Source organism: Nicotiana tabacum, chromosome 11, assembly GCF_000715075.1.
Source record: "Nicotiana tabacum cultivar K326 chromosome 11, ASM71507v2, whole genome shotgun sequence".
NCBI classification, from domain to species: Eukaryota; Viridiplantae; Streptophyta; class Magnoliopsida; order Solanales; family Solanaceae; genus Nicotiana; species Nicotiana tabacum.
Window position 1 is genome coordinate 46,610,645 of NC_134090.1, and position 72,089 is coordinate 46,682,733.

Genomic DNA, 72,089 nt, shown 5'->3' on the forward strand with positions numbered 1-72,089 from the left:
CAAGTACACAAGTGAAGGTGGAGTTTTAAAAGTTTCTCATTGTGCTCTCTTGATCATGAAAGCACGAAGATTTGGTACGTTGTATACTCTATTGGGATCTACTGTTACAGGTGCTACTACAGTTTCAACATCAGATAAATCAGATTCTAACATCACCAAATTGTGGCATATGTGATTGGGGCATATGAGTGAAAAAGGTCTTTCCATCCTCAACAAAAGAGGTCTATTGTGTGGCCAAAGTACCGGAAATATGGAGTTCTGTGGACATTGTGTGTTCGGAAAGTAGAAAAGAGTCAGCTTCAAATCTCCAGCAATTCATAAAATAAAAGGTACTTTAGATTACATTCATTCAGATCTTTGGGGTCCTTCATGTACCCTGTCAAAAGGTGGTGCCAGGTATATGTTAATTTTCATTGATGATTATTCAAGGAAAATTTGGGTTTATTTCATGAAAAATAAAAGTGATGTTTTCTTAACTTTCAAACAATGGAAAGTTTTGATTGAGAAGCAAACAGGAAAACAGGTTAAGCGGCTTAGAATAGATAATGGATTGGAATTTTGTAATGATGAATTCAACGAATTTTGCAAGAATGAAGGAATTTCTCGACACCATACTGTGAGAATGACACCCCAGTAAAATAGTGTGGCAAAAAAGGATGAATATAACTCTTTTGTAAAGGGCTCGTTGCATGATTTCAAATGCTGGGTTGACAAACGTCTTTTGGGCAGAAGCTATCTCTATAGCTTGTTATATTATCAACTGTGCTCCTTCTGCACCCTTGAACTTTAAGACTCCAGAGGAAATATGGTCAGGTACTCCTACTAATTATTCTGATTTAAAGATGTTTGGTTGTCCTGCATACATGCATGTAAATGATGGAAAATTAGAGCCAAGGGCTAAAAAGTGCATTTTCCTTGGGTATGCATCTGGGGTGAAAGGATACCGACTATGGTATCCTGATCTCATAACACCAAAATTCATAATTAGCAGAGATGTAACCTTTGATGAATCCTCTATGTTACATTCCAGAAAAGAGTCTTCTAGTTCTTGTAATACAAATAAAGGGAAGAGTACAAAAAAGCAGGTGGAGGTTGAGATTGGCAATCCTTTTGAGCCAAGTTCATCAACTTTGGAGAAAAATACAGTTGAAACTCCTGAAGTTGAGCCAGAAGCTGAAATTTCTGAAGTTGAGATTCCTGAAGTTGAACCGGAAGAAGAGTAGTATTCTATAGCCAAACATAGACCAAGAAGAGAAAGTAAACAACCATTAAGGTTTGGAAATTATGTTGCATTTGCTTTTTCAATTGCACAAGAAATTGAAGAAATTGGAGAACCATCAAAATATTCAGAAGCAGTTTCTGGTGCTGATTCAACAAAGTGGCTGATAGCAATGAATGAAGAAATTGAGTCTCTCCACAAGAATGGTACTTGGTCTCTTGTGAAGCCACCATCAGGAAAAAGAATTGTTGGTTGCAAATGGGTCTTCAAGAAAAAAGATGGCATTCCAGGGGTTGAAAATACGAGGTATAAGGCACGATTAGTTGCAAAGGGCTATAGTCAGGTACAAGGAGTTGATTTTAATGATATTTTCTCACCTGTTGTTAAACATAACTTTATTCGTGTTTTGCTTGCCTTAGTTGCCATGCATGATTTGGAATTAGAATAGCTTGATGTTAAGACAGCTTTCTTACATGGCAAACTTGAGGAATAAATATACATGCATCAACCCGAAGGATTTGAAATTGAAGGAAAAGAAGATCACGTTTGCTTGTTAAAGAAATCCTTGTAGGGATTAAAGCAGTCTCCAAGATAATGGTATAAAAGGTTTGATTCCTTTATGTTGGGTTATGGTTATTCAAGGATATGTATGATAGTTGTGTTTACTTTCGGAAGTTAAATGATGGTTCATTTGTGTACCTATTATTATATGTTGATGGCATGCTCATTGTTGCTAAGGATTTGACAGAAATTCACAATTTGAAAAGACAGTTGAAAAGTGAATTCGAGATGAAAGATTTGGGAGCAGCTAAGAAAATCCTTGGCATGGAGATCAAAAGATATCGAGGAGCCAACAGGCTATTCCTGACCCAGAAGAAGTATTTGGAGAAAGTCTTAGATAGGTTTGGCATGAAACATGTTAAACCAGTAAGTACCCCTCTTGCTGCTCATTTTAAGTTATCAGTTGCTCAGTCACCGCAATCAGAGGAAGAAGAGAGGTATATGGCACATGTACCTTATTCCAGTGCAGTCGGCAATATTATGTATGCAATGATTTGTACACGTCCGGACATTTCACAAGCAATGAGCGTGGTAAGCCGATTATGGCTTGCCCTGGTAAAGCACATTGGCAAGCTGTGAAATAGATTCTCAGATACTTGCGAGGTACTTCAAACACATATTTGGAGTTCGTGAGAAATACTAATACTTTGGTTGGTTTTGTAGACTCAGATTATGCAGGTGATCTTGACAAAAGAAGATCACTAACAGGCTACGTATTTTGCATTGGTGGTTGCTCTATCAGTTGGAAAGCTACATTACAACATGTAGTAGCTTTATCTACTACCGAAGCAGAATATGGCAGTGACCGAGGCTATCAAAGAAGCCTTATGGTTGAAGGATCAATTTGCTGAACTCAGTTTACACCAAGGTAGTATTATCATTTTTTGTGATAGTCAAAGTGCCATTCACTTGACTAAAGACCAAATGTATTATGAGAGGACGAAACATATTGATATCAGGTACCATTTTATCCAGAAAACCATTGCTGATGGAAAAATCTCTGTTTAGAAAATCAATACTAGAGACAATCCTGCTAACATGTTCACGAAACCTCTTCCAGTGTCCAAGTTCAAACTTTGCCTGAACTTGATTGGCATTTATGAAGAATCATTTTGCCTATTAGGGCTTTTGCGGAGAAGGTGGAGAAAATTTACTATATTAACCAAAATTAGGCCAAGGTGGAGATTTGTCATTATGACCAATATTTTGGCTAATCGATTCCATCTCACATAAGCATGCTTGCAAAGTAGACTTTGTTGGCAATATTCTTTGGGACCCAAAAATATTGCATTATGTGGTGGACATCATTTGTACAAGTTGTATCTCTTCTTTTACACCTAAGAGGCCAACACTTTATTGCCTATAAAAGGGAAGACTATTAGTTCATTTCAAACACACCAACAAAACTTGAGTATTCATTTCTTGTTTCTTCCTTTTATTAAGAGTGTTTTGTATGAGAGTTAAGTGTTGGGAAGCACTTGTGTGAACCCTTTCTTTGGAGTGATCTTGTGAGGTTATTCTCTTAGGGTATTTGGAATTAATTAGAGTGGTTACTCTAATTTTGTTCTCTCTTTTATACTCTTGTTGGTATAGTGAAATTACTCCTCTCCGCTCGTGGACGTAGGTCACTTTGACCGAACCACGTTAAATTTGTGTCTTCTTTATATGCTTTAATTGCCGTTGTTATCAATTTCCATTGTCTTTGTTATTGTCATTACACCGTTATTTGGCTAAATTCCGCACTACCCCGGTTCCGATCCTAACATTGTACTTATCATTATATTATTATGGGTTTGCAAGGACATACTTAACGGTGTGGGGTTTAGAGTGTTCAACTTCATTCTTTTTTTTGAAGTAAGGTATTTCATTATAAGGCGTCGAGAAGATGCAAAGTTACGATAGAGCAAATGTAACAGTGCTACTGGCCCTTTTACATCTTCGTTCTAGAACCATGGAGCTTTTCATTTTCAATCTTTTTATTCACGTGTGTGAACGTAGTCACCTCTGTTTTATATGTTTCGAGCAAAACTTGCTGCTTTATCGTGTTTTGCTTTTACTTTTCTTCGTTAAAGTAGTAATACAAAAAGAAGAAGCAACCAAGAGCTGTATGAAACGGGAACTGCATGGAAAAGTGAAAGCTACACCGTTACTGTGAAAGCTATACACTTACAGTTGCGAGATGAAGAGGGTGGATGGTTACTTATAGTTATCTTTTAAGTGAAAAGATAGTGTAAGATTCGGACTATAGAAGTTAAAACTCTAAAGTAAATTTCAGTAAACAAGAAAGGAAAGATTATGTTATAAGCTTGACTATATATATTTATCTATATTATCTTGTTTCATGCACTCAATTAAGAGTTTGAATTTTGCATTGATCTATTGGCTTCTTCTCTTTATTTTTATTTTTTACCTGATACTAGTATCCATGTTAGAATCACTCTTCGAAGTTGCAAGATTTAATTTGTTGTCATCTCCAAATTTAAAAAAAAATGCCCTTTGCAGATTTATTTCCCTGTTAGTTTGAAGAGATTAATAGAATAAAAAGGATGATACATTGAGGGGTGAAATTCAAAAATAGCCAAATTTACAACTGGTCGTTCAAAAATAGCCCAGTTTCAAATTAATTGAAATTTAGCCACTTTTCATGTAAAGATAAATCTGAGCGAAAACACTGTTCAAAACCTAGAAAATACGCCAGTATATTATGTTGGAGTTCCAGCATAAGTATACCTGAACTCCAGCATATTATACTGGAGTTCCAGCAAGTATACCGGTCCAACATAATATACTGGAGTTTGGAGCACCGGTGCTCCAGTCTCCAGTATATTATACTGGAGCCAGCAAAGTATATCGGTCCAGCATAATATGCTGGAGTTCATACACAGGTGCACCAAACTCCAGTATATTTTGCTGGACAGGTCTCTGCTGCAGCAAAATAGTGGCTATTTTTCATTGACTTGATAAACGCTGGCTATTTTTAAATGTCCAATCTGAAAACTGGTTATACCGTGCTATTTTTACTACATTGAGTGTTGGACAGGCCACCGGTCCAATATTCAACTGCAGCCCATTAAGTGTCGAGTCACGCAATGAATGTATGAGCACAGGATGAACCATTTTACTTGGGATTAATTGGCGTCCATTTGCCCAACAAATATGTGGCCTCAGAATTCTATAGCTGATGATATCTATCTCAGTATCAGAAAACTACTGGTGCATATAAACTTCCAATTTTGGTGATTGGTTACTTTGTTTGACGTAATTACACATTCTCTGTTAATTCCTCACCCGAAAGAGAGGAACAAGAATGATAATTGATTCTTAGCACCAAACAATTACTATTCTGTTTGTTGTCATTTCCTAATTAATTTCCAAAAGGGGATCCCGACCCGCTCTTTGGTTTAGGATGAATCCGGACTGAAATAATCTCGAAGATCTAATTACGGACTAGAAGTTAAAATACCTTCAAAATGGCCTCTTCCTCCTCCTAATCATTATTCTTCTTCCTCCTCCTGAAACAACAATAACGAGACAATGATAATAAAAGCACTATTGCAAAGGAAGTTTGCAAAAAGCCATTTGGTCTTAACTATCTTTTTCTATTACTTTCATATACTTGTCAAAACATTGTTCCTCTTTTTGCATTATGAGTGGAAAATATAAAGTGCTCCTACAAGTTTATGAACTGGAAAATGTGGATTTGTTGGGATTCAAAATGTGAGCTGGTACTGTATTTATAAGCTAAATGACGTACAATTACAATATTATAGCACGTATTGCATGTCATATCTTTTATTTCAAGAAGGTTATTTGTAACATCGGGGTAATGTTGAAACTCACCGGGTATATTGGATTTCTGACACGAACGTCTAAGACATTGTCTCCAACTTCCTGTTGAATTTGTTTGGCGGAATTCACAACAGAATGTTTACACATATTCAGCTCAATTAGTTGTAGTGTGTGGTTATATCTGCAAAATCTTGAGTGTAATGAGTCACAGTTTCCCAAGACTAGGCATTCAAGACATGGAAAATGATCGCTGCTGGTTTTCCATAACGCTACATCTGTCCCATCGAGTAGCAAGAATTTTAATTGAGGAAACCCATCCTCAATTGTTTCCCACACTGTGCCTCGACAATTATATATTTTTAGTTTGAGGACTTCAAGTTTAGGCAACTTGCTAACGGTTGTTATGTCCTCCCATGGCACAAATGTCTTTTGCAATGTTAGCTTCTTCAGGTATTTTGGAAAAGCATTTGCATAAGGAAGCCTCAAAGTTGAAACCATTTCGCCTAGCCCAAATTCTGTCTCCTCATCTACAACACACATATTCTCGCCTACACCAATTTCTGTCTCCTCAACTACAATACTTAAGACTCTCGAGTTGATGTAGATGGCTGAGGTTATGGTACTGAAAACTGCCCAACCGACCAAATAAGTAGTCCTTTTTGGTACCGCATATTTGCAACTTCTACATTTGAAATTGCTTGTTTGACTGATGGTGTGCAGCAAGTAGGATTCAATCCTGAAAGAGTGTGTAACTGTTCCAAAGTCGGAAATTTGTTCTCAAGTGGTTCAGGGTTGACTTGAGATGCCTTAATCGTGACATCCCCCAAATTTCCTTTGGTAAACATAGAGGACCATAACCAAGGAACACTGAAGGCAGAACACACTTAATTGTTAAACTCTGCAGATTCTTGACCGGAGTATTTGAAGGTTGATATATGGTGAAAGCGAGGTATCTCAAGTAAAATAAACCTTCTATAATATTTGGCCTAGAGTCGAGCGTCACTGAAATTATATCTAGTACTCTTAGCAACTTGAAACACGAAAAGTCTAGCTTTTCGGTATAGAAACTATTACTGCAATATAGAATAGAACGCACTTTAGTATCTGTATCATCACCAAGAGCCAAGAGGTAATTGATAATTCATCCCACTAGATTGGATACTTACTCGACGTTGATGGGAAGGGAAAAGGATGCTGGACCGCGAACCTTGATGTTGAACATCGTTCTCTGTGATAATATTCAAGAAGTTTGTATTTTGAGCTTCATCTAAGCAAAATCCATGTACCATATCATGAAGTTCACAGCTCTTGATTTTTCCAAAGAAACTCGACATATTGACAATAATCAACCTTCTGTCAACCAGATCTTTCAAATATTTATCTGCCACCATTTTGAAGCTTTCGTCCCTCTTTACCTCTGCAGCCCATAATCTGACTAGTTTACTCACTTGAATCTCACTGCTCTTCTTGAAGATAACCAAATACAAAAGGCAAGCTCTGAGGTGATGAGGCAAGTGGTAGTAACTCAACGCGAGCACTCTTGAGCAATACTGATCAAGATCTGTGCTCATCAACAAGTTCACATCTTCAACCACTTTCGTCCATTCATCAAGTGATTTACCCATTTTTAGGAGAACTCCAGCCATGACAACAGTTGCTAGTGGTAATCCTTGACACTTTCGGCTCTCTCTTTCCCGATTTTCTCAAAGTCAGGGGTTAAGCATTCAATCTCGAACACCTTCTGATACAACAAGTTCAGACATTCATCAAAAGTAAAAAAAGACACATTTAAATAGGAGGCGTACCTAAACTAGCATAACCGGAAACCTCTGCGTTCCGAGTAGTCAATAGTATGCGACTTCCATTATTGTTGAATGGAAAACACATTCTTATATCATCCCAAGCCTCTATGGTCCATATGTCATCAACAATCACCAAGTACCTCCTACCTTTCAAGCTTTTTTGAAGTAAATCTGCAAGTTCTCCGTCGTTCTTCCCATCAAGCCCTTCACTCCTTGTGGACGTGTAATGAAGGAGGCCAATGTATAAATTTCTCACATGATATTCTTGTGAAACAATGATCTTTGCACGAACATCAAAATGAGAAATGATCACTTGTTCATTGAAAATCCTTGTCGCGAAAGTTGTCTTGCCGATTCCCCCCATTCCTACTAGGGAGATAACTTTCAATTCTCTAAGGCCTCTAAAAAGTTGATCTAGCATCATCTCAAGTTCATTGTTGTAACCCATCATTCTACTATTTGACTCTAAAACATGTTGTGATGAATCAATAAGATCAAAAGTTTGTGGTTTTGGATCTTTGATGTTTCTATACATGTTCTTCATCTTCATCCACTCCTTGCTTGTGGAATCAACATCTTCAATCACTTGCTGGAAGCATTTGCAAAAACTTCTCCTAGGTATCCACTTCTTCCACAGGGGAAAATAAAGAAGTCCTTTTGCTTGGTTTTTGACTTGTTGTAAGCATTCGCAAATAGTTTTTGTATGTGGCGAAATCAGAAAACTTGATTTCTCGCTGTCGGGACATTTCGGAAGCATGCCTCGGGACCCCGAGGGCGGGAGGCCGCGACCAAGTTCCCGACCTCGGAGCTCGTCGGAGCCTGAGTCGGAGGAAACGAAGACCAAAGCTAGGACGGAGGGGGAAGCCCCCAAGGCACATGGCTATTTCTGATAGGCCCGGCCTATCCAGAGCCTATGCTGAGGCATCACGTCAAACCATCCCATCTCCGTACTTTGTGTTTAATCTCCACATATTTGTACCATATCGTATTCCCTCGCCTATATAAGGGCAACCCATACCACTTTGTAAAGGGATGATGTTGTTCCATTTCTCCACAAAAGCAATAATATCTCTCTTTCTCTTTCTCCTATTTTGTTCGTTCTCACTGGCTCGAGGCCGCTATAACATCTATTGTCTTCTTACTTATTTCATGCTATATTGCGCAACTTTGGCCGTAAAGAGCCTTGCTTGATCGTATCCTTAATTGTTATCCTATTCCCGGTTGCCCCTGATAGCTCGAGCTCGATTCGAGTCCCGACCCTCAGGTCCTTATCGACCAGATTTGCATCCGGGCAACAGGCCCCTTCGGTTTGATTACTGTCTTATTTTAGCTCGCATTTCATCGTTAAGCTTCACGTTCTTAGCATTAACTGCTCTAACAACTAGCTCGGGAATAGATCATGTATTTTTAGAATCTCATTTACAAATTTAATTATTGTTACCATTTTCACGGTAAACAGTTTAGCGCCCACCGTGGGGCTAAAAATAATAGTGATTATTTTCTTGCTAGTTTCGTCACACAAACACACATTATCTTTCACACTTTTTCTTGCCCAAGATATTTTGATTTCAGGTTAATGTCCAGCTCAGTAAGCAAAATCGAGAACGACTACCCGGTAAACCACGGTGAAAACAATATGGCTGCTCCAGAGGTTAGCCCGACACTGTAGGACCCCGATAACGCATTTAGGTTGATTCAAGCAGACGCAGGCTTGCAAGGCGCGCAACAGGTCGACGAAGCCTCGCGCACCGATGACAACATACAATGCATTGACCGACAGGATGCTCAAAAAACCCCCGGCCCGGGTAGAACAGGAAGTTAATCTTCATGTTATTTTTGAAATGTTACAGGCACGATAGTTAGCTATCGCTCAGCTGCAAAGTCACCCGGAGACTCCCAACGCAGTAGTGCCGGAGACACCTCCTTATGCCGAGCTGGTACCCGAGAGATCAAGTAACGACGGATCGGTAACCGACCCCACCGCAGTGAGGATGCTTGGGAATCTCTTCGAAAGGATCGAATCAGGTTCGTGGAAGCTCTTGCAGCACCCGTCTCCCAAGGAAATGGTCCCGGAACTCGCTTCACAAAAATCCGGAACACCGAAACCCCAAAGGTGAGGCAGGACCAGCGACCTCCGAGATGATGAGTTCGAGCCCGTCTTATTAAGGAAGTTCGAAGAAGCTCTCTCAAAAGAAACTATGGCGCAGCGCCACCGCCTGGCACCTGACCTCACAGACTCGCTTACCATACCAGCGTGGTCCTCCGCGGAAGCACGCGCCGACGCCATCAAAGCAGTACCGAGAGGGCCCGATACACCTGAGGCCAAATGAAGAAGAAATGAAATACCGCGGGAAGCTGCACCCGATTCCCTGATAGGACGAATGAGATCGCTCCCGTTTTCGGACGATCGGGCAACATAGGCCTTCACCAAAGGCCTGAACAAAGCATGCCCGACGACTCCAGGACATTTCAAGCGAAGCCTGATCAGATACCCAGCCAAAGTCTGGTTGGATACCCACACCCGGCACCAGCCACGAATCGGGGCCGTGGACAACCCTCCAGGAACCTCCTCGGGCTCGGTATATCCAAGTAGACTCCCGCCAAAGAAGCTAATGCCAAACGGATGAAGGTATCATCCATGCGCTCCGAATGGAAGGAATGACCCGAGATGCAACATACCTCACAACAATAGGGAAATAGCCCGAGGAAAGCACCCTCGAAGAACCTCCAATGGAACCATATTCAACAAGGCACAGCTGGCAGAGAAACCCCGCCCATCCGAGTATAATTTCAGCGTCGCTATACCAAATATCATGATCACCATAAGCAAAACCGGGAACGCCAGGCGGCTCAGACCTATTCGACCAAGACCCCTTCAAGAGAACCATGGTCCGCACAGGAACCTTAGGGCACGTGCGGTCATCGGCTCAAAAGAACGATAATTGTGCTATTCAATAGAGATTGCCACCAAGTATCATCGAGCGGTCAGGCTCGGATCCAGCTCCAAGGGAGGAAGGAGATCGGGAAAAATGAAGCTGACAAGCCACAATGTATTGCCACGATAGTAAAGGGGGGCACCTTTCAAAGATCCACAAAATCCAGAGTGAAAGGGCTCATCGTCGGGGAAAGACGCGTCCGGGGAATATACCCAAAGGACACCCTTGTATCCAAGAAAAGGGACGCCGAGACTTCGCCTCGGCCTCGTATTAACGTGATTGGTAACCCCCTCCCTCATTTGACCTATTTCAAATAAAACATATGTTCGTGAACGCAGATGGTTCGATCAATTATACCGACGATGATAGGCCAAAGCTAATGGGGCGGTTCGGACTAACGAACCAAATCACTCTCACACCTCGAATCTTTGATGGATTCCAGACGCCGATCGCCACAACAATCAGGAAGGCCGCTCCCTCTATGTAGCCCGCCTGAGCTTGGACTGGAACGCCGAGCCTTCAAAACACGGACATTTCATTCAAATGACAACGGGCACACTGCTCGGAGGCTACTTCGACCACACTCCACCAAAGGGATAAAACTCCACGACAGAGGTTGGACTAAAGTATTTGACAAGGAGCTACATGCGACGAGTGGAAATCCCTCACCATATGACCCATCGCTGGTATAAATGCCTCCGCTCTCGAAGGGATCAAAAGGTGAGCAAAACCTCATCTTCGGCCAAGCCTGGTTGAACACAGCAGAAGACAGTATTAAGGGCTCGCACCTCGAAATAGCAAAAACATACCAGACCTCGAAACGTCGCCTACACATCCCACAGCAGGGAAGAACTACCCCACTCTATTGTTGTTTCTTTTCTTTTGCTAACCTATATGCAGGCAGTCAGCCGAGGCATTCATAAGTTCTAACTCCACTCAGAGATCCGAGGCCTCTGCGGGGCCCATCGTTCTCTCTTCCCTCGACCGAACTTCCAACCTAAAGAGGGTCCCACCAGCAAGATTATTAGTAGAGCAGCACACCTCCCAGAAGAGTATCCGACGAAATCGCGAGCCTTTCTTTTACAGTCAGACGACGTGCGATGGCCTTCTCTTAAGGACACCGTCCCCTCGGAAGGGCTAATAAATGGCAGGCTAAGTTTCAAAATGGAATCATGCAAACACATCAGATGATTAGAGGAGCCGCGCCCACACGGGCTGAGCTCACAACAACAACACGACATGTATTTATAGCCTATATTTACGACAAGAAATAAAGAATATCTTTTCGGCATTTCATACTTCGAAAAAGGCTATTTCGGCATATTCGCAGCAAAGGCCTCTCCGCTGAATACGTCCCGAGATACTTGGAGACTTAAATGGTTCAACGTCCACACGACCCTAGGGTCAGAACCCCGCGCTCACAAAGCCCTCACAATGCAACTCCAAGTTTATGAGAAGCGATCTTCAAGCTTAAACAAACTCGATGACTCGGAGACTGTCGCCAATCGCCGAGCACTGGAAAATCTAAAACTGTAAGACCCCTAGAGGGCAGACTCGGCATAACTAGATCTATTCTACATCATACAAATTGTAAGACCTCAATAGGCATGACAAACTGTAAGACCTCAACAGGCATGAAAACCCTGAAGTTTAGGCTATACATCGCATTTGTAAGAATCCCTAAAGGGCATACCTCGGTGTAGACGCCTATACTATCGCTTGGGATCAAAAATGGCTATAGCCAAACGCACATGACTACGGTCAAAACGGCTGATATAGCCAAAATAACACAACTCAGGGATGTCAATTGTCGCTAAAAATTACAGGCCACTACTTTGAATATACTTCGGAAAGAACCGGTTAAAACAGGCTTCCCTCAACAAGCAAAAATGAGCTCCGACCACGTCGGCTCCAAACCGCAAGAGCGTCGATCTACTCGACCTACGAGCTATGAACCTAACGAGGTGCTCGAAACATCGCCGACAACAACTTGAAATTGAGGTTCTTCTGGAACCGACGACGGGTCAGACAAAAATACTCTAAAAAGACCTTAACAAGCAGAAGCAAAGCCTACAAAAAAGCCTACAGGCAAAAATAGCATAAGAGCCATTGTCGTCAGCTAGCAAGCCTACGGGCCTCATATTGAAAGGTCTCTACGACCAAACAGCGTAAGAGCCATTGTCGCCGGCTAAAAAATTTTGACAACTTGAGGATTAAAATGAGCTCAGATCGTAACCCGATTCAGAGACCGGATCCAAAATAGTTAACTATGCAAGCCTCCGGGCTACATACTAAAAGGTCTCAACGACCAAATGGCATAAGTGCCACTATCGCCGGCCAGAATATCGAGGAAATTTAAGGGTCGATTACAGCTCGAATCGCAATGCGACTCGGAGACTGGACCCGAAAAATTGCAATACGCCTAAGGGCACGGCATAAGAACCACTGTAGCCGACCGGGAAATCAAGGAAATTTAAGGGTCGATTACAGCTCGAATCGCAACGCGACTCGGAGACTGGACCCGAAAACTACAATACGCCTAAGGGCATGGCATAAGTGCCACTATCACCGGCCGAGTAAACCTCCGGGCCACACACCTGTAAGGTCACTTCGACCTAGAGCACAAAGGGCCATCATTATCTGCCCATGCAGGCAGGAAAGAGCTTGAGGGTCAATTGAAGCTCGAGTCACAATGCGACTCGAAGACTGGACCCAAAACAGTTGGAACGGCAAATACCCAAGGGCAAGAGATAAAAATGATTGCTACCTACCCGCATGGGCACAAAAAATTCGAGGACAAGAAGGCTCGAGCCATAGCCCGACTCGAAGACTAAACCTAAACAGCCGGGCCAAGCATGGAGGCCCCAGCACCTGCTCGCGCCAAGGATCGCACTTAAAGCCCTCGGGTCTGTCCGATCCATTCCGGGCCTATGAGGACCTCGCCAAACACCAAAACTAGCCAGCCCGATCAAAAGTAACAACAGAAAAAAGGTACAGGAGAAATAAAGCTTCAAGTTTCTTCTTATATATTACATGCACGAATAAAGCGCATTCTCCATCTACAGGCATGCCCTACGTATATCAGAGACAAAACGACTAAATGGCAAAGTCCAAAGCGACAAAATGGCAAACTCTGGAGCGACAAAATGGCAAAGTCTACGCTCTGCGCTAAAGGGCTACAGCTTGTCGAATTTGCCCTCCGCAACGTCAACAAGAAATGACCGAGCATCACGCTCATGTGCCCTTGCCCTTGCCCGAGCCAATTCCTCCGAGAGTATGAAACCCCTTGCACTGACCTCCTCGATTACCTCTCTTCGGGATCTACAACGAACATATTGCTCGATCCTCTTCCCCCGGTCGAGGGCTCGCTTCAGCTCAGCTTGGGCATCAGCAACATCCTTCATACGAATCGCCATCTCACGATCGGCCTTGGTTCGGCTTAGTGCCTCTTCTGCCCGGGCATCAATTATCTCAGCTCTAACCTTCGAGAGATCATATTCGAGTTTCCCAATCATATCCGCTTGAGCTTTGGCATTGTCATGAGTCAAACGGATTTGGACCTCAAAGGCAGGAACCTTAGCCGAGGCACTCATCTCCTCCAAAGTTCGAGCCTGCACTTAAGCTTTTAGCTCCCCGCAAGCAACTCTGACACGGTTGACGTCACTTTTGAGGTACTCCAAGGCCTCCGCCTTTCTCTGCAACTGATACGGCAAAAGGGGTTAGCCTTAAGGTTAGAAAAGAGCGAAGCACGTACAACAGAAAGTTACCTGCTTCATCAATTAGCTCTCATAGTTTGAGCTCTGGTGTGCCTCATATCGCCAATGCTGCAGCTCAACTTCCTTCTCCTCGCTAAGGAGCCTAAGAGATTCGCTCTCATCTAGAATTTTCTAAAGCTTGGCCACTTGACGGAGCACCTCAGACCTAAGCCTATCACAGGCCTGCACAAGGAAGGTTCAATAGAGGGAGGAGGGCACGAGGCACAGGGAAACTGTACATGAACTCACCACAAAGTGAAGCCGACGGACATTCTCGAAGTCGGAACACACTCCTATTGATCTTGCCCCTGCAGCCCCAGAAGAACTGACCTCAGGCACGGCGTATTCGCTCAAAGGAATCGCCAGCTAGGAATTAGGCACTCTGGGAGCAGCAAACCCGGGCGACGCCCCTTCCTCGGAAATATGAGCCCGACCAGCACCATTAAAGGATCCATCACATCGCGGGTGCCCTATCCCAAGAAACAGCCCGATATCTGCAAACGGTGAATCCAGCACAAATGGAAAGGGAAAATATTACCTCGGGTATACGAAGGCAAGGAAAAGGCAGCATACGCACACACTTTGTTACTGCGCTCCCCATCCGGTACGAAGTACAGCTTGCCACTTGCGCTCGTCACAGGATGAATGGGTCACCAGCTTCCGGATCCAGCCGGGCAGATCATGGACTTCACCCGGCGTCCACGAAGTTGCTGAAACAAGGGAGACAACATTATTACTTAGCTGATTTTAACTATAGGCAAAATCTAAAAAAGCGCCAAACGCCTCACCCACGTGCATAGTTCCACCCTTCGGGAAATGGCAAAAACTCCACAAGGATAATGTCGGTTGTCCGGACTCGGATAAACCAACTAGACCACTCTCGATCCATGCATTCCTCTTCATCAATAACAAAGGGCATGGACGAGCGACATCTCAGAGTTAGCAGGCCTCGACGATGAAATGGCCGATATAGCCTGACAAGTTGATCAAGCGTGAATTCAAGCCCGGTCTTCTCCGCGAAGAACCTCATCATCAACGTCGTTCGTCAAAACGACGGATGAATCTGTGCCAGGGTAACCCGATACTTCAAGCAAAAATCAAGCACGACCCTATCAGGGGGGCCAAATGCGAAAGGGTACAGGTATACGCTCAAGAATCCATCGGTGGAGTCCGCAAGGCCCTCATCTGGGGAAAGCACCTACAGTGTTATCCCCTCGCTCCACCCGCAGTATCTCCTCGCCATCTCCAGGTGTTCCTTTCTTATCAAGGACACTGTCTCCAGAGCGAACTCCCTTGGTTCCTGAGCACCAGGAGCAGCACCCCCATCCTCTGCCAGATCGGCCCTGAAGTGGTTTCCATGACTATGGTGAAACTAACAAGTCAAAGCAAGCACGTGCACCAACACTTTTTGCGCCTAAAGAGATGAAGTACCCCGTGCTAAAGGAGAAAGGCGGCTATCTAAAAAGTGTGAAGTCTTGCAAAAAAGCCGAAGTCGCCCCACATATATGCGAGAAGCAGCGACGATTCACCTGCCCGAGGCAGGCCCCGGGAAGCCAACAGCCTTGATATAGATCAACGGGTCAATACCCGATCCAAAAAGCATCCTTCAACGAGGAGTCAAAACTCGAGTGGCCGTTTGTATTATCTCCGAGCTCAAGATAACACTCTACATCAAGAACCCCCGGCCCAAAGAAGTCGGACTTCGGGAAGCTTTAAACGCCAACACTTGATGCAAGGCAAGTACCTGGTCTCGTGATCCCCTCTTTTTGAAAAGAGGAATAAACGCAGGAAGCTCTGATCGCGAAAGCTCCGCGAAGGTCCTAGGAAGAGCCCGAATACAGGCAAACTCCTCAGCAGAAGTGTATCCTATACATTCTAAAGGGGCTATCTACATCAAGATCAATAGGGGCCCCCGAATACCCAAAAATGACCTTCATCCAGGGTAGCATTCCCGAAGGCCCCAAAATTCGACGCATGCTCTCCATACAACTCGGAGGGCCTCGATAGCCCGGACCTATCAGATTGATCCAAGATTGGTCCGGAGTACAATGATGGGTTCAAAAGAGAGCCGTGCTGATCAATAGAAGACCGAGACGGACGCTCGCGCCCAAGCCCGATATCAGCGGCCAATAAATAAAGGAAAGCATCCAAAGGGCCTCAGAGGGTACAAAAGCATATAGAAGTAAGGAAAGCAGAAATCAACGGGGTATATTCTTATTCATAAAAGTTTGTGCACAAGCAACCCTCGAGGGGTCATTACATACAAATTGCAAAAGCCTACAGGAGTCTAAAGGAAGAGACAAAGGGATGCACACGCAAGGTGAAATCCCGAAGACCGATCCACCTTCGAAAGTCCACGACAGGCGCCTTTGGACACACCCCCTCGGGAGTTTCATCCCAACTTTCCACACTGATATCCCCAAGGGACAAGGCGAGTAGCAGGGAGGGATGAAAACATGCCATAGCTCTCCAATGCTCGAGGACCCTCTTTGGCCAAGGAAGCCTCGGAGAGACAGCGGAACAATCCTCGGTCCCGCTTGCACGGCTACTTTGAATCCACTCCTTGGAACTTCTAGCCATGCAAGCCCCCAACTCGGAGCAGAGCACCACGTCGAGCCGGGGTATGAAGGTGAGCAACGGTGTATAATCCGAGCCCCCTTGTGAGCAGCAGTGCATAATCCGAACGGCTATCTACATAAGGGAGAAACCGACTCCCCGTCCATCATCACCTCGGCCCAGCAGCAACAGCAAGAGCCAGCATACCGACGACCACAACAACAGCGGAACGGCACGTTTATGTTCAACGAAGGAAAGCCCCAGCAGAAGGCCACAACACAGTCTAAGGAAACTCCTCCAAACGGCCTTAAGGTCAAGAACCCCTAGCATGATGTTCAGGGGTGAAAGAAGATGATAAGAGGGGAAAGGCAAGCGAGCCAACGAAAGCACTGGGATAGGAAAAGCAAAGCCAAGGCACCCCCGTTTATAGGAGATTATGACACGATCATCTAGGCTTTGGAAGGTTGACCGACGGATGCAGTTAATGCATCCATGGAAAATCGAGCCGACGACGGTACCTTCACCTTGAAAAACGATAACCATGAGTGCAATGAATGAAGTTGAAAAGCACGAGCATGTGGATGTCCAATCACCGTGAAGCTCAGGCCAGGAGTCGCATCATCGGTATGTCATCGCCGAAAGAAGCTCAAGGAGTCAAGTGTCAGAATCATTTCCCATCTCTTCATTATGGGAAACGCGGAGACTATCTGTATGCGGCGAAATCAGAAGACTTGATTTCTCGCTGTCGAGACATTTCGGAAGCATGCCTCGGGACCCCGAGGGCGGGAGGCCGCGACCAAGTTCCCGACCTTGGGGCTCGTCAGAGCCCGAGTCGGAGGAAACGAAGACCGAAGCTAGGACGGAGGGGGAAGCCCCCAAGGCACATGGCTATGTCTGACAGGCCCGGCCTATCCAGAGCCTATGCTGAGGCATCACGTCAAACCATCCCATCTCCGTACTTTGTGTTTAATCTCCACATATTTGTACCATACCGTATTCCCTCGCCTATAAAAGGGAAACCTATACCACTTTGTAAAGGGTTGATATTGCTCCATTTCTCCACAAAAGCAATAATATCTCTCTTTCTCTTTCTCCTATTTTGTTCGTTCTCACTGGCTCGAGGCCGCTATAACATCTATTGTCTTCTTACTTATTTCATGCTATATTGCGCAACTTTGACCGTAAAGAATCTTGCTTGATCGTATCCTTAATTGTTATCCTATTCCCGGTTGCCCCCGATAGCTCGAGCTCGATTCGAGTCCCGACCCCCAGGTCCTTATCGACCAGCTTTGCATCCGGGCAACAGGCCCCTTCGGTTTGATTACTGTCTTGTTTTAGCTCGCATTTCATCGTTAAGCTTCACGTTCTTAGCATTAACTGCTCTAACAACTAGCTCGGGAATAGATCATGTATTTTTAGAATCTCATTTACAAATTTAATTGTTGTTACCATTTTCACGGTAAACAATTTTTCCTTGAGGTCTTCCTTGAGAGTCTTTGGTTTCCGACAGAGCAAGTTTTCTCACCACCATATCTTATGCAGTATATGCTACCTTCATTGTTTGTGCTTCAAGAGTTTTTAGCACCTAGCGATCTCTAATAATCTTCTCGGTTTCCTCAACAAGTGTTCTCAAGGAATTAAGTTTTCCATAGAGCACTTCCATTAGTTCTTTGTCTTCCCCTCTAAGGCGTGATTGGTATCCAATGGATAGGGACAGTGTTGACATGAAAGAAGTTATGACAAAATAAACCGTCTTTCAACCTAGATATCGAAGAAACTCTAGCAGAAAATAACCAATGTAAAGTGAGGCCAATGCATTTCGTCCCTATTTTGCAGAATATTTTAAGGTCGCTATCAGCATAATAAAAGAGTATGTGCATATGCTTATATGGTTAGTGCTAGCCAAAATGATAAGACCATCAATAATTGAGACTGAGCTTCTACTTTTTATCTTCAGTTTTCTCTCTTTTTTTCCTTTCATATATGATTCTTGGAATTTTATGGCTGATCTTTGGGGTTCTGTTATAGATAAACAGGAGAGGAGAGCCCATTTAGCTGTAAATCCTTTAGCATTTCTCATTTTAATCAATGAGGGGCAATCGGCACATAACAGGTTCTTCTGTTTACTTGATTCTTAGAACCCAACAATCTCTCTTGTAATTGATTCAATTTGGTGTAATCTCCGAACTTAAAAGGTTTGCCCTTGCACATTAATTTGTTTGTCTGTTAGCTTGATGAAATGAATGATTCTATAATCTGTGAAACAATTCTCTTGTCTTAGCTTATAGTAATTCTCATTACTCACAATGTGCAATTTGATTTTAAAATTTTGGGAATGTTGTATTGAGTTGTTTCATTTACTTGTTGAGCTAAGAGTAACCATATTCTCTGTGATCCCTCAGCTAAAAGGGAAAAATTGATTATTAGAGCCTAGCAATTATTCTCTGAATTTTGAGATTGATAATTTTCACTGTGCATTAAAACAAGTGCATCATCCCCTTGGCCTTCTTATGACTGCTCTTTGGTTTAGACTGGAGTAGTTTTGGAGATTTAGTAATGGAATAGAGACAAATAATGACTTCTTTCTTTGTCTCCGCTGGACTCTTTCTCAGTTTTCTCAACTAGTGTTGTTCTCAACGAATCAAGATTTCCGTAGAGCACTTGCATTAGTTTTTCTCATCCCCTGTAAGGTGTAACTGGTATTCAAAGAATTTAATTATGGCAGCAAAAACCATCTTTCCCTGCTTCTCTTTAGTCCTATGTATTACAGATAAAGAAAAGTAAATACTAGCATATAACTAAAGATAAAGTAATTAAAGGAAATTGCAGGAATCAAACATTTTATTACCAAAAAGAGAACTAAAGTCATCTGCCTGAAGAAACACTACAGCAAAGCCTGTCCTGGAAAAATACATTCTATGTGAGAGCATAGATACCGGCTTCACTATCAAAAGACCCCGGCTGAACTTTGGTTTGAGCTTGCTGAAAATTGTGACCACTTCTCCAATCCCAAAACCACAAGCTTCCATTCTCACCTCCTGTTGCCATTACTCCTTCATCATTGACAGCCATCACGTTGATTATGGTCTTCTGTTGGGAAAGCATGCCATGTAAAAGTTCTCCTTTTGGAAGGTTGAATTTTCTCATGCTGTCTGCTGATGCAGAAGCAAAAGAATCTTCTTCCTTAGGATGCTGAGCCATGGCTCGAACAGATTTCTTGTGATGTGTGAGTGTTGTCATTGTCTTACCATATCTAAGGTCCCAAAACTTTATGGTTGAGTCATGAGAGCCAGTTACAACCTGAGGATCCATTGGTCGAGTAAAAACAGAGCAAACAGTGTTATCATGTCCAGAGAGAGCAAAAATTTGTGTTTTACTCCGAATATCCCAAACCCTACAAACAGAATCACAACCCCCAGTGAACAAGATGTCAATTGTGGGATGAAGAGCCAAGCAATAAACACCACTCAAATGGCCATGATAAGAGCGAATCACCTTATTTTGTTCAAGGTCCCAACATTTAACTTGTTTATCGTCACCAGCTGAGAGCATATATGTGTGTTTGTTGCTAACAGCAAGGCCTCGTATTTGCCCAATGTGATTTGTTAATGTGAGCTTCAACCTACCGCTAGCTAAATCCCATATCTTAATAGTTCCATCTGCTGAACCTGTACAAAACCAATTATTACTAGGATTGATTGCCACTGACCGCACCCATCCCAAATGCCCACTAATAAAATCTAGTGAACAGTCGAGAAAGGAGGTAGGAAGCTTTAAATTCAACTAAGAAAACTAGGTAGTAGTAGCCGTATTTATAATGGTATATGACCCAATTCAACTAGGACTAGAAAACATATCCAAATTTTGACTAGAAAATCAATCCCGAACCTAAATTGAGTGGGAGAAAATCACATATAACGGCAAAATCTAGAAAACAAAAGAAATTCTCCATAAACGTAGTGTCTAGACTGAACGCTTATTTATTGTCTATAAGTCCGAACGAAGCTCGCCTGATTTTCTGGATTAGCTTCGTAAAGACTTAAGGGTTTAACGATCCAAGACATTATCATTATTTGAGAGTCAAATAAGATTTTTATATCATGTTTTTTGCTAATAATTCTTAAATATTTTGAATTGTTAACTATTATTATGACTTATAATATTTTTTATGTAATTTTTAAAAATGTAAAAAAGAATTGCAAATTTTATATTCAAATTCGCTCCAAAAATTAACATGACCCTAATAGAAAGCCACGTAATCTATTAAACACCGGGATCTAGAACAGAAGAAAAAAATTTCAATGCTTGGCTGAAGTCTTTCAAATGCAACTACATACAACAGAAAACGACCAAAGAAGTTATCCAGATGTATGAGCTGCGTTTATTATACATGCCAAACAGGGGAACATCTAATCGGATAGTTTATAGAAAATAAAAAAATCCAATGTTTTTTTATAGACTCTTGTTTACCCTAAAATCTAAATACCAATTAAACTTATATTGTGGTTTTAAAAATACGTAACTTAGTCCAATACTAATTGATAAACGAGGAATTAAATATCTAAATTGAAGAAATAAAGCAAGTCAAACCAGTGTGCAAACCAAGTCTTGACCTCGAGTTATGATGGCCTTTAGGTAGGTTAGCAATAACAACAAAATTATAAGGTAACTCTGATGAATAGTAAGCAACAAAGTGAATAATGTATATTCCTTTTTCAATGAATCGTGTGTTACAAATGAATGGGCTCCCCTTTATATAGTAGGGGGGGATCCTAAATAAAGTACACTTCTAATTATAGTAGGGAATCTTATGGGACAATTGTATAACTGCCAAGTACAAATCCGTTCCGAAATTTACGCCGGAATCTTTGGGCCGTTGCGGGAATCTCGCTCTTTCTGTTATTAAACCATAACGGTATTATCCCGAGGTTTGTCATACTCGGTCTTGGTTTTCATCGAGCACTTCGGTCTTCAATTTCTATACTCCGCCATCGGGCTCGAGCCAGGTCTATTTTGGGCTTTTTCTTGAAGCAACTCCCCGAGCCTACGAAATCGGGCATACCTGATTTCGATCGTATACAAATAGTCCCCGCGTTTCTTGTAATAAGATGATAAGAAACGATTTGAGCCTCAATTTTTTGGAGCCCCTGATGATGACGTCATCCCTGTGACGTAAGCGCTCGAAGTGACCGAAACGTTCCATCGGTTCGCTTCCCCAAAACATTAAATGCTTGCTAGTGGCGGTCCGCCACTAGCACCGTTGAACTGTCGCCGCTTGCCTATAAATACAAGGCTCCTTATTCGAATCAAAAACTTTACTTCCATCTTCTAGCCACCTTCAAACTTCTGTGATCTCTCTCCCTCTTCATCTCTCTCTCTCTCTCACTACCTATTATTCCCGCCCTTTTAGCGTCGAAAGATATCAAACTCCGCCTCTTTCCGCTTCTTCTAACCTAAATCAATGGCGAAAACCTCCAAAACCGTTCCTCAAAAGCAGAAAGCTTCCACCTCCTCTTCCCCGCCGACCGACGATAAAGCGCCAGTCTTTCACGAGATTATTCCCGGCCCATGTGTCATAAAGAAAGACTTCAAAGTTAAAAATCCCCCCGTGATTCCTGGACGATATGAGCATGTATCGAGGTATATTTTCTTGATAACCGAGAAGCACCTCGAGGCCATGAAGAGGGACTATGGCTGGGGGATGCGGTCGTCGTACAGATCCCCATCCCCGAGGAGAATATCACCACTCATGTGGAGGGGTTTCTAAGTGTTTACATTTACCCCTTCACGTTGGATCCCATCGACCCAATCATGATCGACTTCTGCAAGAGGTATCAGGTCACTCTCGGCCAGATCCACCATTCTTTCTGGCGCATAGTGATCATGCTCCGCTACTTTTCCAGCAAGGCCGAGGGGCTAGAGTTAACCCTCAATCATCTTATCCGGTTGTATCGGCCTCAACTTTTCTGAGATCTGATCAAGCTCCAATGCTAGTCGACGAAGGCCTTCTTTTCCAGCAACGACGAGGATAAGGATCGGGGCTGGATGAGCCGGTTCGTGCGAGTGAAGACCAGTGACATCATCCCAAAGGAGAAAATGTCGTTCCCAGTGAATTGGAACCCCGATTGTAAGCGAAGTTTTTTCCGAGTAGCCTTTTGTATTCTGTTTTTGCATTGCGTGATGCCTTCATCATTTTGCAACGGTTGCTTGGATGCCTCATGAGGTCACCGACCTCGAAGACTGGGTCCAAAAACTAGATGCGACCTCCTCGTATGACGAGCACTGCTAGCGTGACTTGGCGTGGGGCAGATGGGAAGCCAAACACCACGGTAAGTTCTTCTTGTAAGTTTTTGATGCTTTCCACTTTATCAGAGATGTTTCTTTACTCATACCTAACTTTCATTCATGCAGGCATTGGAGATGTCTCTGAAATAAGGCAAGCCCTGCCCGAGGAGGAGACCGAGTCCCTGATTCCGAAATCGGGGAAAGATAATAAGAGGAAAAGGGTTTCGAAGCCCGAAGACCCCCAACATAAAAGGGGCCTTACTCGACGACGCATGAGGAATCTCATTCATGTGGATATAGATTCAGTCCACCAGCTGAATCATGAAGAAGAAGATGAGGGTGAACTCAGCGCTAGTGACCCGAGCCAGGAAGCCAGTTGAAGCTACCAAGCCCTCTGAACCGGAGATCCTTCCTCGTAGTGAGGAAGCTCTGAAGAAAGACGCGGGCAAAGCCCCTGAATTGTCCAAGGTCGAGATTGTTCCTCGGCCATCAACAAATACACCAAAGGGGACATGTTCCGAAATCCCCAGGGCTGCACAGAGAACCCCGAGTGATTTGCCTAGGGCCAGGATAACATGCCACGCTCCCCCTCTACCGACTTATTCTAAGGAGGCCATAAGGGAGGCTCGGGCTCTGCAAATGCCTGACTTAAGCGGAGTCCCCAGTGAAGGAGATCCTTTCCGGGATTGCTTTACCAGGGTCGATGATGCCGCCGATCTTAACGATGCATCTACCCTCTTTGTAGAGGCTCATCGCCTTTTCTCTCAAGTAAGCATTAATTCCTATCGTTGCAATTCTTTTTTCTTCTTCTCCCCTATGATATCCTTTTTTCTGTTAGGCTTTCACCAGGTTTAAGGATGACTTGAGCCAATGCGAGGCCGAGCTCCAAAAGATCTCGGATGAAGAGAAGGGCCTGAAGCTCCTTTGTAGTCAAAAGGAGGAGAAGCTCAAGGACCATGGGGCAGACTTGGCCAAGGCTCGTAAAAATGAGGCCGAGCTAGACAAGCAGGTAACTTTTATTTTGAAAGAGTATGGTCTACTCGACCCAACTGTGGAGGCTAATACTTCAGTGTCTCAGCTACAGCAAAAACTGGAGAGGATTGAGCTGCTTCGAGGGGGTCGATGAGGTCAAGGCCGACTGCAACCGGTGGAAGGAGTATATGGACCACCTTGCTGCATAGAAGAAGGCTTCTTTAGCCAAACTAGCATCGGGTGAGACCCAAATCTAGGGTGCTAAAGAGAAAAGTTTGGCCCAGGCCAAAAGGATCAACGAGCTCGAGGACAAGCTTGCTGAGGCTAGGGCTAAGGTCGAGAAGACGAAGGTCACGGCTGATAAAACCGTTGTCGTATACTTAAGGGATGCTAAGGCTGCTCAAACAGAGATAAGGGATGCTCTGACCAAGAGTGACGAAGTAATGATTTGGCCAAGTGCCAATCTCGGAGGGAGACCCACAAGGAAATCCACACTCGAGGTTTTGACCTCACTGAAGAGATAGCTCAAGAAAATGCGCTCGAAGCTGATGATAGATTTCTTGTCTCCTCATCCAACGACAATGATGATGAAGGCAGCCAAGGCGGGTTTGACAATGAAGAGGTGCCGAAAGAGGAAGCTACTCCCAAGGGAGAAACCAACCCCGGGCATAGCTAGGATTTTTCTTTTTCTTTTTTTAAGACCTCGCCGGTCTCTTGTACATATCTTTTTTCAAATATATAAAAGAAAAATTTCCTTGAATGCCTTCTCAATTTTTATGAACATGTTTCTTGCCTTGCAAAATTTTTGCATAGTTTGTTGCTTTGAACAACGTGTTCGAGACTTTGTCTTGGATGGCTTCCTTGAAGTTGTCATGGTCGAGTTTGAATAAGGTTCGAACTTTGGGGCATAGACCCTTAAGGGCTTGTGCCGGATAATGGTGAGTCCCCGAGCCATAATCAAGTTATTGTTTTATTTGGGCTTGGGATAATCGAACCCTTGGGTTCGGATCGGGTGAGAACAAGGTCTCGAACACTAAGTGTATTGTCCCTTAGTATCTTTTAGATCGGGTCGTTATGACCTCTAAAAGATGGCTATTATTTCCCTTTTTTCGGCTTAAAAGACTAAGTAAAAATTTCTTTGTGCCTTAACATGTGTTTTTTACCCATTGGGTTTTTTGAGGGTCCGATACCGATTAAGACCCCTTGCTTTTTGTGCCTTAGCACATTTTGTGTTAAGTTAATTTGATACCTCTTAAGGTTTTTTGAGGGCTGATTTTACCGAAGCCCCCTTTATAATCGTTTTGCCGGGGATAGCCTTTTAACCGGTTTTTTAAAGTAGTTTAAGGCCTATTATTTATTGCGGGATTCGGACGTCTCCGAGCTGCGTTATTTCAGCCGTAGCCTTCAATATGGTCGTAGCCTTGGGGTATGCCTATTGGACTTATTTCCCGATAGCATTTTGAACTTGTTCGAAATGTTAGTCCCCGAGTACAATGACCTTGCCCTATGTGTCGAGGGGTGCCTCTTTGAGGTCTTATGAATTCGAGTTTAGATAACTCGAATGTGTTGACTATCGATGACAGTCCCTGATTGTTCGAGGTGTATTTGCGTTTGGCCCTTGAGCCATTTCTCACAAAATCACAACTATGGAGCTCGTATAGTAGCAAATTTCTTTGAGACACAAAGTGTTTGATATAGAAAGAATGCTTCTTTGAATAATTCACACATGCGTACATATTTTGCAATCGGGGATCGACTATTCTATATAGACACGGTTCATCCGATCGTTTGGCACATTACAAGGTTTTCCTATCGAGACCCTTTGGCATGAAGTATTTTTCTTGAAAATATAACCCCCGAGGGTGATGTCCCCCAGTATTCAAGGTTAATTAAAAAGAAGCCTTGGATATTGTTTAATTTTCCTTAGGTAGAACATAATTGTTTTCTCGTTAAAAACCTCACTGAAAAAACCCATTCGGGATAAAAATCGATCCAAGGGAAAAAGAGTGCAACGCGTGCTTTAAAATCTAAGACCTTCGTGCTGAAAAGTTTCCTCGATGCCTCGATCGAACACCTGCAATAAGTTAGTACTAAATACAAATGGAAAAGGGAGAGAGTCATACCTCAGTAATAATATCGTTTGCGTAGTAATACGTTCCAACTGTTCGGCAATTGTTCGCCTTCCATCGTGCCAAGTTTGTAAGATCCCTTTTCGATGACACCGATGACTCGATATGGTCCATCCTAATTCAGGACTAGTTTTCCTTCGTTTAGGTCTCGAGTATTGAGGGTGACTTTCCTTAGAACTAAGTCTCCGATTCCGAAGTGGCAAAGATTGGCTCTTCTATTGTAATATCTCTCGATTCTTTTCTTCTGTGCTGCCATCCGAACAAGTGCAGCTTCACATTTTTCATCCAATAGTTCAAGGCTAGTATTCATGGCTTCGTGATTTGGTTCCTCCGTTACATGTTGAAATCTAGCGCTAGATTCCTTGACCTCGATTGGAATTAAGGCCTCGGAGCCATATATTAAGGAGAATGGGGTTGCCCCCATGCTGGACTTCGATGTCATTCGATATGCCCAAAGAAATTCGGGTAGAACTTCTCTCCATTTCCCTTTAGCGTCGTTCAACTTTTTCTTTAAGTTTTGAATGATAGTCTTGTTCGTCGATTCAGCCTGTCCATTTCCACTTTTGTGATATGACATTGATAAGATCCTTTTTATTTTGTGTTCCTCGAGGAACTCCATTACCTTGCTGCCGATGAATTGGTTTCCTTTGTCGCATACGATTTCAGCAGGTATCCCGAATCGACACATGATGTGGTCCCAGATAAAGTCTATAACTTCTTTTTCTCTGACCTTCTCGAAGGCCTATGCTTCCACCTATTTAGAAAAGTAGTCAGTCATAAACAAAATGGATTTAGCTTTACCTGGGGCCGTTGGCAGAGGTTCGACGATATCCATTCCCCATTTCATGAATGGCCATAGGGATAAGACTGAATGAAGTTATTCCCTAGGCTGATGGATCATCGGTGCAAACCTTTGACATTTATCACATTTTCGAACAAACTCCTTAGTGTCTTTTTTCATGCTATCCCAATAGTATCCTGCTCTAATGATTTTCTGAATCAAAGATTCGGTGCCAGAATGGTTCCCACAAGTTCCTTCATGAACCTCTCGTAAAACATAATCAGTGTCTCCCGGCACCAAACATACCGCCAACGGTCCATCGAACATCTTTCTGTATAATGTTCCATCCTCATCCAACGTGAATCAGTCAACTTTGGTTCGTAGGGCCCTCGACTCTTTAGGGTCCGATGGGAGCTTCCGTTCTTAAGATATTCCATATATTTATTCCTCCAATCCCATGTCAAGCTTGTAGAGTTTATCTCGGCATGGCCCTCCTCGACCACATATCTCGATAATTGGATGACAGTCCCCGGGATAATATAATCTTCCTCGACTAATGATCCCAAATTTGCAAGTGCATCGACTTCGCTGTTCTGTTCTCGAGGTACGTGATCCAGAGTCAACTCCTTGAAGCAGTGCAAAGTCACATGTAGCTTGTCCAAATACCTTTGTGTTCTATCCTCTCGAACTTCGAAGCTTTTGTTTACTTGGTTTACCACCAGTAAAGAGTCGCACTTGGCTTAATGACTTCTGCCCCCAAGCTTTTAACTAGCTCGAGACCTGCAATCATGGTCTCGTACTCGGCCTCATTGTTAGTCCACTTAGAAGTTCTGATAGATTGTCTGATAGTGCTACCTGTGGGTAGCTTCAAAATGATGCCCAACCCGCACCCCTTCATATTAGAAGCATCATCTGTCAAAAGGGTCCATACCCCCGATAATGTACCCGACTTTAACAAGAGTTCCTTTTCAACTTCTGGTACGAGGGTTGGCGTGAAATCAGCTACGAAGTCTGCTAAAATTTGAGACTTGATGGTCGTTCGGGGTTGATACTCGATATCGTACCCACTAAGTTCGACGGCCCATTTGGCCAATCGACCCAAAAGTTTGGGTTTGTGCAAAATATTACGAAGTGGGTAAGTGGTTAACACACATATTGGATAATATTGAAAGTGTGGTTTAAATTTTCTAGAAGCGCTTATTAGTGCAAGTGCTAATTTCTCTAAGTGTGGATATATAGTTTCTGCTTCCCCTAAGGTTCGACTTACATAGTAAACGGGAAATTGCGTACCTTGGCCTTCTCGAACTAGGACACCACTTACCGTGATTTCCGACACCGCCAAGTATAAGTAGAGTTTCTCATATGCCTTTGGGGTGTGAAGCAATAGTGAGCTCGATAGATATTGTTTTAATTCCTCTAATGCTTGTTGGTACTCTGGGGCCCAGGTGAAATCATTCTTCTTCTTGAGTAAAGAGAAAAATCTGTGGCTTCGATCCGACGACCTCGAGATAAATCGGCCTAAAGCAGCTATCTGCCCAGTTAGCCTTTATACGGCTTTTACGCTGTCCACGACGGTGATGTCTTCTATGGCTTTGATTTATCGGAGTTGATCTCGATCACCCGATTTGACACCATGAAGACTATGAACTTTCCCAAGCCTACCCCGAAAGCACATTTCTCGGGGTTGAGTTTCATGTTGTATTTCATCAAAATCTTGAATGTTTCCTACAAATGAGCCAAATGGTCCTCTACGCGCAGGGACTTAACTAGCATGTCATCAATATAAACTTCCATTGACTTACCTATTTGTTCTTCGAACGTATTTACTAGGCGTTGATAAGTAGCTCTTGCATTTTTAGCTTGAAGGGCATTACATTGTAATAATACATTCCATATTTGGTGATAATGAGGTTTTCTCCTAGTCTTCTAGGTTCATCTGAATTTGATTGTACCCGAAATAGGCATCGAGAAATGTAAGGATCTCATGGCCAGCCTTGGCATCGATCATGTAATCGATATTAGGAAGTGGAAAAGAGTTTTTACGGCATGCCTTGTTCAAATCCTTGTTATCTATGCATATTCTAAGTTTGTTCCCTTTTTTAGGGACTACGACTACATTGGCTAACATTCGGGGTATTTTACCTCCTGAATGGACCCTATTTTGAAAAGTTTAGTTACCTCGTCCTTGATGAATGCATGCTTTACCTCAGACTGGGGCCTTCTCTTTTGTTTCATTGGTTTGTACCTTGGGTCGAGGCTTAGCCGATGCGTTGTTATCTCCGGTAGGATCCCTGTCATGTCTAAATGGGACTAAGCAAAACAATCAATGTTATCAATAAGAAATTGAATACGCCTTTTCCTAAGTTCGGGGGTTAACCCCATTCCCAGGTATACCTTTCACTCGGGCAGACACTTGATCAATATAACTTGTTTTAGTTCCTCGATAGTTGATTTGGTAGCGTCGGAGTCTTCGGGAACAATAAAGGTTCGAGGAGTCAGAAAATCCTCATCTTCTTCTTCTATCTCTTGCTTTCTCGATTCAGTCGAGGCTGGTGGCTATGATTGCTATTTGGTTTCCGGTCTACCTTTGATGTTTGACCTTTCTGGGGTTGATAATGTCGATATCGGTATAACCTCGTCAACTGAAAACATTTCCTTTGCCGCATGCTGCTCTCCGAACACTGTTTTCACTCTGTCCGATGTCGGGAATTTCATCATTTGGTGGACAGTTGAATGAAGCACCCTCATGTTGTGAATCCAAGGCCTTCCGAGTAGGGTATTGTATCTCATGTCGCCCTAGATCACATGGAATTTGGTATCTTGAATGGTTCCAGCCACGTTCTCTAGTAGAATAATCTCCCCTTTAGTTGTTTCACTGACCATGTTGAAGCCATTTAAGACTCGAGCTACGGGCACAATTTGATCTTGTAGGCCGAGTTGCTCCACGACCCTTGATCGGTTGATATTTGCCGAACTACCTGGATCCACTAAAACACGCTTAACTTGAACTTTATTTAATAAGATAGAAATTAGAAGAACGTTATTGTGTGGTTGAGAAATGCCTTCTACTTCTTCGTCGTTGAATGATAAGGAGCCCTCGGGCACATAATCTCGGGTCCACTTCTCCCTAGTAATAGATACCTTTGTGCGTTTGAATATAGGCCCTTGTGGAATATCGACCCCGCCAATGATCATATGAATGACATGCTGTGGTTCTTTCTATTCATTTTTCATGTTGGCATCCCTGTCCCTGAAATGGTTCTTGGCTCGATCACTAAGGAACTCTCGAAAGTGGCCCTCGTTGAATAGATGGGCTACCTTCTCCCTTAATTGCCTGCAATCATCGGTCTTATAACCATGCGTGCCATGATACTTTCACATCAAATTTGGGTTTCATTAGGAAGTATCGATTTGTATGGGTCTAGGCCACCTAGTATCTTTGATACTTCTGATTGCCGAGACAATGCCTGATGTACCGACACTAAAGTTATACTCCGATAACCGAGGTGCCTCTACGGGATCAGTGTGCTTATCAAAACCATTATGCTCATAAAACCCCGAGAATTTTGTCCTCGGTCGTTTCTTCGATCATTCCGAGTAGGATTGCGCCCCGAACCACTATTTCTTCGATATAAGACATATGGCTGATATCGTTCTCTATTCAACCTTGTCTCCCTGTCGACGTCCCTCGGGGCTTTAACTACTAACCTGTTTGGATGTACTGAATCAGAGGGGGGTCCAAATTGGTCGTGCTCGACCCTGATCTTCAATTGATATAGATGTGTACATCTGCCCAAGTTACAGCTGGATACTCAACCAAATTTTGCTTCAACTGTTGTGATGCTATCGAACTCCGCTCGTTCAACCCCTGGGTGAAAGCTTGAATGGCCCAATCATCTGTGACAGGTGGTAATTCCATGCACTCCATTTGAAATCGGGACACAAACTCCCTCAGCATTTCGTTATCCCTTTGTCTTATCTTAAAAACATCCAATTTTCTTGTTGCGACCTTTATGGCCCCGACGTGTGCCTTCATAAAAGAATCTGCTAACATGGAAAATGAATTGATGGAATTTGGTGGCAAGTTGTGATACCAAATCGTTGCTCCCTTTGATAGAGTTTCCCCAAAAAATTTCAACAAAATGGACTCGATCTCTTCGTCTTCTAAGTTATTTCCCTTTATCCCGCATGTGTACGTAGTGATATGTTCATTAGGATCGGTGGTCCCATTGTATTTTGGCATATCTGGCATACAACACTTTTTTGGAATGGGCTTCGGAGCCGCACTCTAAAGAAAAGACTTCTGCACGAACATTTTTTGAATCCAAACCCTTTAAGAACGGGGGTGCCCCCAGTATTTGATCAACTCGGGAGTTGTATGTTTCCATTTTTTTGTCATTATCTTCGATTTTTTTTCTCCCGATTCGATTCTTTTGGTGTGCTCCTCAAGCATTTTCATAATTGTAGGATCAGTCCCTAATCCGTTACCATTCGTCCTTTCGGGCACTGGCTCGGTACGATGAGTGATTTCCGGCTCGACCACACTCGGAGTTCTATGTTGACTCTGAAGCTGAGCAATAGCAGCCTGTTGAGACTGTAACATCTCAAATATTACCTGGAGACTAACTTCCCCGTCTCCTACACCCTGTGTTCCTTGGCCACCAGATCGTTCTTCCCTGCACACACTCCCTCCGGGATCTGCGCCTAATGATCACGCCCAACTCTAATCCTAAAAAGGATTAGCGGTCGCTGCAAATATAATCCGGTCTAAAGTACGGAGTCGAATTCCATAGAGAACTAAGGTTTCACTATAACTGTTCCATATCACTCGGAAGACAAGCTCGAACAATTCCTAAGTTATAATATTGAGATTTTTATATCTAAATAATTAACTACGAAACTAAAGCAGTAAATTAACAACTAAAGATACTAAGGGTTGGAGATTAAATTTAGGAGGTCTAGAGTTATGATTTCCCTAATTGTCGGAATCTTTCTGGCTACGTCTTCTATAATTTCGCCTAAGTATTCTCTACTGATCGTGAGCACTTTAGGTGCCATTATTCTCTTCTCGAGCAACTACAATAATTTACTAGACATATTCTCTCGAACTACGCTAGTTGGCTTTATCTAACCGCTCATTATGACCACGTCAAGGCTTTGTTATTTCTAAACCTACCTTTAAACCCGCTGTATTGATTCTTCACATACGTTAGGAGTGACGTTGTTCGACAACTACCTAAATATGTACTCTCTCTCAAGCAGTACACACTAAATAGGCGCGGTCAATTGATGGACATTCAATCAACAACAACAAACACATAGTTGAACAAGTAGAGAAATCCAACGGCTTAATTATATAGAAATATAACAAGAATTCACCCTACAAAGGTTCCATCAAAACCCTAGATAACAAATTAGCTATTCATAATAGTATGTAAAACTACAATACTAAAAGTCATAACCAACAATGAAAAATAGGAAGAGGAAGGAAAAACTCGTAGAAGAATTCTCCGCCTTGTTCCTATTGTGTCCCTGCCTCCTTAGGTCGAATCTGTGTCAAAAGTATGTCCAACCTCTTAAAATACCATTTTTCATGTGTATATATACCAAGTAGGGTCGGGCCCAAACAATTATACCTTCTCCTACGCGAAAAAGGATAATATTTCGCCTCTGCTGCTTCAATTGTCTGCGAGCAGCCCTCACCGCGGTTCTGCCGCGGTCGCGGTAAAACCGCGATATTTCATCCTGTTCCGTTTGGAATATGGAAAAACGTAAAACATGAAAGTTGTAGTCCTTTGAGTTAGCTTTCCAACCATATATTATGGAGCCCAAATGGTGTTCTGAGTAAAAAGGTATGTCTATTTTACTAGACAGTGCGCAATATACCTCTTCGAGTTTTCTTTTTGTTGTTTTATCATCCGTTGATCCCCGAATACGATCCCGGCTTAATTTCTTGGGCTTTTACTCAGACTTCAAAGCTCCAAATCACTTGAATTCATTCCATAACATCTATATAGCTCGGAATCACTCCTACAAAGCATAAAACATACCATTAGTGCAAAACACTAGCAACTAAAGCGCAAACTCAACTAAAGTGCAGTAAATTAGAGTGTAATAAGCGACTAAAATGCACAATTATAGCCTATCATCAACACCCCACACTTAAACCATTACTTGTCTTCGAGTAATCAAACTACACTTTATATAGACATGACCTTTGTTTAAATAATTCTCCTAACTCATCCCACCAAGAATATTTAAAATAGACTAAGCACAAAATCGTAACATCTTCACCTCAAGATTTGACTCACAAGTACCACACATTATTCACAACTCACCCACTTACTCTAACATAGAGGTCATTGACATTACCTTTCCTTCATGAATCAAGTTCCCTCATACAACAAAAGAGAGTAGTTCCACACAATAAAATTTAAGAACACTTAGGAACTTAAGATAAAAAGAATTCACTCACTCCCAGAAATAACATTCATATGCCACAAAAGATGCACCATAGGCTTACCCGTAGTGTACTACTCTGCTAATCGAGCTTATTCAGTCTAGGATCAAGTAGGACTTTATTTGGTTGTAATGTAGCCGTGGGACAGGAAGGATATATTTAGATATAAGAGTGATTATACCTCCCTAAGCATTTTAATACATATACTTTAACATTCAAACCACATACTTATGTCAAACCAAACTCCGACTTCACATCAATGTATTTTACCCCATACTTCTTTATGCACAATTACATCAAGAGTCACCACTTATCAAGGAGTTTTTTTTCTTTTTTTCACAACAATACAACTTGTTTTCTTCATTTTTTAAAATTTATGTGGCTCTTGCTTTTTCAAAACAGTGCACCTTTCTCCTTATTTCATTAGTCCCACTCAAAAGCCAAACCAACCACCCACACTTTAACTTTTACATAGTTCATAACACTTCAACTGCTCATGAGAGGCTAGAAGGTTCAAATATATGGTTAATTCAAAAAAAGGGTAAGGCTTGTAATGTGGTTGCCAAAGAAACAGGGTTACATGCTCAAAGGAGTTAACTACGATACATAATAATTAGGCGGGTAAAATATACATATCTAGCTCAATAAAGAAACGCCTATATTATTTTCAAGACTGAACAAAACTACTATTTCGCTTTGCAAACACACAGGGCAAGTTCTAGGCATCAAATGTAATGCACAGAATGACACACAAACCTCACACACACATGGCCCATAACTCACTCAGGATTGGAATCATCAAGACACTCTAGTCAAAGCAGTTAAGCAAATTTAAAATCATACAATTTAAGGTACTTATACAAGAGTCAAAAACTGAGCCTAAGCGTCACAACCAAAGTACTCACTATTCTCAAGGCATAACAAAGTCAAGAGATATTTCTTCAATTCAAAACACAACACCATGGCTCCTATTCCTAAAAAAACTAACTACACCTGGTTCAAACAAAACCATTGGAAATGAACCGCGACACAAAGAAAAATCAAGGGGGAATTGCTACACTACCTAAGAAAAGAATTTTTTTTCTTTAGACTTAAATCCCTCAAGAAAATTGTCTAATAGATCCATCATCGAGAAAAGTCCAATCTTTTCTATTTTAAAAAAAATTATTCAACTAAACTAACATAACTAAAATAGCATAGAAAGTCACCGAGACAATCTCCTCACCCCACACTTTAAATTGTGTATTGTCCCTAATGAACATCCATACATACAAGAGGGTAAAAGAAACTCCCTGGTAGGCCAAAGGCCGAAGCACTAGTATCTCGTGGGATACTCAGATTTCTCCAAGGCCTGGTCCTTCATGCGGGTACCTCACACTTAGTTCCAACCATCTGGTTTGCTGTTGCATCCTTCCAATGACTTTGCGTTCCATACTCCTAAAAATCAAAAATCGACACTACAAGAATAATACAATAATAATAAATAAAAAAAGCAGTAAAGTTGGGTTGCATCCCTGTCACGACCCATTTCCATAATAGGTCATGATGGCTCCCAACACTATTGCCGGGCAAGCCAATGCGGAAAATACTAAATAAGCTCTCATTTACTTTTATCCAAAAAAAGTTTCAATGATTCCTTAAGTTGAAATAAAATCAGAAATGATCAGTAAAGCCAAAAATAACCATACAACCCCAAAAATAATACAGTCTACTAATGTGTGTGCCAAGATCTGGTGTCACAAGCTATGGGCAAATAGTAGAATATACAAAAGAATCACACTATCCTACTGTCCGAAACAGAATAGACAGCAAAACTACATAAGAGAGACTCCTTCAGGCTGCTGAACGACATGGAAAGGGAAGCAGCTCACCGTAGAAGTCTCGAAATCCGCTCAGTGATGCACACCAGACTAATAGCCAGATACACCTGCCTCAGATCCTATAAAATTAAGTATAGAAGTATAGTATGAGTACATAAACAATATGTACCCAGTAAGTATCCCGTCTAATCTCGAAGAAGTAGAGACGAGAGGTCGACTTAATACTTAATAGGGTCAAATAATATGAGAAAAAGAATTTATAATAAGCATGGATAGCACAATTTATTAACATTGTATGACAGGGAATAACAGTTCTTCTTCCAAATAATATCATGGGTATCCATTTAAGTTTCAAGGCATACATGAAGTTCAGTCCACAGAGAAATACTAAGTAAAGCATGCGCAAGTAACACCGAGGGACGTACGGCCCGATCCAACATAAAAGTAAGTTGTGCATTGCCGAGGGTCAAACGGCTTGAACTATAGATGCATCTATTAACCTACTCGCGAATCACACATGCGACACGGTCAAATATAAATAAACTCATCAACAAACAGACAATAATGTATATCTGGGGAGTAGTTATTCACAAGAATGTTCAAGTTCTCTTTTAAAAGACCAAGCAAGATAATGTTCCCCTACTAGTCTCATTTACCTTAATCAACATAATTTATACGAATCCGAATTTATCATCAAGTTACAAGAATATCACGTAGAGCATGCTTTTGGGTCCTAGACTACCCGGACTTAATATAATAGTAGCTACGCACGGACTCTCGTCACCTAGTGCGTACGTAGCCCCCACATATAATAGCAATTAATTCAATTATTACACCTATTGGGACAATTCCCTATTACAAGGTTAGAAAGGAGACTCATCGCGCTCCAAAGTGAACTTCCAATATCAAGAACGAGTCCAAGCCCTCAATTTGGAGCCGAACGATCCCAAACTAGTTAAATGAGGTAGGAACTAGTCAATATAAACTCACAAGATCGAATTCTAACTATTTAAGTAATTTCCCAACCTTTAACACAAGTTTCCTAAAATTCACCCCGGGCCCACGTGCCCCGATTCTGAAATCTTTCGAAGGAAGTTGTTCTCTATAACCTAAGGATCAATAATATATGATTTCTAATTCATTCCAAAACAAATTTCGTGGTTAAATCTAACTTTTATTAAAAACCCTAGGTTTTGCTCTAACCCCTTGATTTTACCTAAATTCTAGTGGTTAATCTACCTAAAACACAAGTATTAAACTAAGAATTAGTGGGATAGACTTACCTCTAGATGTTAGGTGGAAGTTTTCTCTCAAAAGCTCCCAAAATCGCCAATGGAGGAGTGAAAAGTGGTAAAAATTGACTTAGAACCGTATTAAATGAAGCTCACTGCTTCAGCGATTTTCGCATGTGTGGTCAGGGGACCGCATCTACGGTCCTGCATCTGCGAGAAAGGACCGCATCTGCGAAAAGGGGCTAAAAGGGCTGGGACCCCTTCTGCGGTCTTGAGCCCGCTTCTGCAGAGCCACTTCTGCGTTTCGAGAGCCGCTTCTGCTGTTTGGCCTGGCCTTCCCTGGGCTGCATCTGCGATAGATGGACCACATCTGCGTCTCGCACCTGCGGTACACCAACCGTAGGTGCGGTTATGACAGAAGCAGCAGCTTCAGGACTTCTCAAAAATTTCAACTTCACTCGAGCCTCATCCGATTGACCTGCTGGAAATTCAAATACTTAGCCACATACTCCACTATGTCCTTCTTCATCCTCTGCCACCAATAATGTTGTCTCAAGTCACGATACATCTTCGTAGGTCCCAGATGAATGGAATACCGCGAATTGTGTGCCTCTTATAGAATCCTCTCCCTCAGACCATCAATATTAGGAACACATAGACAACCCTGGAGTCGCAAAACACAATCCTCGCCCATAGAAACCTCCTTGGCACCTCCCTAAAGCACCGTCTCTCTGAGAACCACCAAATGTGGATCATCAAACTGTCGGTCCTTGATCTGCCTAATAATGAAGACTTAGCAACAACACATGCAAGGACTTGGCTGGGCTCCAAAATGTCCAACCTCACAAGTCTGTTAGCCAAGGACTGAATGTCCAAAGCTAGTGGTATGTTCTCTGCTGGAATGAATGCCAAGCTACCCATACTCTCTGCCTTTCTGCTTAAGGCATTCGCGACCACATTTGCCTTGCCCGAATGATAATGAATGGTGATGTCATAATCCTTCAGTAACTCAAGCCACCTGCGCTGCCTCAAATTAAGATCCCTCTGTTTGAACAAATGTTGTAAGCTGCGATGATCCGTATAAACCTCACATGACACCTCATACAGATAATGCCTCCATATCTTAAGAGCATGAACGATCGTGGCCAACTCTAGATTGTGCACAAGATAATTCTTCTCATGAACCTTCAATTGGCGTGAAGCATAGGCAATAACTCGCCCCTCCTGCATCAATACACATCCCAATCCAACGCGTGAAGCGTCGCAATATACCGTATACATCCCTGAACCAGAAGGCAAAACAAGAACTGGTGCTGTAGTCAAGGTTGTCTTTAGTTTCTGAAAGCTCGCCTCACAATCATCGGACTAATGGAAAGGAGCACCCTTCTGGGTCAATCTAGTCAGAGGTGATGCAATAGATGAAAAGCCCTGCACGAATCGTCTATAATAACCTACTAACCCTAGGAAACTCCTAATCTCGGTCATCGAAGTAGGATGTAGCCAACTCTGAACTGCCTCAATCTTCTTGGGGTCCACCGTAATACCCTCTCCTGACATAACATGCCCTAAGAATGCCACTGACTCTAGCCAAAACTCACACTTGGAGAACTTAGCATATAACTTCTGCCCCTCGCAAGGTCTGAAGCACTACTCTCAAATGCTGCTCGTGCTCCCCCAGGCTACGGGAGTATATCAAGATGTCGTCAATGAAGACGATGACAAACGAATCAATATAAGGCCTGAACACCATGTTCATCAAATTCATAAATGTTGTTGGGGCATTAGTCAAGTCAAAGGACATCACCAAAAACTCATAATGACCATATCTAGTCCGGAATGCAGTCTTCGGAACATCCGAGTCCCGAATCTTCAACTGATGGTACCCTAACCTCAAGTTTATCAGAAAACACCCTAGCACCCTGCAACTGGTCAAACATATCATCGATACGAGGCAACGGATACTTGTTCTTGATGGTGACTTTGTTCAACTGGCGGTAATCAATGCACATCCGCATTATCCTATCATTCTTCACAAATAACACTGGCGCACCCCAAGGTGATACACTGGGTCTAACAAACCCCTTTGCTAACAACTCCTCAAGCTTCTCCTTCAACTCCTTCAACTCCTTAGGAGCCATGCGGTACGGTGGAATAGATATAGGCGGGGTGTCTGGAGCCAAATCGATATAGAAATCAATATCACGATTCGGTGGCATGCCAGGAAGATTTGAAGAAAACACATCGGCAAACTCTTGGACCACTGGAACTGAATTAATCGTCTTTGAAGCAAAGGTTCGGTCAAATCTTTTTCAAAAAATGCTTCACACGGAGTACTCGGATGAGCAAAAATCGCTCGCTTTATCTTTGCACGAAAACCCTTCGTGTCTTCGGGCAAAGAGGGGCAGCTGTAAGCACGTGATTTTTGCCCTATATGAGAATTACTCCCAAAAAATTCAAAATCAAATGATTTTTCCTTGGTGTGCAATTTTGAGTATTTTTGTGATATTTTTGGATGATTATTTTTCTGTGTTTGCTTATTTGCTAAATTAATAAAAAAAATACAAAATAAAATGTTGCATTTTGCATGTAGGATTTAATTCTACAATTGTTAGTAATTAAATTTGTTTTACAAAAATTAAAAAATTACAAAAAATAGGCATCGTTTGCATTTTTAGCATTTAATGTCCAAATATATAATTTTATGCTTAATTATTACTTAATTGTGCGTTAATTATTATTGGGAGTTAATTTGCGCTTTTATAACTTAATTTAATTCTTAATAATAGTTTAAGTATTTTTATAATTTATTTTTAGAGAAATAAAAGAAGAAAAAAGAGCGACAATATAAAGAAAGTCGGAATTGGGCCTCTTCTTCAATTTCAAGCCACAGGCCCAAAAAATGGCCCAATCTTCCCTACGACCCAGTCCATTTCGAACTGGGTCGACCCAGTCCGTAACCCAAAAGACCCAAACCCCTTTGTCTTACATTTTACAAAACAAAACAAAAAAACAAAATGAAGAAAACCCTAAAAATTGCAAAATCATCCGCCACCCTCCTATCTTCTTCTTCTTCCTCAAGTTCCAAGTTACCCTCCCATGTCCGCCCGTCGACCACCGTCCAACAGTTGACGCAGCAACAAAGCTGCTCTCCGACCACCCATGGCTACATCGTCTTCATCTTCTTCTTCTTCGTCCGAAATTCCTAGCCCTATCCGCCATTGACGAAGCTCGTCGAGCTCAAGCTTGAGCTCGACGCTCATGGCTGACCATGCTGCTTCTGTGTCTCAACCAAACAACCAAACGAACAGAGCCCTCGACGAGTCAGCTGTTGTTCGAAGCTTCCATCGCCGCTGCTCGTCACGGCCAAGCCCGTCGCTGCCTTCGTCGTCCAGCTCATTCCGCCATGGATGAGCTTGAGGCCAGCTGCTTCTGTCGAGTAGTTTGAGGCCAAAACAAGCCTCAGCTGCTGCTGTTCTTCTTCGTCTTCTTCAGTGAGCGTCGCCATGGAAGCCGTCTCCGAGTTGATGCTTTGGACGCCGCTGCTAGGTCGTCGCCGCTGCCGCTTTGTCGCGGCAGTGGCTTCAGCTGCCCCCGACGCCGCCTCACCTTCGTCCTCTTCACTTCGGCCTCGCATACACGGATGAGTTTTGGTCGATGTCGTTCGTCGTTGGTTAGTCATTCGTTGTTTCAATCCGGTTAGTAGTTTTTGAATTTTATTTTGTCCGTATTTTGTTTTGATATTTTTCGAATCTAAAATCGGCGAATGTTTGTTTTATTCATGTCTATGGTTAGATATTTGATTTTTGGTTTTGTTCATGTTCATGTTGTTTGTTAAATTAATTTTCAGATTTCAAAATAGAAGTTTAATTAGTTGTTTTCATATTCATTTCATGTTTGTATTATTGTTTAAATGAATATTTGTTAGTTTGATGTTTGTTAGATTCAAATTGAAATTTAATTAACTATTTCTTCAATTTGTTTCATGTGTTTATGTATTGTTAGAAATTGTTAATATTGTTAAGTTCAAGTTTAAGTTCATAATTGTTTCTTCGTCGATCTTGTTATTTGTTTAAAGAATTTAGTTGTGTTAGAGAAATATGTTGGTTTAATCGTTTAAATCCATCATGTTTGTTGTTTAAAATAGATTTAATTCATGTTCATACTTTGTTTGATTGTTCTTGAATCCGAAATTTGTATAGCTTGATTTCTTGTTTACCATTTGTGATTATTTCTTGAATTTGTCTCATAAAGTTTAATATAGGAATTGTTGGTTGTAATGTTGTTAGAATTGATTTTAAGTTAAATATGATTGAAGTTAAAAATCTAAATATACTTGTTTGTTGTAGTTGTTGAATCCGAAAATAGGATTGTTTGTTGCTAAAATATTGTTCAATCAAATTTTAGTTGTTCTTTGTTGTTCAATTTGTGTTCATGTGATTTGTTGTTGAAATGTTGTTAAAATCGTGTTCATGTGATATTGTTGTTATGATGTTCATCCGTGTTCATATTGTTGTTTGAACATTGTTAGAAATTGATCATATTGTCTATATTTTGGTTAAGTTTGATTAATTGATGTGTTATAGCTGATGGGTAGTTTGGTAATTTATAGTACTTTCAGGGGTAAAATAGTAATTTGCAATAGGGTCAGAGGGGTAGTTTAGGAATTGTACATTTTGTAATTGTTTATATGAAGCATGGGGGACAAAATAAAATGGGGTGGGTTGTGATATGGTTATTTAATATAAAGGGGGGACAAGATTTAATTTAAAGGGGGAATCTTGCATTATTTTATGTTAGGCATGGGGGACAAAATGAAATGGGGTGGTGTGATATGTTTATTTAATGTAATGGGGATGAGTGGGAAAATAATGGGTTGGGTAGAGAAAAAATGTTGATTTTAATTAATTGAAAGGTTTATGGGATGAGTTATAAGAAGAGGTCTTGAACACAAGACCAGAGAGAGAGAACAGATAAGAGAAAAATACACAGATACGAGAGAGAGAAACAAATCTGAAAATAATAGAGAGAAAAGGGCTGAACATTTAAGAGATAAAAATTCCGAAAAATATTTAAGCTTTCAAATAAAAAAAAACCTAAAAAAAAACATTCTGCTTTCTTTGTTTGAAATCAGAATTAATTGTTGTTTCATCAAAGCTGGAAGCTTTTGTTTTTTTTTTTTGGGATTACTACTCCACCGGTCTGTTACTGGGTTGTTACTGTTGCTGGGCTATTGTTGTTGTGTTGTACTGGTTTTACTGCTGCTGCTGATTCTCATATTCATTTTCTTTTGCTTCCAATATCAGGTACACAACTGAAAAGCTGGTTATTGTAATCCGAAATATGAAGCGTGAATACATATGAAGAATGAAAATTTGAAGTTTTAATTTCGTTTTTTTTCTTTGTTCCTTTTGTTGATTGTATTTAAGCTATTTCATGAATTACTAAATAATAACTGGAATAAGAAAATAATATCATAAGTTAGTCTGTAATAAATCGGTTCGGCAAAATAGGTTAATTCACTAGTTATGAAGGCTTCAAGATTATAGGTTGATCATGAACAAGTAGCTAAATTTAGCTAAGACACGATTTTAAATTAAACATCGTAAATTAGGCATTAAGGCATGACTTGAGCTTAAGCAATATTAGAAGAACGTTTAAGTCTAATAAACTTTCTAATAAGCTTTAGTAATTATGGTTAAATTTAGTTTCAAATGATTGTGAATAATTAATCTCAATAATATTTTTTTTAAAAATAACAATGCTGAGTTTTAATCTAGCTATATTTGTTTATTTTGAATATTAGTTGTTGAATTTTTATTTAATTTATAATTTTCGAAATTAAGAATAAAATTCCTTTTTCATCAATATTTGTATTAACCAAGCAATTAGCGTGTCATGTTTTCTTAAATAATAATAATAATAATAAAAAAACGTAATTAATTAGGATTTTCTTTATTCATTTTAGAGACTAATTTTAAATAGCAAAATGTAGTCGCTTTAAGATTTATCCATTTAGGAAAATAAATGAGATGAGCCTCGCTTAATAAAATGTATAGATTGCGGGGCCCTCAATAAATGTACATTTAATTGCCTAGAATTAAGGAGGAGTCGTTTTAGCAAATTTCACGGCCCTACCCCAAAGTAATAAATCGCTAATTGCTTTAGGCGCGATATAATAATAATACATTCTTAAACACGGGTATGCATTTATGCGACCCAAATCCAAATCCCAAAACATTGAATAAAAATACGTTCCGGATCGTGGATGCATTTTATGTGACCCAATCCAAAGACATGTTTTTAAACGATGTTCACATTCTTTAAAAAAATATAATAATGTAAGCGGTAAAAAGATAAAACTTGCACATGAGTCCATATTTGTATAAAATCAGATAATCAAGCCAGATATAACAGTTGAGCGACCGTGCTAGAACCACGGAACTCGGGAATGCCTAACACCTTCTCCCGGGTTAACAGAATTCCTTATCCGGATTTCTGGTGCGCAGACTGTAATACAGAGTCATTCTTTTCCTCGATTCGGGATTAAAATAGGTGACTTGGGACACCCTAAATCTCCCAAGTGGCGACTCTGAAATAAAGAAATAAATCTCGTTTCGACTGTCCTTTAATTGGAAAAAACTCCCACGCACCCTCGCGGGGGCGGAAAAGGAGGCGTGACAGCTCTGGCGACTCTGCTGGGGAAATTTGTTTGAACCCAGAACCACTGGTTCAGGGTTAGAATTCGAGCTTAGATAAATTGTTATATTTGGTTTTATCTGATTTTTACATATTTGAGCCTAATGTGCTAAATGCTGCTTTTACCGCTTTGATATTATTTGAACTGTACATATAAACTGTGCCGAAACCCTTCTATTCTTACCTCCGGGGAGAAGCTCGCTGGTCGAGGCGCCCTATTCTGTTAGTGTCAATACCTGATATAAGAAAGAGGACGGATAAGTTACGAAGCCGGATGGCCTTTTGGTTCCCGGTAAGTTGCCCCCTCCTCGACTCGAGTTGTACGCTCGGGTACACAGTCTAGAACATATACCCAGGTTATAAACCTAGTATAACGAAACCTCATGCTGGATCCCTAGTAGGAACGCTTATTTGCATCACGTTGCATTTGACTTAGAGGGACTCAACACAAGGGTTGGGTCCGTCTAGGACTAGAAACCTGAAATGAAAAGACCATTCTGATGCATCCTAATTGATTATTTTAGAAAAAAATCAATGACCAATTACTGGCGAAACTCTGCCGAAATTTTGAAAAAAAAGAGGAAAATATTTTATTTTGTTTTACTAAAAAATATAGAAAAAAAGAGTCTTTTATTTTTGGAAAAATAGATTGTTTTATTGAAAATGAAAAAAAAATCGTTATTTTGTCTTTTTCAAAAATAGAAAAGGAAAATAGATTGTCTTGCCAAGAAAAAATAAAAATGGAAAAGAGTCATGTTTTAAAATAGTTCGGTTAATTTGCCCGAACTACGCGGGTTTGATTCTCACCGGATGTGAGATACGTAGGCAACCCTCATCGGGTCCAACCCCCCTTTTTGCTAAAATAGCCAAAAACCAATAAATAAATAAAAAACGTATCAAAATTTTAATTTTGTCGTAAATAAGTCGGGTAGTGTCCAGCCTCCACTTTTTGCTAAAAAAAATTGCCAAAAAATATATGTCAAATTTTAATTTTGTCATAAAGAAGTCGGGTGACGATGTTTTATCAAGACATAGCCGAATGTTCTCGAAAGGGACGCCGGAAGGCTGACTTTGCATAAACAGCCACCTTTGGGTCATTTTTTAAAATTTGGTCCAGTTGACCCACACAGCCTTAAAAAATCTTCGTCCCCGAGGCGCTGAAGGGCCATGTTGCAACACCTGGTTTTTATTGTAATTTGAAAAAAAAAAAACAAAGAGTCAACGGTCAGGTAAATACCGTTTAGATTTTTGGTCAAAATAAGCCGAGCCAGCTTCGGCCGCGTCTTAAACCGTTCTTGCCGAAATAGCCTTAGAGTATCTTTCAATTGTCGAAAGGCTATTTTCGTAAAAGAACGAACAAGTGTGTAAAGTGTCACAAAATAATCCTCCCCGACCTCAAAATTCATGTGAGATTTGGAAGGGGCCACATTTGCAAAAATAGCCGTTTGGTTGCATTTGTCAAACGGGGAAAAGAAGCTGCCCTTTTTGTTTCGAGGTTATAAATCTTTAATTAGAATATGTGGGTGGTTTGATTTTCGAGTTTTTAGGTCATCTTCAAACCTTTGAAACCCAGTTTTAATATGAAAATCGAAAAAATGATTAGTATTGTTTATCTTTTATTGGTCCGAACTACGCAAGGTCTGATTCATGCGGGGTCATGATACGTAGGCAATCTCCATAAGATTCGACCACCACTGAAAAAGAAAAAAAAAGGAAGAAAGAAAAATAAAGGAAAGCGCAAGTGCATTGCATCTCTGATAGAACGGTTTAACTGCTTAGGTGCATTGCATCTCTAATATATGATTATCTGTCAAATGCCCTGACACTAACGTGATGGCTTCCCTTTGCTGTGTTCATATATAGAAAAGTGGTTGGTTGTGGTAACTCCTCCCTGCAAAGCAAATGACACAGAACCTCAGAACAGGGTGGGTCGGTACTGATGACCGACAACAATTGGTCGAACAGAACAACGAGTTGGTAGAAGAAGTGAAAATGCTGAGACAACATGTGGCAGACATGTATCAGGCATGGATAACTGGGAAAGCACCACCCCCACCACCGCCAAGCTTTTCAAACTCTGGCATTACCCATCCCCCATACTCTCCATCCTAACCCACTTATGACAGCTTTCCTAGCTACTCGAGTAGCTCCATCACTCGTCCACGCTACTCCCCTCCCCAATGCTACTTCTCTCCACGAGATTCCCAAAGACGGGCTTCACTTTCCAAATACCCAGCTCCACAGAAGGCCTATCCACCCTCACAGGCCCATCGGAAGCCCCCTGGATCAGGTTTCCGGCCCAATCAAGCATTTAGGAACGAAAGGTTGCTGAAACGAGGAAATGCTCTCACCCCTATCGGAGTATCTTATGCAAGTCTGTTTGAAAGGCTAAAGCATGCTGGCTCGATTGAGCCACTCCCCGCATGTACTCCAAATCCACTTGCAAGGAGCTTTGATCCGGCAGCGCGATGCGCCTACCACTCCAATGTCATAGGGCACAACATTGAGAGCTGTCATAGTTGGAGAAGGGAAGTAGAGAAAATGATCCAAGAAGGGCGGGTTGTGATTAATAACAGTGACATGGTGCATTCGAGCCCCCTCGAGAACTTGCCAACGGATGTTGATGATATTGAAGCTGGTAATGGTCTTGACAGTATCGATGCAAAGCTCAGTGGCTAAGATGCCAGTCTTGATAAAGTGGAAGGACGCTCTGTTCCTTGGTTAACAAGAGAGAAGCTTGTGGTGGCTTATTTTGTTGACATTTATGTTGTTTGGATTATTAGGGTTATAAGTCGGATATTGTCTTGTCCAGTTTGTTTTAGGATTTTGTTCTGGATTGTTTTGTTTGTTTTGTTATTTAAACCATTTCACCGGTAGTCTAATACAAAATCCGGTCTTTCTTTATTTCCAGTCATCTCTTTGTTTGGTCCTTTTATCATTTTTGTTCAGTGCCGATTCTAGTGACATGACATGCGCACACAGTTTGGGCTTAACCTTAAAAGTTAATCATAAAACCCTGGGAAGGTGATCAAAGCATTTAAAGGAAATAAGAACGGTTTGAGATTATTTGAAGCCCGAGTCATGTGGAACTGGGGCAAGTAAAACATAAAGAAAACCGTTAAATGCAAGATTCGCCAAATTGGCATGAGGATCGTTCATGAGAGTGAGAGTGTCGCCCAGCAGTGCTTTAGAAATGACAAATGAAAAGCAAGTATTTAACATAATTGTCAAGTCCAGCACCATCGGAAGAGACTATAAATCTATGTTCAATTGTGTTGTTTGCACTTGGCATGTTTTGAGGACTGGAATGACTAAGGCATTTTGTTCTGCTACCTAAACACTTTATCCTTTGTCACCCCTTTTGAGCCTTATTTATTTTTCTTTCATACCCCTCATTCAGAATCAATAACAACGACTAGGAAATACGAGCCTGGAAGGTAAAGAAAAAAAAAATAAAAAAAAAAACGAAAGAAGGAAAAGAAAAGAAAAATGATAACAAAAGAAAGTCAAATGAAAAAAGAGGAATTGGGAACTACGTTTGACCTGATTCCTCAAAGAGGATACGTAGGCGCCTCACGGCTCGGTCATAGGGTGCATAGTGTGCATGGTGTGCATAGTGTAACAAAAAATTTAAAAAAATATATATAATAATAAATAATCCCCAAGCAAGAAACTGGGGCAAAGGTTGCGCTTGTTGTAAACAAATATGATTTCGAAGGTTGTAATTTTGAACCCCAAATTTGATTTGTTTTTGAGCCTTTAATACCCTTTCTTTCTAAGCCTATCCAAAAAACCCACATTACGGTCCAAAGAAAGACCTTCTGACCAGTCTGCAAAAGATGCCAAGTCAGATAAATGAGAGTCTTACCGGCGAACATAACATTCTGTCCCACAGCAGAAAGGACTCTAATCTCCAGCAGAGAGAGTCATACCGGCAACACTCCAAATCCCCAGCTGGAAAGTGATACAAATGAGAGAGTCTTATCGGTAAAAATCTTCACGGACACCATAAGGCGATGAAAGCTGAGAGAAAAACCAAAATGAGAGAGACTTGATAGTGAAAACCCTTCGGGCACTACAAGTCGAATAAGATTGAGAATCAGATGGGGAATTGTCAATTGAAGGTCTTGAAAGACGATTGACGACGGAAGATAGGCCACAAATGCATGCCATGACCATTAGAGTCGGTGTCTGCGTTTGATAGGTTTTTATTTATAGTTTCTTTTGTTACAAAGTCATCTTTTTCATTTGTCTTTTATTCTGTTCCTTTTTTTTATCTTTTTCCTTTCATAGAAAAACTCCCCAATAGAGTCTGTCTGGTCAAAACAAGTGTGAATTGACTTCAAAATATGCCATCAGCTTTCCAATTATGCAAGATAAGATCTGACTAGTACATCCAAGTGGTATAGTCAGCGAGGAACAAACGCGAGGCCAGTGTCAAAAAAGATATCCCCAGCAAAAGGGAATTGACAAAAGGATTGACAAGTGTCAAGAGGGATACCCTTGCCGAAATCAAAGGTTATAAACCTCAAGGCCAAGGCCCGTTGAACAAAGCAAGAAGAGCAGTGAGCATGATTTGGGGAAATTCATACTAGACTAAAAGGTCGGGGAAATGCCAGTTTCCGAGCTATGCCACAAAAGAAGAGGGATATCCCCAGCAGAAAGGGATTATCCCCAGCAAATAATATCATCCCCAACAAGTTGTGGAGCGCAGAGCAAGGAAGGAGAAAAGGAAAAGCCATCCCAGTAGGAGTATCACAACCAACCACCACGTTTTAAACTAACAAATTTTGTTTGATTTGAAACAGGTAAAGGAAATGGCATTGATGACAGAAATGCATGCCATAAGGGAGACTGTCAAACTGGGGCAGAAAATTTTCCTTTCATTTGGAAAATTTTCTGGAAGTACCCATTCGAGGAAGAATAAAGATAGCACCAGTCTCAAGGGAAGTGGTATTTGAACCAGTGTTGCCCCAACATAATAAGTTTAAATGGAGGAAGTATTCCCCAGCAGACAGAATAAAGGGATGACACTTGTGCTCAGAAAAGCAAAAAGCCATTATCATCCCCAGCAGCTTCCAGAAGAATGAAGCATCGACTTGAAGGGATAAAATTCCCCAGTAGCGTTATCCTCAACAACGTTATCCCGAGAAGATAACACATTTATCCCCAGCAGTGTTGAAAAAAAAAACAAAAAAAAAGAAAAAAAAAGAAAAAAAGAAAAAAAATTGAATTTGAAGGAGGGGAAGAAGGGAGACTTCCCTAGTAGTATTATCCCCAGCAATCAGGCGTCCACCTGGAGAACAAGGAAGAACGGTTGGAGTATTAGCAATCAGGCGTCCATAACAGAGGAATACATTCAGTCTTTTCATTTCAAAAAAAAAACGAAAAAAGAAAGAAAAAAGGGGAAGTAGTTTGCAGAGGAATGAAACATCCTACTCAAAAGGAAGTAATTTTGGAAGGAGTAAGATAACATATTTACTCAGTAGAGTTATCCACAGCAGTGTTATCCCCAGTGGATCATCGAGATGTAGAAGCATCCTCGACATAGTTTCGGGCAACCCAGAGTGGGTAAGGAAGAAAAGGAAAAGTCATCCCCAGCAAAATAATCCCCAGCAGTTTCGAGGGAAGACAACACAGGTAAGTAAATAATTCAGGAAGAAGGAAATGGTTCACGCATAGGAGAGGCATTTTCTCCTAAGTCTAGTTTCACCCATAGGAGATGCATTTCCTCCTAAGTTTACTTTTACCCCATAGGAGATGCATTTCCTCCTAAGTTTAGTTTTTACCCATAGGAGATGCATTTCCTCCTAAGTTTGTTTTAGTTTCACCCATAGGAGATGCATTTCCTCCTAAGTTTGTTTTTACCCATAGGAGATGCATTTCCTCCTAAGTTTGTTTTAGTTCCACCCATAGGAGATGCATTTCCTCCTAAGTTTGTTTTTACCCATAGGAGAGACATTTCCTCCTAAGTTTTTGTTGAACCAATAGGAGACGCATTTCCTCCTAAGTTTAGTTTCACCCATAGGAGAGGCATTTCCTCCTAAGTTTAATTTTTACCCATAGGAGAGGCATTTACTCCTAAGTTTAGTTTCACCCATAGGAGAGACATTTCCTCCTAAGTTGTTGTTGAACCAATAGGAGAGGCATTTCCTCCTAAGTTTAGTTTCACCCATAGGAGAGGCATTTCCTCCTAAGTTTGTTTTCACCCATAGGAGAGACATTTCCTCCTAAGTTTAGTTTCACCCATAGGAGAGGCATTTCCTCCTAAGTTTGTTTTACCCATAGGAGAGGCATTTCCTCCTAAGTTTATTTTACCCTCACCCCATAGGAAGTTTAGTCTTACCCATAGGAGAGGCATTTCCTCCTAAGTTTATTTTACCCATAGGAGAGGCATTTACTCCTAAGTTGTTGTTGAAATCAGGAGTCCGCCTGGAGAACAGAGACATACTTTTCAAGTTTGACGTTAGGAGCCCGCCTGAAGAGAGGAAAGGCGTTTTTAAAAGTTGTTGAAATCTTGCCAACCTAAAGAAAGGAATGGCGATGTATTGTTTGAAGTCAGGAGCCCGCCTGAAGAGAGGAATGGCGATTATTTTCAAAGTTGTTGTCAGGAGCCTGCCTGAAGAGAGGAAAGGCGTTTTTAAAAGTTGTTGAAATCTTGCCAACCTAAAGAAAGGAATGGCGATGTATTGTTTGAAGTCAGGAGTCCGCCTGAAGAGAGGAATGACGATTTATTTTCAAAGTTGTTGTTGAAGTCAGGAGCCCGCCTGAAGAGAGGAAAGGCGTTTATTTTAAAAGTTGTGTATTTGAAGTCAGGAGCCCGCCTGAAGAGAGGAATGGCGCTTATTTTTAAAAGTTGTTGTTGATGTGGGGAGCCCGCCCAGATAACAGAGGCATACATTTCAGTCTTTACATTTCAGTTGAACAGAGGAATACATTTCAGTCTTTTCATTTCAAGCGTTGAAGTTGGGAGCCCGCCCAGATAACAGAGGAATACATTTCAGTCTTTTCATTTCAAGCATTGAAGTTGGGAGCCCGCCCAGATAACAGAGGCATACATTTCAGTCTTTACATTTCAAGCATTGAAGTTGGGAGCCCGCCCAGATAACAGAGGCATACATTTCAGTCTTTACATTTCAAGAGTTGAAGTTGGGAGCCCGCCCAGATAACAGAGGCATACATTCAGTCTTTAATTTCAAGTGTTGAAGTTGGGAGCCCGCCCATAGAACAAGAGGCATACATTTCAAGATCAAGTCAGAGGACAATAAAATAGAGGGTTACAATAGGAATCCCCAGCAGGAAACAATAAAATTCCCCGGCACCAGGAAACAGAAGGTTGCAACAAGAGGTCACAGTACAAACTCAAGTACATGTGTCAAAAGAAGAAAAGCACCGGAAGAAATGCAAGCAGACAAGGAAGCAAGGCAACAAAAACAAATTGTACTCTAGCCTAGCTTCTTGTTTTCTTTTAAGCAAGGTGTAACAAGGAGATCGGTAAGCAGTAGTAATAGCATGCAACAACAGTAACATTGCAGTCTCACGGTATTCCCAGCAACCAAAATTTCCCGAACTACATTGACCTGATTCCTGTTTAGCCCAGGATATGTAGGAAACCTTTGAAGCAAAGGTTCGGTCAAATCTTTTTCAAAAAATGCTTCACACGGAATACTCGGATGGGCAAAAATCGCTCGCTTTATCTTTGCACGAAAACCCTTCGTGTCTTCGGGCAAAGAGGGGCAGCTGTAAGCACGTGATTTTTGCCCTATATGAGAATTACTCCCAAAAAATTCAAAATCAAATGATTTTTCCTTGGTGTGCAATTTTGAGTATTTTTGTGATATTTTTGGATGATTATTTTTCTGTGTTTGCTTATTTGCTAAATTAATAAAAAATACAAAAAAAAATGTTGCATTTTGCATGTAGGATTTAATTCTACAATTGTTAGTAATTAAATTTGTTTTACAAAAATTAAAAAATTACAAAAAATAGGCATCGTTTGCATTTTTAGCATTTAATGTCCAAATATACAATTTTACGCTTAATTATTACTTAATTGTGCGTTAATTGTTATTGGGAGTTAATTTGCGCTTTTATAACTTAATTTAATTCTTAATAATAGTTTAAGTATTTTTATAATTTAGTTTTAGAGAAATAAAAGAAGAAAAAAGAGCGAAAATATAAAGAAAGTCGGAATTGGGCCTCTTCTTCAATTTCAAGCCACAGGCCCAAAAAGTGGCCCAATCTTCCCTACGACCCAGTCCATTTCGAACTGGGTCGACCCAATCCGTAACCCAAAAGACCCAAACCCCTTTGTCTTACATTTTACAAAACAAAACAAAAAAAACAAAATGAAGAAAACCCTAAAAATTGCAAAATCATCCGCCACCCTCCTATCTTCTTCTTCTTCCTCAAGTTCCAAGTTACCCTCCCATGTCCGCCCGTCGACCACCGTCCAACAGTTGACGCAGCAACAAAGCTGCTCTCCGACCACCCATGGCTACATCGTCTTCATCTTCTTCTTCTTCGTCCGAAATTCCTAGCCCTATCCGCCATTGACGAAGCTCGTCGAGCTCAAGCTTGAGCTCGACGCTCATGGCTGACCATGTTGCTTCTGTGTCTCAACCAAACAACCAAACGAACACAGCCCTCGATGAGTCAGCTGTTGTTCGAAGCTTCCATCGCCGCTGCTCGTCACGGCCAAGCCCGTCGCTGCCTTTGTCGTCCAGCTCATTCCGCCATGGATGAGCTTGAGGCCAGCTGCTTCTGTCGAGTAGTTTGAGGCCAAAACAAGCCTCAGCTGCTGCTGTTCTTCTTCGTCTTCTTCAGTGAGCGTCGCCATGGAAGCCGTCTCCGAGTTGATGCTTTGGACGCCGCTACTAGGTCGTCGCCGCTGCTGCTTTGTCGCGGCAGTGGCTTCAGCTGCCCCCGACACCACCTCACCTTCGTCCTCTTCACTTCGGCCTCGCATACACGGATGAGTTTTGGTCGATGTCGTTCGTCGTTGGTTAGTCATTCGTTGTTTCAATCCGGTTAGTAGTTTTTGAATTTTATTTTGTCCGTATTTTGTTTTGATATTTTTCGAATCTAAAATCGGCGAATGTTTGTTTTATTCATGTCTATGGTTAGATATTTGATTTTTGGTTTTGTTCATGTTCATGTTGTTTGTTAAATTAATTTTCAGATTTCAAAATAGAAGTTTAATTAGTTGTTTTCATATTCATTTCATGTTTGTATTATTGTTTAAATGAATATTTGTTAGTTTGATGTTTGTTAGATTCAAATTGAAATTTAATTAACTATTTCTTCAATTTGTTTCATGTGTTTATGTATTGTTAGAAATTGTTAATATTGTTAAGTTCAAGTTTAAGTTCATAATTGTTTCTTCGTCGATCTTGTTATTTGTTTAAAGAATTTAGTTGTGTTAGAGAAATATGTTGGTTTAATCGTTTAAATCCATCATGTTTGTTGTTTAAAATAGATTTAATTCATGTTCATACTTTGTTTGATTGTTCTTGAATCCGAAATTTGTATAGCTTGATATCTTGTTTACCATTTGTGATTATTTCTTGAATTTGTCTCATAAAGTTTAATATAGGAATTGTTGGTTGTAATGTTGTTAGAATTGATTTTAAGTTCAATATGATTGAAGTTAAAAATCTAAATATACTTGTTTGCTGTAGTTGTTGAATCCGAAAATAGGATTGTTTGTTGCTAAAATATTGTTCAATCAAATTTTAGTTGTTCTTTGTTGTTCAATTTGTGTTCATGTGATTTGTTGTTGAAATGTTGTTAAAATCGTGTTCATGTGATATTGTTGTTATGATGTTCATCCGTGTTCATATTGTTGTTTGAACATTGTTAGAAATTGATCATATTGTCTATATTTTGGTTAAGTTTGATTAATTGATGTGTTATAGCTGATGGGTAGTTTGATAATTTATAATACTTTCGGGGGTAAAATAGTAATTTGCAATAGGGTCAGAGGGGTAGTTTAGGAATTGTACATTTTGTAATTGTTTATATGAAGCATGGGGGACAAAATAAAATGGGGTGGGTTGTGATATGGTTATTTAATATAAAGGGGGGACAAGATTTAATTTAAAGTGGGAATCTTGCATTATTTTATGTTAGGCATGGGGGACAAAATGAAATGGGGTGGTGTGATATGTTTATTTAATGTAATGGGGATGAGTGGGAAGATAATGGGTTGGGTAGAGAAAAAATGTTGATTTTAATTAATTGAAAGGTTTATGGGATGAGTTATAAGAAGAGGTCTTGAACACAAGACCAGAGAGAGAAAGAACAGATAAGAGAAAAATACACAGATACGAGAGAGAGAAACAAATCTGAAAATAAGAGAAAGAAAAGAGCGGAACATTTAAGAGATAAAAATTTCGAAAAATATTTAAGCTTTCAAATAAATAAAAAACCTAAAAAAAACATTCTGCTTTCTTTGTTTGAAATCAGAATTAATTGTTGTTTCATCAAAGCTGGAAGCTTTTGTTTTTATTTGGGGATTACTACTCCACCGGTCTGTTACTGGGTTGTTACTGTTGCTGGGCTATTGTTGCTGTGTTGTACTGGTTTTACTGCTGCTGCTGATTCTCATATTCATTTTCTTTTGCTTCCAATATCAGGTACACAACTGAAAAGCTGGTTATTGTAATCCGAAATATGAAGCGTGAATACATATGAAGAATGAAAATTTGAAGTTTTAATTTCGTTTTTTTCTTTGTTCCTTTTGTTGATTGTATTTAAGCTATTTCATGAATTACTAAATAATAACTGGAATAAGAAAATAATATCATAAGTTAGTCTGTAATAAATCGGTTCGGCAAAATAGGTTAATTCACTAGTTATGAAGGCTTCAAGATTATAGGTTGATCATGAACAAGTAGCTAAATTTAGCTAAGACACGATTTTAAATTAAACATCGTAAATTAGGCATTAAGGCATGACTTGAGCTTAAGCAATATTAGAAGAACGTTTAAGTCTAATAAACTTTCTAATAAGCTTTAGTAATTATGGTTAAATTTAGTTTCAAATGATTGTGAATAATTAATCTCAATAATATTTTTTTAAAAATAACAATGCTGAGTTTTAATCTAGCTATATTTGTTTATTTTGAATATTAGTTGTTGAATTTTTATTTAATTTATAATTTTCGAAATTAAGAATAAAATTCCTTTTTAATCAATATTTGTATTAACCAAGCAATTAGCGTGTCATGTTTTCTTAAATAATAATAATAAAAAAAACGTAATTAATTAGGATTTTCTTTATTCATTTTAGAGACTAATTTTAAATAGCAAAATGTAGTCGCTTTAAGATTTATCCATTTAGGAAAATAAATGAGATGAGCCTCGCTTAATAAAATGTATAGATTGCGGGGCCCTCAATAAATGTACATTTAATTGCCTAGAATTAAGGAGGAGTCGTTTTAGCAAATTTCACGGCCCTACCCCAAAGTAATAAATCGCTAATTGCTTTAGGCGCGATATAATAATAATACATTCTTAAACACGGGTATGCATTTATGCGACCCAAATCCAAATCCCAAAACATTAAATAAAAATACGTTCCGGATCGTGGATGCATTTTATGTGACCCAATCCAAGGACATGTTTTTAAACGATGTTCACATTCTTTAAAAAATATAATAATGTAAGCGGTAAAAAGATAAAACTTGCACATGAGTCCATATTTGTATAAAATCAGATAATCAAGCCAGATATAACAGTTGAGCGACCGTGCTAGAACCACGGAACTCGGAAATGCCTAACACCTTCTCCCGGGTTAACAGAATTCCTTATCCGGATTTCTGGTGCGCAGACTGTAATACAGAGTCATTCTTTTCCTCGATTCGGGATTAAAATAGGTGACTTGGGACACCCTAAATCTCCCAAGTGGCGACTCTGAAATAAAGAAATAAATTCCGTTTCGACTGTCCTTTAATTGGAAAAAACTCCCACGCACCCTCGCGGGGGCGGAAAAAGGAGGTGTGACAGGTAACCCTGGCGTCACTAATGAAACAGTCTTGGCATGGCAATCTAGGATGACATGATATGGAGACAACCAATCCATGTCCATGATGACTCAAAGTCGATTATGTCAAGCAATAGGAGATCCGCTCTAGTCTCGAAACCACAGAATGTGACCATACAGGATCGGTAGATCCGATCCACAACCACAGAATCACCCATAGGAGTGGACACATGAACAAGAGTGCCTAAAATCTCAGGAGAAATAACCAGGAAACGAGCAAACAGAGATGATACATATGAATAAGTAGACCCTGGATCAAATAATACCAAAGCATCTCTACCGCCGACAGAAGTAATACATGCGATGATGGCATCTGAGGCCAATGCATGTGGCCTGGTCGGAAGGGCGTAGAATCTGGCTGGAGCGCCGGCTGGCTGGCCTCCACCTTACTGGGCAATAGCTGGCTGACCTCTACCTGTCTGGCCTTCACCTCTAGGATGGCCCCTACCAATCTGCCCTCCACCTCTAGGTGGCGGGGCAACCAGTGCTGAAATCATAGGCTGTTGACCCTGCTGCACTGCCTTGCCCCGAAGTTTGGGACAGGTCCTCTTCATGTGACCCGGATCTCCATACTCGTAACAACCTCTCGGCACCATAGACTGCTATCCTGAAGTCTGGGAATGCTGACCCGAATAACCACTGAAAGAACCCTGGATGGCTGGTGGGCGATATGAACTCTCTGGCACGGCATTGAAGTGAGCACTAGAAGAATCCTGATGACCAGAATACCCGTCGGAGGAACCCTGAATAGCTGGTGGGCGGTAAGAACTCTCTGGCACTGCACTGAAATAAGGTCTCACTGGAGCACCTCGGAAAGGAGGTGGTGGTTCTAAATACGGGGGCCTGCTGGGCTGACCCCTCCCGAAGTGGCCTCTATCCCTAGCTAGGGCCCTCTGAACTCTCCCGAAAGCCGGGCCCTCTTGTCCTACTGAATCTGCTCTCTACCCCTCTGGCAATACCCCTCAGTCTTGCAAGAAATCTCTACCACTAGCTAATACTCAGTACCCATCTCCACCTCCCGGGCCATGCTAGCTCGGACACTCTTTCGGCATCCGTAGGAAGTATCATGAGTGCATGGTGAGACAACTCAGAAAACCTCGCCTCATAATCGGTCATAGACATCTGGCCCTGCTCAAAATGCTCGAACTGATACCGTAGCTCTTCCCTCTCAGAGGGTGGAATATACCTATCCAAGAATAACTGGGTGAACTGACACCAGGTGAGGGGAGGAAAACCTTCTGGCCTACCAAGAACATAGGACTGCCACCATCTACGGGCCGTGCCCTCCAGCTGAAAAGTAGTGAAGTCAACTCCATGCGACTCCAATATTCTCATGTTATGCAGTCTGTCCCTGCACCTGTTGATGAAATTCTGGGCATCCTCATGATGCTCACCCCCGAAGATAGGAGGGTAAAGTCTAGTCCACCTATCCAATAACTTCTGCAGGTCACCGTCCGCAACTGGTCTGAGCAGGTCACCGTCAGCAACTGGTCTGAGCTAGGGTGCTACTGGAGCAACTGGCTGGGCCCCATCTGCGGGTAGTGCACCCGGAGTCTGATGCACTGCAACTACATATCCAGGAGCCTGAGTATTAGGGGTCTGTGCTCCCCCTCCTACCTGTGATGTAGCTGGATCTGCTGGAAATAAACCAGCCTGAGTCATAGAATCCATGAACCATAGTATACGGCCCATGACCTCCTGGAATCCCGGTGCTATCATAAAGTCTGTCGGGGTAGGCTCAGCTACGGCCACCTCGCCCTGCTCCTCGATGGTAGGATCTCCCGCGGGATTTGTTGGTGGTACTACTGGGATAACTCTGGGATGCCCTCTTCCCCTACCTCGGGCCGGTGCCCTCCCCCGGCCTCTGCCTCGGCCTCTAGCAACGGGGGGAGAAGCTCCGCCTGGGTCTGGAACATCAGCCGTGCGTGTCCTCACCATATGTGAGAGAATATAAGAGGGAAATTTAGCATAACAACCACTGCACGATAGGAAATAAATAAAGAGTAGTTTTTCCTAACACCCTAGAGCCTCTCGAAGATAAATACAGACGTCTCCGTACCGATCCGCAAGACTCTATTAGGTTTGCCCATGACTTGTGAGGCCTGTGTGAACCTAGTGCTCTGATACCATGTTGTCACGACCCATTTCCATAATAGGTCATGATGGCGCCCAACACCATTGTCGGGCAAGCCAACGCGGAAAATACTAAATAAGCTCTCATTTACTTTTATCCAAAAATAGCTTCAATGATTCCATAAGTTGAAATAAAATCAGAATGATCAGTAAAGCCAAAAATAACCATACAATCCCAAAAATAATACAGTCTACTAATGTGTGTGCCAAGATTTGGTGTCACAAGATATGGGCAACTAGTAGAATATACAAAACAATCACACTATCCTACTGTCCGAAACAGAATAGACAGCAAAACCACATAAGAGAGACTCCTTCAGGCTGCTGAACGACATGGAAAGGGAAGCAGCTCACCGTAGAAGTCTCGAAATCCGCTCAGTGATGCACACCAGACTAATAGCCAGATACACCTGCCTCAGATCCTGTAAAATTAAGTATAGAAGTATAGTATGAGTAAATAAACAATATGTACCCAGTAAGTATCTCGTCTAATCTCGAAGAAGTAGAGACGAGAGGTCGACTTAATACTTACTAGGGTCAAATAATATGAGAAAAAGAATTTATAATAAGCATGGATAGCACAATTTATTAACATTGTATGACAGGGAATAACAGTTCTTCTTCCAAATAATATCATGGGTATCCATTTACGTTTCAAGGCATACATGAAGTTCAGTCCACAGAGAAATACTAAGTAAATCATACGCAAGTAACACCAAGGGACGTACGGCCCGATCCAACATAAAAGTAAGTTGTGCACTGCCGAGGGTCGAACGGCTCGAACCATAGATGCATCTATTACCCCGCTCGCAATTCACACATGCGACGCGGTCAAATATACATAAACTCATCAACAAGCAAACAATAATGTATATCTGGGGAGTAGTTATTCACAAGAATGTTCAAGTTCTCTTTTAAAAGACCAAGCAAGATAAGGTTCCTCTACTAGTCTCATTTACCTTAATCAACATAATTTATACAAATCCGAATTTATCATTAAGTTACAAGAATATCATGTAGAGCATGCTTTTGGGCCCTAGACTACCCGGACATAATGTAATAGTAGCTACACACGGACTCTCGTCACCTAGTGCGTATGTAGCCCCCACATATAATATCAATTAATTCAATTATTATACCTATGGGGACAATTCCCTCTTACAAGGTTAGAAAGGAGACTCACCTCGCTCCAAAGTGAACTTCCAATATCAAGAACGAGTCCAAGCCCTCAATTCGGAGCCGAACGATCCCAAACTAGTTAAATGAGGTAGGAACTAGTCAATATAAACTCACAAGATCGAATTCTAACTATTTAAGCAATTTCCCAACCTTTAAAACAAGTTTCCTAAAATCCGACCCCGGGCCCACCTGCCCGGATTCCGAAATATATCGAAGGAATTTGTTCTCTATAACCTAAGGATCAATAATATATGATTTCTAATTCATTCCATAACAAATTTCGTGGTTAAATCTAACTTTTATTAAAAACCCTAGGTTTTGCTCTAACCCCTTGATTTTACCTGAATTCTAGTGGTTAATCTACCTAAACACAAGTATTAAACTAAGAATTAGTGGGATAGACTTAACTCAAGATGCTAGGTGTATGTGTTCTCTCAAAAGCTCCCTAAATTGCCATTGGAGGAGTGAAAAGTGGTAAAAATTGACATAGAACCGTATTAAATGAAGCTCATTGCTTCAGCGATTTTCGCATCTGCGGTTAGGGGACCGCATCTGCAAAAAGGGCTGGGATCGCTTCTGCGTTTCGAGAGCCGCTTCTGCAGTTTGGCCTGGCCTTCCCTGGGCCGCATCTGCGATAGATGGACCGCATCTGCGGTCTCGCACCTGCGGTACACCAACTGCAGATGCGGTTATGATAGAAGTAGTAGCTTTAGCACTTCTCAAAAATTTCAACTTCACTCGAGCCTCATCCAATTGACGCTCGAGGCTCCCGGGCCCCGCCCGAACATACCGACAAGTCTGAAATCACAAAAGGGACCTACTCGAACTTTCAAAATTCCCGAAAAAAATGCTAAATCTAAGAATCACCCCCTAAAACCAATTGAATCAAACTTATGAACTTCAAGTTCTTAATTTTCCTCTAACGGGCCAAAACGCTCTTAAACTACTCGGATTGACACCAAATTTTGCGGGCAAGTGTTAAATGTTATTTTGGACCTGTACCGGGCTTCGTAACCAACATACGAGCCTGATACCCATGCGATCTATCATTAATTAGTTTCTTTAAATCCTTAAAACTTCAGATTAAATTTTTTTAATAATAATTCATTACTCGGTCTAGGGACCTCTGAATTCGATTCCGGGCATACACCCAAGTCCCATATTTTCTTACGGACCCTTTGGGACCGTCAAATTATGAATCCGAGTCCATTTTCTCAAAATGTTGACCAAAGTCAAACTTAGCCTGTTAAGAAAATCCTAAGGAATCAAATGGGCATATTTCACTCCAAATTCTTCCAAATCCCGAACCAGCCATCCCCACAAGTCGTAAATTAGCTAAAGCAAGCGCGGGAAGTTTTATTTAAGGGAACAGGGTTTTAGAAGGCAAAACGACTAGTCGGTCGTTACATTCCCAACATGCGCTTGATTTAATATCGCGGTATGACATGAATCACTTTTTGTCTCCACCTCGAGCTTATGAATTGAATCCCAAGTTTTGCTTCAAGCTTTTGATTATGCTTTTGGGGCAGTAGAACAAAACTAAGTGGCCCTAGGAAATAATATAGTATTCTGCTCTCCTTGGCCTTTGTATGAGGTATGTAATCCTAACTTTTTGGCAAGAAGAATTCCAAAATATATGCACCTTGTTCCTCATTCTTTGACTCTTCAATTGGTTCGGATGACTCTATTTCCATATCATCATCCAAACATAATGTGAAAAAAATGCTTGGAGTGTGGACCAATGCACTCACACACATGAACTTCAGGACTTCCAGTATCCTCAACAACAATAATACTAGAGTCAACAAAATTTATATCACCAATGTCCTTGGCTGACTCTAGTCTCACTTCTTCAACATCGCCATCTTCCAATTCTAATTGGTTAGATTGTTGGTTTTCTACTCTGACCTCCTCCATTTGCACCTCTATTTTGGCATCTAATTCATGCTCTTCTTGGCTAATATCCACAATATTGGCTTGTTGAGTGTTAACTATCTCAACTATTTTACTCACTTGTACCTCCAGGTTGCGAATATCAGCATCTTGACTTTATATGTGCAGTTGTTTCTCATTATTTCTTTTCCACAAGACACCTTAGCATATCATTGATCTCTTTCAAGTCATCATCCCTGGGTTCTTTATTGCTATTAACTTCACAAGAAAAAGAAGAACCATCAAAGTAAGGGGTTGAGGGAATATAAGAAATATAAGCACAACAATAAAAATGACCATCTTGACCACTACACATATCACATACATTCCATACATAAGATTGAGTTGGTACACATAACTCGCTCTCGGGAATATTTTGATAATTTTGCCATGGGTGGTTTTCTTCATAATATACATAAGGAAGATTAAAAGTAGAATTACCAACATCCAAACTCCCATAATTCCAGGATGTCATATTTCTCAAATTAACAAGTAAAACAAAAATATATAAAAAAATCAAATACAACAAAACAAAAATATAAGTTCAAACTTGCAACCTAACAATATGTACACCTACAGATACAATGTTAGTTCCCCGTTAACGGCGCCAAAATTTGATCACGCCCAACTCTAGTCCTAAAAAGGATAAGCGGTCACTGCAAATATAATCCGGTCTAAAGTCCAGAGTCGAATCCTACAGAGAACTAAGGTTTCACTATAACTGTTCCATATCACTCGGAAGACAAGCTCGAACAATTCCTAAGTTATAATATTAAGATTTTTATATCTAACTAATTAACTAAGAAACTAAAGTAGTAAATTAACAACTAAAGATACTAAGAGTTGGAGATTAAATTTAGGAGTTCTAGAGTTATGATTTCCCCAATTGTCGGAATCCTTCCCGCTACGTCTTCTATAATTTTGCCTAAGTATTCTCCACTGATCGTGAGCACTTTAGGTGTCGTAATTTTCTCTCGAGCAACTGCAACAATTTAGTAGATATATTCTCTCGAACTACACTAGTTGGCTTTATCTAACCGCTCTCTATGACCACGTCAGGGGTTTGTTATTTCTAAGCCTACCTTTAAACTCGCTGTATTGATTCCTTACATACTTTAGGAGTGATGTAGTTCAACAACTACCTAAATATATACTCTCACTCAAGCAGTACACACTAAATAGGCGCAGTCAATTGATGGCCATTCAATCAACATCAACAAACACGTAGTTGAACAAGTAGAGAAATCCAACGGCTTAATTATATAGAAATATAACAAGAATTCATCCTACAAAAGGTTCTATCAAAACCCTAGATAACAAAATAGTATGTAAAAATACAATACTAAAAGTCATAACCAACAATGAAAAATAAGAAGAGGAAGGAAAAACTCATAGAAGAATTCTCCGCCTTGCTCCTATTGTGTCTCTGCCTCCTTAGGTCGAATCTGTATCAAAAGTATGTCCAACCTCTTAAAATATCATTTTTCCATGTATATATACCAAGTAGGGTCGGGCCCAAACAATTATACCTTCTCCTATGCGAAAAAGGATAACTTTTTAGGTCTGGACGCTCGCAGTTGCGGTCCGGGCGCGATATTTTCCCAGTTCACTGCCTCAGTCCGCGTCTAGGTTCGCAGTTGTAGTTTTGACTGCATTTTTCACCCTATTCCGTTTGGAATTTGAAAGGATGTAAAACATGAAATTGTAGTTATTTGAGTTAGCTTTCCAACCATATATTATATAGTCCAAATAGAGTTTGGCGCAAAGAGTTATGTCTATTTTACTATACAATACGAAATATGCCTACTCGAGTCTTCGTTTGTTCTTAACTATCAAATTTGACCCCTGAACACGATCCCGGCTTAATTCCTTGGGCTTTTAATCAGACTTCAAAGCTTCAAATCACTTGAATTTATTCCATAACATCTATATAGCTCGGAATCACTCCGACAAGGCATAAAACACACAGTTAGTGCAAAATACTAACAATTATAGCTTAAACTCAATTAAAGTGCAGTAAATTAGAGTGTAATATGCGACTAAAATACGCAATTATAGTTTATCATCACCTAAGTCTGCATTCAAAGCAATGTGCAAACTTATATAGACTAGATCGGCAATCGGCACCTCCCCAGGGTTAATTGGTGGTACACAGGCTCCCGGAGCAATTACATTATCATTTTCCCCATGAAATCCAAGATCATCATCGCCATGCACGGGTGCGTGTTATGAGTTTGATATGTTTTAACCTAAGAACAAAAATTCTTGACAAGAACAAGTTGTTATCGGAATCAGTACTGAAATAATCACTATATCCTTAGCCCCACGGTGGGCGCCAAACTATTTACCTTAAAATCTGAGTAACAATTAAACTTATATTGTGATTTTAAAAATACGTGATTTAGTCCAATATAAATTGATAAACAAGAAATTAAATATCTAAATTGAAGAAATAAAGCAAGTCAAACCAGTGTGCAAACCAAGTCTTGACCTCGAGTTATGGTGGCCTCGAGATAGGTTAGCAAGAACAACAAAATTATAAGGCAACTCTGGTGAATAGTAAGCAAGAAAGTGAAGAATGTATATTCCTTTTTCAATGAATAGTAATGGGCTCCCCTTTATATAGTAGGGGGTCCTAAATAAGGTACACTTCTAATTATAGTAGGGAATCTTATTAGACGGCTATATAATCGCCAAGTACAAATTCGTTCCGAAATTTACGCCGGGATCTTAGGGTCGTTGTGGGAATGTGGCTCTTTCTGTTATTAAACCATAATGGTATTATCCCGAGGTTGGTCATATTTGGTCTTAGTTTTTATCGAGCACTTCGGTTTTCAATTTCTATACTCCACCATCGGGATTGAGCCAGGTCTGTTTTGAGCTTTTTCTCGAAGCAACTCCCGGAGCTTACGAAATCGGACATACCTGATTTCGACCGTATACAACTATAGTTGCAAGTATGGTTTATCCCATCTTCACGTAATTGATATAGCTAAACTTCATAAATGAATATTAGGACTTGTTGCGCAAGAGTACCGAAGCTTGGGCCTAATTAGTTATGTGGGGACTGACCTTTTTTTAGCAAACAGGATATATATATATATATATATTAAAGGTTAAGGAACATACAGTACATGAGATTCATAGTTAGTGTCTCACATGACACTTTGATTACCTAGGCTTGCTAAATTTTTACAAGCATCATAAGACAGTGGTTTTTCAAAAACATATTGTTCTAGTAAATCACGTTCTACTAGATTTTTTACATCATCTGTAGGTTCCATAAAAACTTTCTTCTTCTTCTTGAGATCAGTAGTTGCCTTCTGTGCCAGTTGGTGAGCTACCTTATTCCATTGCCTAAACTCGTGCTGGATGATTACCTGCTTTTGTTGGTGCATTAACAACCTGCATTTACTGATAATGTTAGCATAAAGATCATTACCTTGTTGGATTGACAGGATTACCTCCGTCGAATCTGTTTCAATTTGGAGAGGGAACATCCCCCAAGTAAGAGCTGTTTTAAGTCCTGCTAGTAATGCTTTGATCTCAGCATGTAGTGATCCACGTGCATGAGCTGATTTTGCAAAGCCAACTATCCAATGACCATTAGCATTTCTGATTACTCCACCCAGGCCACAATTTTGTAAATATTTGTTGAAACTTGCATCAACGTTTAGTTTGAACCATCCCTTTGGGGGCCTATTCCATTTGACATTGATGTGGATTTTTGGAGAAGGTAGAATACTATTTTCAGTTAAGAGGCGAAATTTAGTAGCCCTAGCAATGATGTGGTTGATATTGATAGGGTTTTTTGTACTGTTTTGGTTGTTATTATTTCTGTTTATCCAAATATGCTAGATAGCAAAAGGGAAGAAGAGATTCTAATTTAAAAAAATTATTTTCTAACGGGTAGTCAAAGTTTTTAGTTGGATTAACGAATGATCTCCATGCTCCTTATAGAAGTTTTGCCATCCAAGGTTGTCCCAAAAATATTTACTGGCTTGGCAGGTGAAGAAAATATGCATTATGGATTCTTCTATATGATCTCTACATATAGGGCAGTTTGGGTCAATATTTAGACCAATTTTAGCTAAGTATTGTCTATAGGGAATTCTGTTATGAAGGCATTGCCATAGAAAGAATTTAATTTTATTTAGGCATGTTAGATCCCGAATCCATTTAAAATCTATTCCCCTGTCCTCATTAGAGTCCATGATAGTATAACAAGGTTTTCTTGTAAAGAAGCCTTTCGTAGTGAGGGACCATATTGGGATGTCACAATTTGGTTTTTTAAGACGGATTTTAACCTTTGAGATGCTATCCATGATTTCTTTGGGAAGGTTGAGGGATATGTTGCCAAAATTCCAATTTTTACCATCAAAGATGTTTTTTATTTTTATTGAGTAATTCTTTCTTAATAAACAGCCTTCTATTGTTTTTCTAAGACTCCCTAAATTCGGAATCCAATAAATTTTCCAAATGTTCATGTTGGATTGGTGGTGGGGCTGCCAAATAATACTTTGTGAACATAAATCCCACCCCTTTTGAATGTTTTTCCAGACAAAACAATTTTTATTTGTGGTAAAATTATTAGCATAGTTACTAATGATTAGGTTTGCCCATGGAGTGGTAGGTTTTGTAGGACTCTCCAGGCTAGGCTAGCAATATTGCAAAGGTTTTTATCTTTTGCTCTATGGAGTCCAAGGCCTCCCTTGCTTTTTGGTTGACAAATGGTGGACCATTTGATGAGGTGAATTCTTTTCCTCTCATTGGTAGTTCCCCATATGAAGTCCCTTTGAACTTTGTCAATTTTGTTAAGAATTTTTGTAGGAAGTAGGGTTTATTGCATATAATGGTTAGGGATTGAGTTTAGACAAGAGAGGGAGAGTGTTGTCCGGCCAGCTATATTGATAAAATTCATTTTCCAAGCCGTTAGTTTGGATCTCATTTTATCAATTATGAATTGATAATCTTTTGGCTAGGGTATTTGTTTAAAATAGGAAAACCTAGATATGTGCCAAAGGAGACACTTCTTTTAATACTCAAACTATTGGTAATCTCTTTCATGAGAGTTTGGGGACAATTGTTAGAAAAGATAATTTTGGACTTTGATGTATTGATACATTGCCCTGATAGATCACAAAAAAAAATCTAAACCTTTTGGATTGCATGGCACGATTTTATATTGGCTTTAGCCATGAGGGTGAGATCGTCCGCAAAGAAAAGGTGGGAAAATTTGGGACTTCTTTTCCCTATGGTAATTGGATCCCAATTTCTAATATCAACTTGATGGTTTATGTATCTTGACAACATTTCAAGACAAAGGATAAAGATATAGGGGAATATAGGATCCCCTTGCCTAATTCCCCGACTTGGTTCAAAAAATGTACTAATAGAGCCATTAAGTAGAACAGTTGTGGAACTAGTTGAGATGCAGCTTAAGAGGAGTTTTTTAAAATTTTGAGGGAAATTGAAGTAAGATAATGTGTGATGGACAAATGACCATTCCAACCGGTCAAAAGCTTTCTCTAGGTCAACTTTAAGGAGCATGTGACTTTGTTTTCCTTTTAATTTATGGATTTTGAAACTAATTCCTGAATGATAATAGCATTGTCAAACACCCTCCTATTTTTTATAAAACTCGCTTGAAAAGGACTAATAAGCTGATCAAGGAAAGGTTTGAGTCAATTTGCTAGGATTTTTGTGATTAATTTGTAAATGGTGTTACATAGGCCAACAAGTCTAAATATTTTAATGTTATTGGCATTGGGGATTTTTGGAATTAGGCAGAGGTAAGTTTTGTTAAGGTTTTGGGGGATTTCCTGATTCCTAAAAATGTCATGACACAAGTTTGTGACGGAGGGTCCTATAATATACCAATATTTTTGGAAAAGAAAGGGTGCAGGTCATCCGGACCAGGCGCTTTGAAAGGTTTAAAGGAGAAGAGAGCCTTTTTTATTTCAATATCAAGCAAGGGGTTATCTAGAGAATTAAGGTTTAAAGAATTTTGAGAGATATTTTTTAGAGGACTAACCCAACTTGCTTTGTTTTGAGTAGTGGTAAAAATATTAGTGAAATAGTTACGGACATGAGAAATGACTAGATGAGGATCATTGATCCAATTTTCTTCCTCATCTTTAAAGAAGTTAATTTTATTTCTTCTTTTTCTATTGGAGGTTGAGATGTGAAAAAATTTAGTGTTAGATCTCCCTCATTCAGCCACATAACCCTTGATCTAAGCTTCCAATAGTCTTCTTCGATTTTTAGTAAGTCATTGTAATCTCTTTAGATTAGTTTCTAGGGTTTGGAGGAAAGTACTATCAAGATAATGCTTGGAATTTTGAATTCCTTGAAGGCGGCTAGGAGCTTTTTTTTTTCCCCATTATATCACCAAAGTTTTGTTGTTTCCAAACCTTAACTTTTTCTATGAAATTATGGCTAGCCCTATTATAGTCAGTATTTGTCCAATTGTTTTGAACTAAAGGTTTGAATTCTGGATGCTTGCACCAGAAGGTCTCAAGCCTAAAGGGTTGCTTGTGGAGATAATTAATTTTAGGGATTAATTCTACTAGGATATGATTATGGTCCGAATGGGTCTTAGGAAGGTGGATAATAGAACTTTTTGGAAAGAGATTAATCCATTCCTCATTTTCTAATACCTTATCAAGCCTTTCCATAATGAGACCTCTATTTTTATGTCTATGGTTGGACCAAGTATATTTACAACCTTTATAACCTAAGTCAACTAAGTTGGAATTGTTAATTTTTGACCATAGATAATTAGCCCTATTGGCATTTATACACTTGCCACCAAATTTCTCATTTGAACCTAAAACATCATTAAAATCTTCCCCAATAACCATGGACCATTATAAGTCTTGCTAATATTCTCAAGATTATCCCACATCATATTTCTACTGATCATATTTGTACTAGCATAAATAGCACTAAAAATCTAATATTTACGTGTAGGAGTTACCTCAATTGTTGCATGAATTTCTTGATCCCTTCGAATAAAGTTCTGGATAGTCACGATTTCATGGTTATACAGCACCACTATACCTCCTGCTTGGCCTTCTGCTGGCACCTCTATCAATTCTGTGAACCCAAAATCATCCAGCAACTCCATATGATTTCACATTCTAGTTTCTAACAGTGCCACAATGCAAGGCCTATAGGTATCTACCATTTCCCTGAAGTTTCTCCTGAAATTATCATTGTTCCCTCCCCTTATATTCCAAATAATGATATTTGTAGATCGATTCATAGGGTTATTAAGATTCGAGTTTGCCGGATCCCTATTTTCCCTCACTACCCCTAGGACTGGGTTCCTTCTCAAGGATGGAACTAGGATCATGGCTCTGTTGCCCATTGTTGGATCATGAGGTGGTCTTATGTCCATCGAGCATTTGTATAATGCTAGTGGGCATCTGAGCACGTGCCTCTTCTCTGCCTCTTCGTGAAGAGAAACACTTTTACTCCGTCGAGACTTGAGATTTCTAGGACTCTTTCTAAGAGTAGATTGAGGGGTTCCTCCTCCTCCTCCTCCATTTCTGCCTCTACTGGTTCTGGTACCTGCACTTGGTTGTGGGGTGGAGATGGAGGTTGTTGATGAGGTGGTGGGACTGGTGGATCCTGGGTTGGTTGAGGTTGTTCCTATGGCAGGATTATGGGATTCAGCTGAGTTAAAGTCTCCGTTATGAAGAATGGCATGTCCAGGAGAGCATTTTATGGGTAGATCGGATTGAAGTGTGGTGGTAAATTCCATTGGTTCCTCATTGCATGGACAAGTTGGGGGTTCACTGAGGGTACTAAGGGTTGAAGGATATTGTTGAGCCAAGCCTGATTGAGGTAGTTGTTCATGGCTAACCTCATGCCTTCTATCACTACTTGGGCTAGGTATTGAGTGTCGTGAAGAATGATGATCGAGTCCAGGACATTGAACAACCATGCATGGCCCATCATGTCCATCTCCATCCATGACATAGGTTGGTAATCCTGTGCTTGTGGTGGTTGAACGTAAATTATTTGTGGGTTCTCTAGTTGAGGGTATAGAGGTGAAAGATTTTCTATGGCACTTCTGTGTTGGCGAAGGATTTGAAGGAGTCTGTGTCTCCTCCTTAGAGATGATGGTATACTGGAATTATGGACAGGGTTTTGGGTACTTAAAGGGTCTAACTTAGGCGTGAGGGAGGGGCTATTAGATATATGGGAGGGATTGGTTGATAGAGTAATGATTGGAGTTTCCTTTTGCATGGCGTTTGAGTCCCCCAAGGTTGAGTTTTATAGGCTGATCTTCCATATCCTTTGCGTGCTCAAGGTTGGCGAACACTTGTCCATTATTATCTTTCTCATTTGCCATTTGGATGGCATGCTTAGGGGTGGAGATATTATCGGATCTTGAGGAAAGATTTTGCTTGAGGGTTTGGGTAATCGTAGGTTTTTACCAATTTGCCTGTTAGTAAGGTTATTTTTGACAATTCTATTACGTTTATTAGTAGGGGTAGTATTGTCCGTTAGATGGTAATCTTGCATGACAACATTCTTAATGTGATTAGTAGTACTAATAGAGGAAGACATGTTTATTTCCAACATGTAAATGTCCTTGTTAGATGATGACATTTGTTCAATTGCATGGCAATTGTTATTATTTTCTTTTAGAATTTTTTCTCCCTTGGTGGTTTCTTCCAAAATCATTGGCTCTTCACTTAGAAGGGAAAAGTTATTTTTTGTTGTCAAGTTGGATTGTTCTTCAACCATAATGGTCGTAGATCTTGAATTGTTTGTATGTAATGAAGGAGAAGTATTCTTATGATCTTTAGATTTATATTGCAAGAATTGTGTATCTAAGTACTTAGCAGTGTTAGCATTGAACAATTTAACTGAGATACCTGGGCCATTGAATTTTTTGATCGGATTTACATTGGTGTGTTTTTGATTACCTCTTGCACCTTGTTGCTTTCCTTTAGTAAAAGAATCTGTTTTCCATTCTTCTTGATTCTCCTCTACCTTTGTTGTTGTTGATTGCTTCATGCTTGTTTCTTCATTGTCTTTGATTTTATGAGTAATGTAAGTACATTGTTTTGCTATGTGTCCTAGTCGTCCACATTTTTTACAAAGGAAATTTTCTCCTTCATAATGGATTACTTGTTTGTGGTGGCCAACATAGAGAAAGGGTTAGACTGAGATTTTCAACGGGAGCTCCACACATAGTCTTGCATAGCGACCCCTCAAGGTGGTTGATGTACAAACGTCTATTTTTAGTAGCCGGCCAATTTCATTAACAATTTTTTCCAGAATTTTCCCATTGTAAAATTCAGTAGGCAATTGGGGGAGTCTAACCCATACTGCCGAATTAGTTACTTTCTCTTTGGTAGCAACAAAATTTGGCCTCCATCTTGTAATGGAGAGAAAGTGCCTGTTAATGAACCAAGGTCCTTGTTGTATAGCTTTATCCATATTTCCCTTTCTTTTGAATTTAATGATGTAGTAGTCTTCTCTGAGATCAATCAATTGGAAGTCTTCTGTTGGCCTCCATAGTTCTTGAATTTTTTCCTTTAAGTAGTGGTGTAACATGCGTTTGCCCACTAGTTCAATGATGGAATTTTTCCATGGCTCGTAAATTCATTGCTTCTCTTCTTCTGTGAGTGAGATGAACTTAATACCCCGTGTGTGTTAATGTTGTATGATCAATCATATGTTCTTCTGAGCCAATATTTGGGAATTCCATGGTGGGTTGATTGTCAATAGGTCTGAAGAGCATTGGATTTGAAATGGTTAACATTTCTTTGAAGGTTGGTTTAGTCATAGGATTGTTAAGTTGGAGAATATTTTGATCAATGTCTGGGGGTTTGGGTGGTATTGTATTTTGAGATGCATAAGGCTGAGGATCCATTTTCCTCTCTAACTCGCCTTTTTGGACTCTGACTTGTATAATTGCACAGCCTTCAACACCTCCAAACGTTGGGGGGGGGGAGACTGACCTTCAAAGTATGCATACCATATATTATATCATCATTTATCATATCATAACTATCTATTTATTTATACATTTATCTATATTGTATTAAAAACACAAAAAAATCCTTTACGAAATATCGTTCGCCTATATATCCTTTAAAAATAGGATTGACAATGGATAAAATCGTAAGCCACCATTTTAATCCAAAATCCCGATGAGATGTCATAGGGAAGAAACTTTTAGATGCTTGAGTGGATATTCGTCTGTCTTGAACTTGGTGTTATTCAGAACCTCATGTAGAGACAGATCTACGTTTTTTATTCTATGAGTTCAGACTTCAGGCATTACCTTATTTGAGTTCTACGTTCATAGTTTAATAATCAGCAATTCAAGTGAGTTTTTCTCGGATAAATTTATGTGTAAAGTAAAAGTTATGGGTTCATGTGAAGCCATATTTTATAATACTAGATCTGCCCCTGCCACACGTGTCAGTTGGGATGATGATTGTTCGTTATGTCGTTTAGGTAATGGTTGACGTATGACATGCCACAACCAAGCCCTTTTCATAATACTGAATTTGCAAAATTCCTTATCATGTTTTTACTATAATATAGTGAGTGTTACTTTAATCAATTGGGCAAGGTGATCGATCAGATACCGTGATGTAAACATAATAAGTGTCAAGAGTTTTGAAGATAACCTCCATAGATATGAACCATGCCGTGATGTAAACATAATAAGTGTCAGAGTTTTGAAGATAATCTCCATAGATATGAACCATGCTACGTTTAAGATGTAAGTATGAGTTGTAAAAAAAGATCTACAAACATGTTCTCAGTATGAATAAAATTTAAGTATGATTTACACGCTTATGCTTTATATGATGTTTTATTTTTGCATTGGTATTGTTCTTTATAGATGACTTATCCTAAGTTTTAGTGACGGTTTATGATGCTTACCAGAGACATATCTAGTGTATAAGTTACGGGTTCAACTGAACCCATAGCTTTTGCTCATACCCTGTATTTTTGCCCAAAAAATTTATATACGATGGAAATCGGGGCTACCCGATTTCGTTCTTCGATGGAATAAGTAGTACCACGTCGGAAGGCCAAGACATCGAGCTCGGGGTCGAAGTTCCTTTCCAATGTCGAGGTCGAGGTCGATTTCACTTACCGAGGTCATAAGAAGGCATGCTTCGAGATGATACCGATATGATTCGGTAACGGAAAGAGCGAGATACCCGCAACGGGCCGGAAATCACGGCGTGAATTTCAGAATGGACTGGTCTTCGGCAGTTAAACAGTTGTCAAATATGATTTCCTACTATTATTAGAAGTGTACTTTATTTAGGACCTCTCCCCTCCCCCTCCCATTATATAAAGGGGGATCCCATTCATTTGTTAGGATTCATTGTTCACTGATAAGAAAATATATGCTCATTACTTTCTTGCTATTTCGTTTTACTGTTCATCAGAGTTCTTTTATAATTTACTATTCCTATTATTATACCTTGAGACTATCATAGGTCGAGGTCAAGTTTTGGCTTGCATACTAGTTTGAGTTACTTTACTCTCTAATTTATCTGTTTAATTCCTTGTTTATCAATTGGTATTGGATTAAATCATATATCATTAAAACTACAATATAAGTTTAATTGTTACTCGAATTTTAGGGAAAACAGTTTAGCGACCTCAGTGGGGCTAAGGATAATTATGACTGTTTCAGTGCTGATTCAGATAGCACACACATTATTTTCACACTTGTTCTTGTCTATTATTTTTGCTCTTAGGTTAAAGCATGTCAAACTTAAGAAACGCACCTGCACACGGTGTTGATGGTCTCG

The 72,089-nt window shown here is 40.5% G+C and overlaps 1 protein-coding gene across 1 annotated transcript; it reads right to left on the reverse strand.

The window, feature by feature from the left end:
• Positions 1–19,343: 19,343 nt before the first annotated feature.
• LOC107806034 (protein pleiotropic regulatory locus 1-like) lies at positions 19,344–22,792 on the reverse strand. The gene is made up of 2 exons (XM_075224204.1): positions 22,546–22,792; positions 19,344–20,358 (listed from the first exon to the last, which is right to left on the reverse strand). Exons 1-2 carry the CDS (start codon positions 22,790–22,792, stop codon positions 19,535–19,537), a joined length of 1,071 nt encoding a protein of 356 aa, XP_075080305.1. The 3' UTR covers positions 19,344–19,534.
• Positions 22,793–72,089: the final 49,297 nt, after the last annotated feature.

What these genes read in the sequence shown, in the direction of transcription:
- LOC107806034 (XM_075224204.1), bottom strand. Translation starts at nt 22,792, where the DNA reads ATGCAAAAACAGAATACAAAAGGCTACTCGGAAAAAACTTCGCTTACA. An exon ending in ACCGGATAAGATGATTGAGG is followed by an intron (nt 20,359 to 22,545) that starts GTTAACTCTAGC and finishes ACTGTTCACTAG; the next exon opens with ATTTTATTAGTGGGCATTTG.